We start from the raw sequence: 72,089 nt of genomic DNA on the forward strand, positions 1-72,089 counted from the left end.
ATTTGTTGCATTCCCTTAGGGACATACTTTCATTTTTTTCTCACTTCCATGCTCTTTTAATCACCTTTTTTTTTTTCACATTTCTCAATCCATATTTTTCACTATGTTTTACTCATCTTACTCCACAAGTAGAATTCAAATTTCACATATATATTTATAATCCTATCTTCATTCATTTGCACACACTAATACTTTGATTTTTCATCCAAATTCACACGTGCACTTTCTTTACCCACTCACACACTAATACTTTGATTTGTCATTCAAATTCACACGTGAACTTTCTTTACACATGCGCACACAAACACTTTGTTTTTTACACCCTTTCATACATGAATCTTTTCATACATTTGCACACTTGCACTTGAGTCACCATTTGCATCAATCGACCTCTATGAGGTTTCCCTTTATTGGCCGCCACAATTCATGTGGTCTGGGACCAAAAACCTCACGAGAGACATCGTAGAATTTAGGATTGCATTTTTTCGTTTTTGCATTCATATAGGCATAATCCAACATGCAATACATACCCTGGGTAGAAAGTCAGGAAAGTTGGGGTTAAGTCACGCAACTAGCCTTGGCTAGGTCAAAGGGGTGCCTTGGAGTCTATCCTTGCCTTCCCCTTTGTCAAACGTGACTCCCGAACCTTTTTCTTTGTTTTACGTAGACTATGAGTCGTTTTTAAAAGGGTTTTACTACTTTGTCTTTAAAAATTTATTTTTAGGTGACTTGGTACACCTTAATCATTACCAAGTGGCGACTCCAATTTCTCATTCAAAAACCCTTTTTAAAAAAAATTATTTTTTAGGTCAAATCGTCGCTTTTTCAAGTCCCATATTAGACCCATATCTTTTTTCAACTCACAAAAATCATTTTTGAATCAAAAACATCTTTCTCAAACCATGTTATTTTTCTTATCAAAAAAATGGGGTGCGACAATTTGCATGCAAGTTACGTAGAAACAGTTTCCTCATTTCTGATTTTCATTTCTCTGCAAACCATTTGTGTTTCAACACCAACCGAAACATTTCCAATGAACATCAACCACAAAACACAAACTCTCCAATTATCCACCAAACCAATCATTCCACCTTTCTTGCAAAATCAAAAGCAAAAAAAAATCTGGAATGGTAGCTGCCAGAGATAAAAAAAAAACAGTAGAAACTGAATGCAACAAAAATTTTTCCGCAATTTCCAGTCAAGGTTGCTTCCGCAACTCTTTGCTCTTAAACTTTTGGACCAAATCAAATGCAATTCGCACAAAACGACAAGCCACCACCTGATCTATTCACTTTTCAATGCAACAAAAGAACCAATCAAGCAAAAGAAGCCTGCGAAATAACGAAGCCAATTTTCTGCTGCAACATTTCATACGCAAGCTTCCGCAATCTCAGCAAAACAGATTTAGACAACAGCTTTGAAATTGCTTCAATTAAAACATGGCTAAACAGCACTTAACAAAACAAATAGCTGGAAGAAATCCATGCAAAGTTGACATGCGAATACTACAAAGAAACAAACGGCAACCTGAAGCTATTGTTCTGCAACAAGAACATTTATTAGTGAAGCTTTCTGCAATCCAAACAATACCGCAGCAGCTATCAATCTCAACAAATTTCTGATAAAACTTTTCAACCCAAACACTCAAAATTTAATCTAAGCAACCTGACACAGCATTTCAACATCCAAACAAACCAAAAACATAGAAAGAAAATCACACAAGTGCTTAGAGAAAAGTCCAGCAAGCATTCGGCAATTGGAGTTGCTCATTTTCCAGCAAAGTTGTGATCATAGCTCAAGTGCTTAAGACCCAAATATGCAAACCCAAACACCACTCATTCTATTTTCTTTCAAGGCATCAGGTCAAGAAACAAACCAGGTAATGAACTCAAATGATAGACATGACATTCAAATCAGATTTTCACAATCATCAACTTAACTCAAATGCGTGAACTTGGGGACAGGGAGATCAACCACGGTGCAACCATGACATCAAGATCTAACTGCTAACCATGTCTAATGCTCTTTTAATAAATCTTTTAGCCATTAAAGCACAGATCTTTGAATCAAAAGGGATCAGGAAAGAAAAACTAACGGATAAAATATGCATTAACCAAGAAAACTCATGCGATGGTTCACCGAACCTTCATAAAAAAAATTGAGTTGGCTAGATCAAGATGTACTCGTTACCTGCACATTGTTAGAGATTGAACCGGCTTGAGGAAAACCGAGAGCTTACATCTGAAGCAAATGGACACGGAGTAGGAGATTGTCCGCAACTTCATAAGTTTGATGAAGTGAACAGGTGAGGTCTCGTCCAAAGCTTCTTCCCAGATTTCAGCATTCAGTTTTGCTCTCCCGAAGTTTCCTTCTCCCAATCTCCCTCTTGATCTCGATTTTGCTAGGTTTTCTTGTTTTTTTTTCTTTAGTTTTTCCGTTTTCCAACCCCTTTTTCTCTGCTCGCAACCCAGAAATTTTCCCTTACCGCTCTCTTGTTTCCTTGCTTAACTCCGTCAACCCCTCTCTCTCAGCCCTCTCTGGTTTGCTCTCTCTTTTTCCCTTCTCAGTCTTCCTTAGCCGTTGCATTCTATTCCCGTATCCTCTCCCCTCAGTAATCTCACGCCGCCCCAACTCTCTGTCGGCCCCCCTCTTTCTGGTCTTTCTTTTTCTTTTTGTTTTTTCAGATCTGCAGCCCCTCTACCTCTCTCTCCCTCTCTCTCTTAGCCAAAAACCTAGCCAACTCCTCTAGATTCATCCCCCCTCCAGGTGTCTTAGACACCTGGCCTTTTACAGCTCCAAATTTCACCTCCAGTACCCCCTGCAACTTTTGTTTGCAAGCTGCGGAAAACGCAGCTTGCTGTCGCGTGTTTGCCATTTTTTTTTATAACTTAATTAAACAAAATTAAAAATAATAAAAATAAATGACAAAAACAAATTAATTAACATTGGATAACATAAACAAGAAATAACAAAATGCCAATTCCACTTTTCCTTTTTTATTTTCCATTTTCATCATTTTTCATTTTCATTCATTTTTCCTTTTTTTTCAATATTGAATTTTGAGTCAAAAACAATTAAAGCATGTTCTTTTTGAATTTTCCTCCTTTTTCCCAAGAAATTTGATGCTAAAACTAAAAACTAAAAACTAAAAATTAAAAAGTGAATAAAACTAAAACAACAAATAAAAAACTAAAAATAAACAGTAAATGAAATTACACCAAAAATTTGGTGTCTACAATTGAGATATGTTTCAATTTCCAAACTGCGACAAAACTGGAAAACCCTTCCTTTTGCTGGCCGACTGGTTTAGTTGTTTGTGAAATGTTTTATTTTGAAATTGTGATGCCAACCCACTATTAATTGCTTATGAAATGCTTCTTGGACCTTGGTTTAACAAATGAATCCAAAATGGGACTGATTTCATGGTGCAAAGTGTTTGAAAAAGGGAAAGAAAACAAGAGGACAGATTTGTCTTGGAAATTTCTTCAGATTTGGTAGTTTGGTTAACTACCTTTCCGTACGAATTTTTACATGAAATTTGATAGAGAAATAGCCCTCATATGGGAGTTTAATTGTACCAAAGTTGGTGTCATTCTAAGACCATTTCGATATACAAATGATGAGCCAAAATTGTTTTACAAATCTAGAAAATTGATCGAACAGTCTTCAATTTTGGCCAACTTTGAGCTGTTATATCTTGACGCTCAAAACTTCAAATTTAGTTCCATTTATTGTGTTTAAAACTTTGTTTGAAATTCTTATTGTATTACAAATTTCAGAGGCTAGTTCACTTTTTGTGAATTTTGCCAAAATTCCAAAGTTTGCCGAAAAACATGATTGAAACTGTCTTGTATTCTCAAGTCAGCCACTTTGAGAGGAAATTTAAATGTCTTCCGTATGGAATCTTGGAAAATTGTCTTCTAGGAACTTTTAGTACTTTGAATCAAATTCAAACGGTATAAATGTTTCCAATTTTGGTCCTAGTGAGTGCAAGTTCTGATTTTTCTAAGTTTAGCATGCAAAACTGAAATTTTTTGATTCGAGGGGAAATGAGTTTTTGGAAAACACTTCCCTATCCTTTAAGATTGATTGACCATTTTAAACTTGATTTCATGAAAAAAAATCAGTTTTCTTTGTGTTGTTAAACCCCACTTTTGAGTCTCGATTACGAGTAACTAAGGCTCTCTTTCATGATATTTTCTTAGTATTGTACAATTGTACAATCTTTCTTGTTAACAAGGGATTTATAAGTAATAGTGTGTGATAGTCAATTATTATTTGTTCAAGCGCTCAAGGGACCTTCAAGAGGAACTCGAAGGACGCCTAAAAGTTGTTTGAGCACTTACTCCCTATTTTGATTGGTGAATGTCAAGTGCATGATTTGTTGCAATTATGTGAATTGCTTCTTATGGACTGAATGGTTTATGATTGTTGAGTCGAGTGTGTACTTTATCGCACTCGTTCTCTTTTAAGTGATTGAACCACTGAATTGAACTGCTTGTAACTGAATTGTAACTGAACTGCTTGCATGCTGTTGGAGTGAATCTCCTCGACTTAGAACTGAACTGTGGGGACGCCCAAATCTCAATTGGCCAACCTTGCGACTCGAGGCAGCAAGGGCTTGGTCAAGGAGCTTGGTGAGCCATGAGATAACTGTAAACTTGATCTATTGAGAGATCTTGCTTGGCCTACTCGCGTAGTAGTGCCTTTTATTGATGTTCAGGCTCGATGCAGTGTAAGGTGGACGGAATTGACATTAAGTGGAATTCTACGGACTTAAATGCCAATTCGGTTGATGGAGTGTCATCGCGGGAAGGTATTTGATTGAGGCTTGGCGAAGCAAGTGGAACTTAGCTCCTGAGAGCTCCTGTATCCTCATTGAATGTGTTTAATTGAAAATTATGAATTGCTTGAATGTTACAGCTTTAATTCTTGCTTAAATGCCATTGCTACTTGAACTATATGTTTTGCATGTTTTCTTGGCCTCACAAGCATCCGCTCACCGCGTTAGATTTGTTTTCCTTAACAGGAGCTGAACTGGAAGGGATTATGGAAAAGCCTACTTGATGGCTCTTTCGATTTGAATTTTGGATTGTATTTTGTCTAGACATCCTTTTGGGTAGTTGTATATTTTAGAAAGTGGATGTATCTTGAACTTGTGATGTAAGATTGAATATTTAGGTATGGAAATGACTTCATGCCTTTATTCCATTTTTATTGTTAGTATTGTACTTTAAATTTGAACTGAAATTGTACTGAATCCTGGCGAGAGTTGGGCAGGCATCTCGCCAATACCCTTTGGTTTGCCTTAGAGAGAAGTGGGGGCGTCACACAAGCCCCCCTAAGCCCTAAGATCGTGACAAATTTATGAATGGATTCCATTGATGGCCGGAAAAACGCAAAACGCCCTACCAAGGCATTACTTAAGGGTTCCACCAGCTTCATCTCCTCCTCGCGGGAGGTCAACAATACTTGTTCGCCCTTCAATGAAGAGCAAACACCAATGTCTAGAAGAGAACAGGAACTATCACCTGCAGCTGCCCCACCTACAAGGGCAGCCGCAAATGATTTCACCCCCCTGTCATATGGTTCTCCGGATTGGGGAGGCCTTAAGTCCGCCATGACAGCCTTAGCTGAACCCTAAAGAAAATCCTAAGAAGAACCCTAACAACCTAGACAAAGTGGTATGCAAGATGAGATGTGATTACATGCATTTTCTTAATACATTTATTTTTTTTAGTAGCTTTCTAGTTTCCATTCATTATATCATTATGATTGTGCTACAATGAATGAGAAACCTTTCCTAAATAATTTTTAGGAGTAATTTTAGAAACCTTTCCTGAGGTTTGCGACAATATCACTTAGTACCCCTAAATTTTAAAAAATCACTTATCTCCCTTATTTTTAACTTTTTGTAACATTATCAAATCACTTCAAAATATATTAATGAAAATTCATTAGTGGATATAAAATATGTTTTCATTCCAATATTTCCCCTTTCTTGTTAACAATTTTGGTTTCATGACAAATCTAATTAATTTCTTAATTTTTGAAAACTTCACCGCCATGATTTTTTAATTAGGAATTACAAGGATCAATAACTTTTCTGACATTACTCTACACAAGAAATATAATAAAATTTTAAAATTTTAAATAATTTAGAAAACACATAAAAGTTACTCAAGAATTTTACATAAGAAAATAATATTTTGCATCTTGAAAACACCACCAGTAAGTTTCTAAATATATGTAAGGATCGAAAACAATCCAGTGGAAGAGATAAACAATGTAAAAATCACAAACGTAACAGTAAATAAAAAGGAAAGAATTGCAAACCAATTAACTATCCAACTCCTCTTGAGCTTGTAGATTAATTCACACAAGCTTCTTCAAATTGATGAATTACAATCACTCTTGTGTACAAAGAAAGGTTCACCTCCTCCTTGCCTCGAACTCCACTCGGTCAAGTTAGGACGTTTTACTATTCCTCAGGACAACCCTCGCAGAGTTACACTCATGAAGTATTCGCTCACAAATGAAAAGCTTACAATGAACCTCACACCACTAAGACTACAAATCTTCCTTGAAGAGTATTTTCTCACTAAAATCACTTTAGATCTTTTGTATCTTCAGTGTGCAAAAGTTATTTGAAAATTCTGACCATACTCTATTTATAGAAGACCAACAAAGTGCTTCATTAATACTTCCAACGGATAGAAAGTAGCTAAACAGTCAACTAGCCATTGGAGTATCGGACGTCCGGTACTCCTGTTTTTTGCATCCGACAGCAGGCAGCGAGTTTGAGAAATTTTCTTCAATTCTATCGGACGTCCGGTGCAAACTCTTTGTGCGTCCGACAGCAAACAAAGAGATTCGAGAAATCATCTTTTTTCTATCGGATGTCCGGTGGAGACATATTCAGCGTCCGATGGTTTCGTCGACTTTGAAGGATCCTATCGGACGTCCGATGCTTGCGTCCGATCGAGGTCAGTGATCCAAGGGGAATGTCTTATTTCCTTCGGATGTCCGGTGGTGGAGTTTTTTATGCGTCCGAGGTTACACAATGATTATCGGACGTCCGATCCAAGCGTCCGACAATTTTCAACAGCCTTTGTCCCTTTCAATCGCACTTGATCTTTGAATCTGATTTGCTACACAACTGAAAATATTTCTTGAAGAGGATATTAGAATTATCCATTGTTTTGTGAACATCAAAAGTTAGGGTCCAAAGTCAACATTCTCCCCCTTTTTGATGATGACAAAACAATGGATAGAAGAAAGAAAAAGATTTTGCAAATGAGTATAAACTCCCCCTCACTTATAGCAACAAAAAATTGTATAAGCTCATAACAACTCCCCCTTTCACAAAGCATCCATTTATCCCCCTTTTTGTCATCATAAAACTTCACTAATATTCAAAATATTAAGAAAACTCAGTTCAAAATATCAGAAACATCAAAAGAAGAAAACATTATGAACAAGAATCTCATAAGTCTTATCAATATCTCCTACTTGTTAGAGTTAGCATCATGTCTAACTATCCACATGTATTTCATGCCTCTTCTCATATTCTCTCTTACATAACAATCACTTTTCATGTGACCTTTTTGACAACAAAAATTACACATAACCAAAGAGTTATTTACAAGAACAGGTTTAATAAATCTAACTTGCCTTCTTTTGTAAATGATAAATTCATTTGCACTAGAATTCAACTTTTTTTTCATGTATATCAAAATGAGGTTTTGTATCAATCCTTTAAAAACAATTTTGTTTCTTATGTTGAAGCAACTGATTTAAATTATCCATTCTTCTTTTCAAATCACCTTGTTCCTTTTGAACATTTCACAAAGTCTTGTTTTTCTATCAAGTTCAAAGTGTAAAACAGTCTCACTCTTTTTTAAGAAATCACTTTCAGTTTTCAGTTTTTTGTTTTCTTGAAAAAGACGTGCATTGTCCTGAAGAAGAAAGCTAATTTTATGTTTTAATTCCTTATTTCTAATAGAAGATTCTTTCAAACTATCATGCAATTTTATAATGAAAGATTCAAGATCATCATCAATTTCATCATCGCTGTCAAATTGAGGTTAGAAGTTGCTACCTCATCATCTCCAATGGCTATGAAATCCAATTGAGCTGATTCATCTTCCTCTTCAATTTCACCATCGGAGTTGCATCCATTCCATGTAAACTGGAATTTGTTGAATCTTGATTTTCTTTCACCTTTTCTCTTCTTCATTGGACACTCACTCATGTAGTGTCCAAGTTGGCCACATTCATAGCATTTGTCACCTTGCTTTTTATTGGCCTCATATCTTCCTTTGAATCTGAATTGCTAGGTCCTCCTCTTCTAAATCTCTTTTTGTTAAGAATTCTCTTGAAATTTCTTGTGATGAGAGCAAGATCACTGTCATCAACTTCCGCATCTTCTTCATCTAGGGAGGCAGAATCATCTTCATCTTAAGATGCCTTTAGAGCAATGCTCCTTCTTACTTTCGCATCCTCTTTCTCTTGTATTTTGGACTTAAATTTCAGCTCATAAGAGATTAGAAAATTAATAAGAGATTCAATGGGCAAGAAATTTAGATCTCTAGTTTCTTCAATGGCAGTAACTTTATTCTCCCAATTCTTGGATAAAGCATTCAGAATTTTTCTATTTTTCTCACCTAGAGAGTATTTCTTTTCCAACATCTCTAAATCCTTAATAAGGTCGTTGAATCTACAGTACATCTCATCAATGTTTTCATGAGGTTCCATCTTGAAGGATTCATACTTTGTAACTAGAATGGACTTCTTTTGTTCTCTAACATTCTCACTACCTTCATGAATTTGTCTCAGTTTATCCCAAATTTCCTTGGCTGGCTTGTAGCTTTTGACTCTAATAGATTCATTTGAGTTTAAAGTATAATACAACACATTCATGGATTTTGCATTTAAAGTGAGATGAACTCTATCCACAACAGTCAGTTCACTTTTTATTTTTTGTTTAGATCTATGAGTATTTTCATCTATAAGAAAGGCATCATATGGACCTTCACAAATAATAAACCATAATTCAATGTCAATGATTGCAAAAAGATAATCATTCTTTCTTTCCAACTCACATAATTTGACCCATTAAACATAGGTGGTCTAATGACAGAATGTCCTTCAAAAAACATGGCATTGTTGGTAATCATGTTTACTCCCAACCCGATTGAGTTTAATCTCTAGGAGACCAAACTCTGATACCAATTGTAAGGATCGAAGACAACCCAGTGGAAGAGATAAACAATGTAAAGATCACAAACATAACAGTAAATAAAAAGGAAAGAATTGCAAACCAATTAACTACCCAACTCCTCTTGAGCTTGTAGATTAATTCACACAAGTTTCTTCAAGTTGATGAATTACAATCACTCTTGTGTACAAAGGAAGGTTCACCTCCTCCTTACCTCGAATTCCACTCGGTCAAATTAGGACGTTTTACTATCCCTCAGGACAACCCTCGCAGAGTTACACTCATAAAGTATTCACTCACAAATGAAAAGTTTACAATGAACCTCACACCACTAATACTACAAATCTTCCTTGAAGACTATTTTCTCACTAAAATTACTCTAGATCTTTTGTATATTCAGTGTGCAAAAGTTATTTGAAAATTCTGACCATACTCTATTTATAGAAGACCAACAAAGTGCTTCATTAATGCTTCCAACGGATAGAAAGTAGCTGAACAGTCAACTAGCCGTTGGAGTATCGGACGTCCCACTACAAGAAATTTGGTCATTAGTGACAACATTTCTCAGTGATGAAAAAAAATCGTCACAGAATGGGGTCATTTAACCACAATACGGCAAGTTGTCACAATTGAGTCAAGGAAGCCAACACATCAGTGACGACCTTGCATTGTTGTCACAATTCGATTCCCGCCAGGAGTCACGGAGAGAGCGGGAACTGCAATAGTGACAACTTTCTAAAAGTCGTCAGTATTAATAGCACTTTCTTTGACAACTTTGCTATTGTTGTCACTGATAACATTATATAGCCGTTAGTGACAACCTAGTCTTATCACTGTTTGATTTAAAATATTTATTGCTTTTTGCAACTATTAATCCTAATTTTTTGTAATCATTATGTGTTCTCTAATGATTTTTAACTGTTGTATACTTATGAGCCTCCTTATTAGTTTAATTTTCTTGTATATGTAATAACTTCATTAGAATAAAAAATAATTAAAAAATGAAAAATTCATTAGTGTAAATAAACTTGTGACTACTTAACCTAGAATGATTATTAGTTAATTTGATATGAATAAATAAGAGTTTTCAAATTGAACCGATTATCGAAGTGGATAAATCCTAAACTCCATAGTTAATTAACTAATACACTTTATGTATTAGTTGAATTGTGCATTTTTTTCTTATTTGAAGATAATGGATTAATAGTGAAGTTTTATAAATAGTAGTTATAATTGATATAAAGTTTTAGCACCTATAAGAACTATTTAAATTTTATGCTTTTCCATTTATATGAATTTAAAAAGTTTTGCCACTCATACTAAAATTTTTAAAATTGTGACACAAAAATAATGAATAAAAATGAAATCTATATTTCAAATACAATTATAAAAGACAAAATTGCACCAATTTTTCTTGTGTAAAAAGGGCGGAATTATGATGTCCAAATCTAGTTAAAATTCAAGACAAAAACAAAGTGGCGCAATTTTAAAATTCAAGGCAAAAAAAAGAGGCGCAAATTTGTCCAAGTCTCTTGTACTACGTAGATGCAAAACAATAACTTTCTCTAAGTGTTGAACTCTCTCTCAGACTCTCACAAATCACCTCACTTTTACTTAGCCCGTCAGCCCACACTCACCTCTACCTCCACGGCTCCACCTTCACTTCCACTTCCATTTTCACCTCCACCTCCACCTCTACCACACTCTCGATCTCTTCGACAATTGAAGACCAGTGAAGGACCGTGGCTCTTTGGCATTGAAGACCAAGTAATTCTCCAAGTTTCTGCAGCAAAGGTTAGTTCTTTCCCTCTCTTCTTTGTCTCTAAGATAGTTTGCAAATATTTTGGCCCTACGCTTGTTTTTTTTTTCTTCTGAAAATTTCTACCTGCATTCTTGTTGAACCTGTATTGAGGGTGTAATTTTATGGTTATTTACATGATTAAACTTTTCATCCCTTGAAATTTTATTGCCCTAAATTTTAACTTAGGGAAAAAATTAGGGAAAATTTTTTGCCTAGTTATCGTGAATCCCCTAGATTAATTGTATCCTCTGCTTTTTGGCCCACTTGGGAAGGACTTGCAGCTTCCCAACAATTTTGTACAAAATCAGCTACTGCTAGACTTGGTAGGGGGAGAATTGAATAATAATGACCAAATTAGATGAGGCAATTAGACAAGCTTTAGATGAGGCATAATAGCATACTCATTTACCTCAAAATATTTATTGCTTTATTCTTATTTAGAAAATTGTAGGTTTTAAAATCTTTCTGTTGTATGTCTTGATCCCACAAAAAAGTTGCAGGGGAAGGGGTTAGTTGCTGCCAATCCTATTGCTATGTTGTTATGCCAAGATTGGCTAACGGTTAGTTGACGAGTTAAAGAAATTAGTAGATGTTCTGTCTCTTATCCTTGAAGCAAGCTACTTCCAAAAGGATGGTTCTACTAGCAGTGACGATTGTAGTTCATTGGAGACTTGGCCTTCAAAGAAAGATGCAGGTCACATAATTGAGTTTATTACTTATTATGTTGCCTGTGAAAGAGCAAAGGTCTCTAGATATATTTTAAGTCAAAATTTGGAGTATTTGACATCAGAAATTAGCTTTTCACCTAGTGTCTCTAGGCAGAATATTGAGATCCACAAAAGAAGAGAGAAGCAATTGCTTACACTTTTAGAGGTTGTACCTGACACAGATTGGGATGCTCCTTACCTGTTGCACTTGTGTGAAAGATGTCAGTTTCATCAGGTATTTCACATGCTGACGAAAATAATATCCATTGTTAGGCAAATCCATGGATATCGAATAAGTCGATTGTAATGTTTTTATGACCTTGTTCAGGTCTGCGGCTTAATTCATTCAAACAAATGTCAGTACATTGCTGCATTGGATAGTTATATAAAAGCTGTAGATGAATCCATTCATGCCTTTTCTTTTATCCATGATATGTTGCAGCGATTGAGTGAGACTGATTCAGAAGCCTTCCAAGCAGCAGTCTTTTCAAGGATTGGTGATCTGGTCAAATTAGACAGGTAATTTTGCGCAAACTCTGATGGTAATTTCTCAGTTACACTCTCACCCAGAGAGCCTTTTTCTTTATTTGAAGACACTTGTTGAAGTTCACACAACTGGAAATCTCAAATTTTCTTGCTTAAGAAAAGATGGAATATCAGAAATTTTCTTGTCCATCACAGTCTTTCCAAAGTTTCTGTAGCATATTTTGTATTTACTGGGGAGGGGCAGCTTTATACATTTATGGTCCTCATATCAGAAATGACTACCCCAGAAATCAACATGAGATGGCATCTTGATATTTCTGGATTGAAGAGGTCCAATGTCTACCTAATTAATGGTGTCTTTATTTTTTGTGGCTGGCTGATGGCAAGGATTTTGTTGTTTGTTTGCATGTTTCACCATGTTTACATTCACGATAGTCAGGTCATCCAGATGCATTCAGTTGGTTATTTTCTAGTATTTGTTGTGCCTTGTGCTCTTTCTATCATGAATTTGATGTGGTTTGGTAAAATTATCAAGGGGCTCATAAAAATGTTAGCAAAGAAGCAGTGAGGAACAGTAATGCTCTGATTTCTTCTATTACCACAGTCAAATTTTTCCCTCGCGTTCCTACTTGTACAAATCTATAGGAGAATGCCCACAGAAAATAGAGAAAGATTAGTTCAACTTTTGTATGTGATCCGTGCAATTCAACTTTGGTTACTTAAGTATGGTGAAGTAGTTTAGACATATGTTATGCCATTGTGGATGGGTAATTCCTGTGCTTTTTGGTTCCAATTATTATCTATGTTCTTACCTTAATTATCTTTTATTTCTCCATGCAATTCAGTTTTGGTTACTTAAGTATGGCAAAGTAGTTTATACTTAGGAGTAGTTTGTGATTTGAAGTGTAATTTGAAATGGTTTTCAGAGTATTCTACCTTAGGGCATAAAATAGGATATGGTGAAAAGGACAGGGTGCTTGTTTTTCTTTCTTGAAAAATAAATGTACCTGATAAATCAATAGCCTATCTGATGCCACTGGCTATGAGGTAATTTTTTTCTCAACAAACATAGTATTTTTCATAGTTATGTTCAGCTTATTATTTACTTGAATTGATGACGAGTATTTACTTTGTTAGATTTGAAGCAATACTGAATTCTTGAAGCTAGGAGGGAGTGTTAAAGATAGAGTGGCAACGAAGATTATCAAAGAGGTGATTTAATTGTTTTTCTTTAATTTGCTGCTTTTAAAGTCCTCTTATTTGACTTTGAAAGTTTTGAACTTTGGATCTTTCATTACAGAAATTTGTGCTCTCTAAGCTTAGCATATGTTGTTTTGAAATATTGAAGTGATTTGAGTTTTTGTATGATATGATGGTGTTATTGAGGTAATGTGTTTGAGCACAAGCTAGGATAGTGATGAGTTCTGACCTTGGATGGTAGCTATTAAGTCTTGCAATTTACAATATTTACTGCTTTAACAAGCATTTACACGGCAATGCCAATGCTTTTCAGTAGCTTTTAGTTGTTTTTGTGATTTGAGTAATTTGGGTATATGGGTTTTGATAATGTTAATTTTGTTTATGCAGTACCACTCCATGTATTCATCCTCTAGTGGTTTGGAGAAATGGGTTGTAAAGATTGAGCAACCCATAGACATCTTTCTCACGATACCCATTGCATCAATTTCTCTTATATAAATGAGATACACATTGCCTCAGTTTCTCCTATATGAATGGATAGCTCGACACCTTGTATCGTGATCCACATTACTTTGGTTATCATACTGGACACGTTGTATCCTCTACTATGCATTACTTTGGATTGTTTTGGTTTAGTTCAGTTTAGTTTATTTGAATGTTTAGCTAAGCAAGCGAATCAAAGTTGCTTTTCCTTTAGTGTTGTGCTTGTAGTCTTATCAATTGGTTATATTGTTCATAGCAGTACTTATAGCAGTGCTTGTTGTATTATCAACTTGTTATATTATTCCTTTGAAGCTGAAGTTTAATAGCAGTACTTATTTCTTGAGCTGATTTTGTGCAATAGTTCGGGCTGATTTTGATTTTCTGGGGCTGATTTTGGTTTTATTTGGGGTTGATTTTGAATGTACAGCTTTAATTATTGAGGTTCTTATTGGATTGCATATTTTAGCTAAGCAACCTAAGTATTGTTACTTCTCCTTCAGTGTTTTAATCCTCCCCTTATCTACTTGTTTTACTACTTTATTACAGATAAATGCTATTTAAACAAAATTTTGGGAGCTGTCTATAGCAATGACTAAAGGACGTTGAAGACAAAGTTGCAATTTCTCATGCAAGGGTTCGCTTGGATGTTCTTTGGTTTCTTGAACTTAATTCCTTTTGTAAACGTACCTTATGAATATGTGATATCTGGGCACAATGTTACTTTTATAGACCTTTGTTGGGTAATGTGCACCTCAATATGACATTTGAGTACTGAATATGCTATATTGGCATGTTGCCTAATGCAACAACTACTTTTGATTATCGATTGTTTAGATTACTTCTTTCTATTTATTTTAGATAAATAATTTACCATGTTAAATTGTGAGTTTATTGAAATGGAGCTGACAATGTTAAAGATCACTAATGACAAAAAAGAGCTGTCGCATAACAAGAATAAAAAACTCTTTGTGACAACAAAGCTTGTCACTAACTCCAAACTTCAATTGTGACAAGAAATGTTGTCAATAAGTATATCATATAAGTGACAACTTCTGGATCTTTTCAGTGACAACTTTGATCAATACATCTCTGACAACATGCCAAGTCGTCAATAAAACTCTTTCATACTGTTGTCACTAATGACAACCATTCACTGATGACTTTTTGTGTTGTCACTATATATTTTTACCGACAGAGATATAGTGACGACTCTGTGACGACTCAAAAGTCGTCAATAAAAGTCGTTAGTGACAACATTTCTATGTCTTGTGATGACATATTGTTGTCACTGATGACCAAATTTCTTGTAGTGTCCGGTACTCCTTTTTTTGTGTCCGACAGCAGGCAGTGAGTTTGAGAAATTTTCTTCAATTCTATCGGATGTCCGGTGCAAACTCTTTGTGCGTCCGACAGCAAACAAAGAGATTCGAGAAATTATCTTGTTTCTATCGAATGTCCGGTGGAGACATATTCAGCGTCCGATGGTTTCGTCGATTTTGAAGGATCCTATCGGACGTCCGATGATTGCGTCTGATCGATGTCAGTGATCCAAGGGGAATGTTTTATTTCCTTCGGACGTCCAGTGGTGGAGTTCTTCATGCGTCCGAGGTTACGCAATGATTATCGGACGTCCGATCCAAGTGTTCGACAGTTTTCAACAGTCTTTGTCTCTTTCAATCGCACTTGATCTTTAAATCTGATTTGTTACACAACTAAAAATATTTCTTGAAGAGGATATTAGAATTACCATTGTTTTGTAAACATCAAAAGTTAGGGTCCAAGGTCAACAATATATGGCTAAGAATTTATCTTTTTCAAGTTTTCACGGCATTGATCTAGAAAAAAAATAGAAATTTCAAAAAAACTTGGACGCAATCCATAAATCCTTAAATTCATCCACAAGCACTATTAAATTAAAAAAATAAGGAAAAATCGTTCAAAACGTCCCTCACATTTTGCAAGATGACTTTTTTCGTCCCTCACTGTTAAAAGTGTAATTTTACATCCCTTACAAATTCACATTGACCAAATTTGGTTCCCACTAGGTTTCCCACTAGTTTTTTGTCAGAATCCACCATGTGACTTGTATGTGATCATTTTTTAAGGGTAAAATTGTCAAATCAAATTTTTACATAATCTGATTCATAGTCTCTCACATTTCACAAAATGAATTTTTTTTGTCCCTAACATTTTACAAAATGAATTGTTTCGTTTCTCACATTTCAAAAAATGAATTTCTCCATCTCTCACATTTTTCAAAATGAATTTTTTGATCTCTCATTGATCATGTGTATGAATAGCTTTTTTTCTATACACCCATGTATATATTTATTTGATTTTACCTGAACAATACGAATATCATGTAATTTATCTCTATTGGATTTCATCTAAACATGGTAATCGTAATTATACACGTGCTATTCAATAAATATATATAGGGGTTTAAAACAAATAATTTTGTTTGAAATCCATGTATATATTTATATGATTTCACCATTTGAACCTATTCGATATTTGTGACCTTTTTCTTTTGGTAATAATTTATTTATTGAGTTGTATAATATGATCATCTAATTAATAGGTCCTAAATCAAATTCTATAATTGTGTTAATAAATTTCAGTTTAAATCTGAAATTTCTACTCGACACTTTTAAGACTAACAGTTGAATTACTTGCCTTGTAATTGTCTTAAAACTTGAAAGTACGAATCATTTATTTCATTTTGTCATACTTTTCTTTTGTTTATTTTTCGATCCAAATTTAATCCGATATAAACACTTGATAATATTTAGGATTAAATGTCTTCTTTATTTTCAAATTTCAAGCAAAAGAAAATGAGTATAAATGAAAAACTAATAATTTTTTTAAACTCATGTATATATCTATTTGATTTCACTTGAGCAGTACGAATAGTATGTAATATATCTCTATTTGATTTCACATGCTATTCATACTGTTCAGGTGAAATCAAATAGACATATACATGGATTTAAAAAAAATTATTCACACACATGATCAATAAAAGATGAAAAAATTCATTTTGTCAAATGTAAGGGATGAAAAAATTTATTTTATGAAATGTGAGGGATTATGAATTGAATTATATAAAATTTGATTTGTTAATTTTGCCCTTAAAATACGATCACGTGCAAGGCACGTGATGAATTCCGAACAAAAACTAGTCGGAAATCTAAATAGGGATCAAATTTGGCTATTGTGAATTTGTAAGGGATGTAAAATTACATTTTTAAAAGTGAGGGACGAAAAAAGTTATTTTGCAAAATGTGAGGGACATTTTGAATGATTTTCCCAAAATATAATTTTTGTCCTCAAAAATTCTCAAATGAGTTTGTAAGCATAAACATTTTATCTTTTTTCCTAGATTTCAAGTCATCAATATGAACAAGAAATTTTCTAAATTTCTAAAATTTCTAAAAATTTGAAAAACTTCTCAAATTGATCAAAAATACTTCACAATAAAGGGATAATCTTTTTTGGCTTGAAAACAACTTTGAATACAATCATAAAACCAACTTTTTATACATTAAAATATTTATCATTATATTCTGTCCATCAAAATTATATATTAATACAATTCGTCTTTATTTTCATCCTTTTATTACGTGCTTTTAATTTTGTAAAAAAATTAGGACAACAAAGGTGATACAAACTCTATACGAGCGAGACCGGGACCTAGAAGATTGATTGGTAACACGTTGAAAAAACGGAGTTGAGAACGACACAAGGAACCGCTCGAGTATCAAAAACGGTAAAAAGATGCCACGATTGAGTGCGTTTCTCAATTGATAACTCTCCGATCACCTTTGGAATAGCACTAAGATATCAAATTTAGCTTTTGCAAGCCATGAAAGAGGGTAACGCCCAACAGCAAGTTTGCTGGAAATTTCTCAAATCTCTCACTTCCTTTGAATGAAAGCAAATGTAATAAATAAACCTACTAATATCCAAGATGGGCTAGACTAAGACTTGAGCCAAATAACAACTCTCCCATGAACTTAATAAACCCTACCAAACTAAACAATTCGACTCGCTAATTATGGCCCTAACTATCTAATTCAGATCCAACTCAACGTGAGATCTTGGACCGACTTTTTTTCTATTAATTTAGGAAAATAATACTAAAAACTTGACATTAAAATTACGGCCCACTTGAGTTTCAATGGACAGCCTATACAAACTCCATCTCGCATCAAAAAGGCATGTTTATAATAAAAAATCTTTTCTATCCTAAAATAAATGTTTAAATAATATATTTTGAAATAGATTCACAATGTTACAAAAAAATTAAAAGTATGAGAGATAAATGATATTTTCTAGAGTCAAAGGGTGCTAAATGAAACCATCAGAAACTCCCAGGGAGGTTTGTTAAATTCCCCGAATTTTAATCTCAGGATACTCATCATCAAAACTCCAATTTTTCACGCCACACTCTTGAAAGTGAAGTGGGAAAATCGTTCAAAACGTCCCTCACATTTTATAAGATGACTTTTTTCATCCCTCATTGTTAAAAGTGTAATTTTACATCCTTTACAAATTCACATTGACCAAATTTGGTCCCTACCTAGGTTTCCCACTAGTTTTTTGCCAGAATCCACCACGTGACTTGCATGTGATCATTTTTAAGGGCAAAATTGTCAAATCAAATTTTTACATAATCTGATTCATAGTCTCTCACATTTCACAAAATGAATTTTTTCGTCCCTAACATTTTACAAAATGAATTGTTTCGTTCCTCACATTTCAAAAAATGAATTTTTCCATCTCTTACATTTTTCAAAATGAATTTTTTCATCCCTCATTGATCATGTGTATGAATAGTTTTTTTCTATACACCCATGTATATATTTATTTGATTTTACATGAATAATACGAATATCATGTAATTTATCTCTATTGATTTTATCTAAATATGCTAATCGTAGTTATATACATGCTATTCAATAGATATATATATAGGGGTTTAAAACTAATAATTTTGTTTGAAATCCATGTATATATTTATATGATTTCACCATTTGAACCTATTCAATATTTGTGACCTTTCTCTTTTGGTAATAATTTATTTATTGAGTTATATAATAAGATTATCTAATTAATAGGTCCTAACTCAAATTCTATAATTGTGTTAACAAATTTCAGTTTAAATCTGAAATTTCTACTCGACACTTTTAAGACTAACAGTTGAATTACTTGCCTTGTAATTGTCTTAAAACTTGAAAGTACAAATCATTTATTTCATTTTGTCATACTTTTCTTTTGTTTATTTTTCGATCCAAATTTAATCCGATATAAACACTTGATAATATTTAGGATTAAATGTCTTCTTTATTTTCAAATTTCAAGCAAAAGAAAATGAGTATAAATGAAAAACTAACAATTTTTTTAAACTCATGTATATATCTATTTGATTTCACTTGAGCAGTACGAATAGTATGTAATATATCTCTATTTGATTTCACATGCTATTCATACTGTTCAAGTAAAATCAAATAGATATATACATGAATTTTAAAAAAATTATTCACACACATGATCAGTAAAAGATGAAAAAATTCATTTTAAAAAATATTAAGAATGAAAAAATCATTTTGTCAAATGTAAAGGACGAAAAAATTTATTTTATGAAATGTGAGGGATTATGAATTGAATTATATAAAATTTAATTTGATAATTTTGTCCTTAAAATACGATCACGTGCTTGCACGTGATGAATTCCGATCAAAAACTAGTCGGAAACTTAAGTAAGGATCAAATTTGATCAATGTGAATTTGTAAGGGACATAAAATTATATTTTTAAAAATAAAAGATGAAAAAATTAATTTATAAAATATGAGAACCGTTTTGAGCGATTTTCTCTAATGAAGTAAAGAACATGAACCCTTCTTGCGCTTACGTAGTTGTATTTGCTTGCAAAAGCTATGACCACCTACCAGGCCCGATCCCTTTCATAACTCACAGTTTTTTGTATGAGTGTTTCGATAAATGGACTCTGCGAAGACACTTCAAAAGCCGGCAACTTAATGGAAAAGAGTAACTCGTGTGGCCTGGGCCCGATCAATATGGAAAAGAGTAGATCAATATGGAAAAGAGTAACTCGTGTGGCCTGGGCCGGTAAACGGTACCATCACGCTAATTGATGTGCCAAGTGGGGCAAATTCAATGTTCCGTCAATATTGTACGCTACTCTCTGATTACCTCTGATGGGACCGGTTGCAATTTTCTTGCTGCACTTAATTGAACAACAGCCACATGAGTGACCCTTGTCTGGAAACCATTTCTGCAACCGCAAATTTATGGGAATCAGAAGATGTAGACCAAAACCGCAAATTCATGGGAGTCAGAGCCGGAGACAACAGTGTATGCACGACCATTGATGAATGTAAGATAGGAGAAATTAATTTGAATTTGAATTTAAAAATTAAAATATATATATTTTATGTATTTAATAATGATAATATATTTATTTTCAGTGTTAATTTTAATATAAATATTAAAATAACATTATGTATAAATTTATTCACAATTCAATTTAAATTATCTAATTTCATTACTATTTTTTTTTCAAAATCCAGTACATAGGAATGGGATACTAGTCTAGCTTTTATTAAATTATAAAAATATCAACAATTATTTTGTTTATAAAGAATCTGAATCTAAATCTATGAGAAGGTAAAAATTTTAAAATTATCACTCACTTAAAAACTTACATCTTTTTTTTCTAACAAATAAAATTTCATTCATTCATGATACAACGCGATATGGCTCATAGAGTACCAAATTTTTAATTGTTCATGGTGGATCCTTGAACTTGAAGATGATTAATATGATTAATCATTATTATGACTAATATGCACCACTGAACATGATATAAGAGTAGTGCACTATTAGTGCAATATTGTTCGCTACAGTAATTTTTTTACACTAAATTTTTTATTGTACAGTTTAAAAAATATCAATTCAAACAAGTTCTAAAGTTTGCAGTGCGACCTATATGTAAAGTTAACATTACGCAATTTAGAGGATACAATATAATTTTAAAATGTTATAATGAGTTCACTCTTTCTTTATATATATGTGTGTGGTGTGTGCGCGCGCGTGCGAGCGCAGGCTTGTTCTATGTTCTTAGGGTCCGTTTGGTTCATGGGATGACATATCCTATCTAATCGAATTAATTTCCTATTCATAGGATAAAATTATCCCATGGAGAAAGTGGTATTAGTTATACCAGGATAACTAACAGATAGGATAATAAAATTTTAAACTAATTTATCCTTACAAAGAATACAAATTTATACTCTTATAGTTATATAACCCTGCTCTCCCATGATAATATAATATGAATGGACTAATTTGCCCCTACTAATTAATTTTAAAGTTTTTTGACTAATTTGCCCCTACTACCAATATAACAATATTTGGACTATTTTGCCCTTATGAATGATTCAAATTCATACTGACTATCACATAACCATATTCTCACATAATAATATGATAATAAATGGACTAATTAGTCTCTACTAATTATATTAAAAATTTTTTATTAATTTGCCCCCATTCATTATTTTAAAAATTTTGACTTACCCCTATTAATTAATTTAAATTTTTTGACTAATATTCCATAATAACATCATAATAGAAGGACTATATTGCCCTTGGACTAAATTACCCTTACTAAACTTATTTTCTAAACCAAATTCTACATAAATACATAACCTTATCAATTGGATTTTGTGAATGAGGACATCAATAAGTTCAAACTCGGTCCGAAGAAAATCTACTATATTAACTTGAGTTTGGTTCATTTAAAGCTTTTAAATGTGTTAGGTTTTAATCGATTTAACCCTAATTTAGCCAAAACTCAGCTCATTATTTAATTGGATCTCAAATTTATGTTCAAAAACTTGGTCAAAATGTATTTTTAAGGGCTTGAATGGGCTAAGTTTGAGTGAATACATATTTTTATAAATCAAAACCCTTGATTCACTTTATAATTCTAAAGTTTCAAACTATTCTATTTTAATAAAAGTTATAAATATTAAATTTTTTATTAAAAACTATTAATTTATTGTATTAAATATTTTATAAAATATTAAATTATTTTATTAAAAAAGAATTTACAAATTAAAGGGTGTTTTGGTCATTAAAATAATAATTCTATCTCATCCAATTTCCAATCAAACAAAAGATAGGATTATTGACCACCATATTCTATCCAAACCAAAACCAACCAAACACTAGATAATTTAAATTATTTGTCCAGAGATGACTCAACCCAAAATTAATAATCTGAGTGGTGTTCCAAGTCTTTCTCAAGTCAATTTCTGCAATTTTTAGCGATTTTTGTAGTTTTTAAATTATTTTCTATATCGTTGCGTCCGATTGGTTCTTGTAAACCTAAGAAGGCATATTTAGCATATTTAGACACAATTATTAGTCTTATTAGAGTTTAGAAGGTTGTGTAAATATTAGTTGTCAAATCAAAATAGGAAACTTGCTTTATTTCCAACTAGAATTAGGTTTTTGGGTCTTGTAAGGTTATGGATAGCCAATCTTATTGCAACTTTTCAAAGTTAGATGATTATGAAATAAAGTTTGAGAGGTTTTCTCTTTCTTGTTCCTTTGGGAACATCCCTTAATTCAAAGTGAGTATATCTCCTTTGTTTAAGTTTTAGCTTATCAATTCAAGATTGCGTTACATTGTGACACCCTTCTACCATTCTAAACAATCTCGAACTGTTCTTAATTGGTTTAGAATCCATCTTTTGTATTTGTAATCTGATCAAAATAGATTTTTCCGCTACCTATGCAATTCGTTTCTTTAAAAACAGGAGATTGGAGATTCAGGTTCACATCAGTCTTCAATGTTCCATGTCGAATATTTGTGATGTAATTCAATAATATATTTAGAAAAGTCTTTTTGTTTGCTACTATGTATAAGGAACATATTTTGCTTGACAAATACCCTCAACTTGTTTTTTTTTTTTTTTTTTGTATGCCCTGTCTTTTTCTTCTACGTCCACCGCTAATATCAACATCTGATGCCAACTAATTGATTGTGTGAATTTTTATCTTTATGTGCTTTGCCTTTTCAAAGTTCAACTGTCATCAACAAGGAAGCTGAAGTGCTTATCATGTTTTCATTTTCTAATGACCAAACCTGAATGGTCTTTTTCTTCCATGTCCACCGCTAATATCAACATCTGATGCCAACTAATTGATTGTGTGAATTTTTATCTTTATGTGCTTTGCCTTTTCAAAGTTCAACTGTCATCAACAAGGAAGCTGAAGTGCTTATCATGTTTTCAATTTTTAATGACCAAACCTAAATGGTACTTTTTTTTTCTCGTATCTAAAAGCGTAGCATTAGTCAAATACAATTTGGAGTTCTCATTGTCTATGCCGACTGTTTCCTTCCCGTTCATTGGTTTGTCCGTTTAGTTTATTTCAGCTTTTAGCCCTATGGTAAGTTTTCTTTTCCCTTTCTCTTTCTACAGCCAACACAACGGGTAGAGGTGAATAATCGGCCAATATTTGGTATCCTCGGAGCAATGAAACTAACAGTCTTAACACTAAGGGAGGTTGGGTTCTAAAATCATATGCGAAATCTGATTTTGTTTTTAACCATTGGGATTTGATCTAGTGGTTAGGTCAAAGGTTCAAATTTCACCTAATGCATTAAGAAGAAGTGTAGTGCATCCTTTCATCAACAAATTCAAAGGGTGTAACAGTGTACTTGTCTTGTCTGACAGCTCACCTCCAATCCCATACGAGCCTAGTTCGACTTCCCCCTCCTCCAATAGCATAGGAGTAAAGGCTCCATCTCTAACCCCATACAAGGCTAGTTTAGCTTTCCCTCCCCCCACAGCATAAGGGTAAATTAGAGTAGATTGTTGACATTAGACCCCAAAAAAAAAAAATCTGATTTTCTATTCAGTAACATGTACCGAATTTGAAATAAAAATGTGTATGAAATCGGCAAAAGTGATTTCAAGTAACATATTATACACTTAATATTCATATACAACTAGTTGTACACTAGAGTTCGATATGCTATGGCTATTATTGTTTACTTGTTTAGTTTATTTATATATGATTATAAATTGGTAGATATGTACTTTTTTCGCATGCTTATTCAATGAGTAATAATTTAATGTAGCTCATACGTATACAACTAAAATTATAACACGCATTTTTTAGGGGTAATAGTTAAAGAAAATTTATATAAGTTAAAATACTTGAACTTTAGTAGTATTCTATTTAAAGCTACTAATTTTGCCAAAAATTTTTGCAGGTGTTACTTTACCGAAGTTTTCAAAGGCGTAAATGTCTTTCTACTGCCAACACAAAGAGACTCACTAGACGGTTTTTGTGAGTCACGTTACGTTAATCTTTTCGAACACTCCCAAATTTGGAATTTTCTGGTTTTGGCAAGTTCATTTTCTGGAAGCTAAAATACCTGAAAAATCAATGGTTTGTGTAAGTCTCAACAAAACCTACTAGAATCATGTTAGGATAGTAGACGATATTTTTCAAAATTCTTGAACAATATTCAGGCCACTTAAAGATGATACTGTTTTAAAGCTTCAAATCTGAAATTTAATGAATGACTATGGGTGCTTGCATTTTTCATAAATTTTTTGATGTTGAAACAAACTCATTTTCATGAACAGTGGATGTCAAACAATACAATGTTAATCACACTCTACTTTTTGTTAGTCACTATTTTTTTTTTTTTGTTATATAGTCTACTAAGTAAAAACCATATAATAAAATTGATAGTGGAAGTGTAATTAATAAAAAGTGAAAGTGCCATTAATATTCTCCTATATTATATATCAATCAATTGTTTTTCTCTTTCCTGGATAGCACGTGTAATTGAAGTGAATCAATGGATCAACAGATAGTTTTTACCCATTTCATATCTAACTCTCATCAAATCAATGTTGACTATGATTTCTCTCTCTTTTAACAACTTCTGTCTATTTGAATTAGTTCGAATTTTTGTTATCATACCTAGTAATATTCGTCTATGTGAATTTAATCGTAACATTAGAAATTTGCTAACTTTGCTAAAAACTGAAATTTTTTTATGAGAAAGAGATTGCTGCATTTTTAATGTTTAACTCAATTGTAAAGTTTCATTACTATCTCAAAAACTACATGTTATTTTTTTCAATGCATTATAATATTTGATGAATATTATCACATTCTAATAAATTTAAGCATAAAAATTTTTAAAAAATTGACATGGTAGTTGAACATTTGAAATACAATAAAATTTCTCTAAAATAAATATAAAAAATATTTAACAAAATTGTTGATGACTTATTTATGTCTTGCATAGGTTCATAATACTCGCAACAAAAGAATATTTGTGCTAATATACGGGCTAAATACTAGTTGTAAGATTAGGGTTATGTGAACAAAACTATTTTTTTAAAGCATTTTGAAAGAAAAAATATTGCATTTTTTGCCGATCCTCACTGCCTGCTGGGCTGTGCATTTCTATCCATCACAGCAAGGTGGCAAGTTTCAAGCATATGTCCTTAATAGGCATGAGATGATTATCTTAGAGTGATCCTTTCGTTGACAGATGGATGCTCTTATTACATTCATAGTCTCTGAAAGATAAGAACCAACTATATAGCATGTATATCGAGAATTCAAGCATTATCTACATCATTAGTCTAATTCTTTATAGTTTGTTAGTTATAATAACAAGCTTACAAAATGGATCTGTTTATAATAAAGAGATTTTTTTTTCAGCAAAACCCCCGTCCCTGGAGTGGGGATGCCAGTCCCCAATTTATTAATAAGACAAAAGATACAAAAAAGCTGGAGAAACCCGGAAATAAAATCTCTACTCCCTTACAACTTGCAGACGAACTGAAGAAAGTTCCCTACTATCCAAAACTATAGCCGCTTTCACGACCCTAGGAAGTTGATAAATTGTAGTACCAACAAAATCATCCTGATCCATCATACTTGCTAACTTGTCCACTGCACTATTCACCTCCCTAAAGGTGTGACTAACTGTAGAACGTAAGTGCTGGAGCAAATCTCGAATCCTGTGCGAGGAATTACACAACATCCCCGCGTTTATCATGCGAACCAAACTCCCCAAATCCACTTCAACAAGAAGTCCCAGGGTCCGAGCATTTTTACACAATTGAAGACCATGTAACAATGCCAAACTCTCAGCAGTCAATACATCAACCTCCCCAAATTCCTTATAAAAAGCGAAGATCAACCGCTCCTCATGATCCCTAAGCAATCCTGCTCTTGAAGCTTTCCCATTGGAAACACTGGCATTGGTATTTAGCTTGACAAAACCACACGGGGGTTTCTGCCAAAAGACCGCAATCCTTTTAGTCACTCGCGGCAACCTAACAGCAAAGATTGCCCAAGGGTCGTCCGAATCACCTTTAAAGTGCAGAGGAGAAAAAACCCTTGCCCGCCCTAATTGCTCAACCAAACTACCCACCTTTGATATTACCTTCTGCGCCTCAAAAGGATCCCCTTCAAACTGTGATTCATTACGGGCTTTCTAGAGAAACCATAGGATCAAACATAGTACAACAGCCCTTATATGATCCGCCGAGACAAATGAAGTAGATAAAAACCAAGATAGACACATCACAGAGTGACTGAGGACTAGTGGGGAGAATACCAAACCTTCTCCGGAAAAAATTCCAGACTTGCCTCGCCACTGCTCCATTAAGGAACAAATGGGACAAAGATTCTTCCTACCGAGAGCTAGGGGTGAGCAAATTCGGTTCATACCGAATTCATAACCGCGAATTTGAAATTGGGTATTTGGTAATTTGGTACAAATTCGGTACATACCAAATTCACCGAATTCTAATATAGTATGAAATAGGTAATGAGATTATGAATTTGGTAATAACCGATTTCGCATTCAAATTCGGTAATTGAAATAGGGTATCGCATTATCGCATTTGAATACCAAATTGGTATATAAAATTATATAATATATAGATAAATGCTATTTAGTATTAGTATATACTACTAATATATTATTATATTATATAGGTAAATGCTATTAATAATAATTAGTACATGGTATTATCATCATATCATGTACTTATAATAATAATAATATATAATAATGTACAATATATTATTTTAGTATTTGTTAATTGTTATATGACTATAATAATACAAATATATCGTAATACATAACAATATAAGATAACTACTTATTATTTTATACATGAGTAACATGACTAAAATTATATAATAATTAATACATATATGTATAATACTAAATATTAAACAATAAACATAATTAGTAATTAGAATTTAGATATTGGTAATTTGATACATCATTGATCATTCTTATTTGAATTATTGAATGTTTGAATGCGTAATCTGTAACTTGCAAGTATTAGTGCGCTCTAAATTTATATTACATATTTAACATAAAAATTCATATTATCTATTTATTAATCTTAAGGTTTTAAGTATAGACAAGACAACTAAACAGTGTAAGTGAATGCATGTGAATTACAAATCAATGTATTAGTGTGTTGATTTTCACAATAACACATGTAAGTAAATAAGTTTTATTTTGATTTGAAATAAATTATAAGTTTGTAACTAATATAACCTATTACTAATCATTGTAATTTGTAAGTTTGTAACTAGTATTATTTATTATTAATCATTGTAAATTATAAATTCATAAATTATCACTAATCATTATGCAGTCTAAGGTTTATTCTAGTTTAAATTAATCACTTTTTTGTGTTCCTTAAATCATAGACTAAGGATTCTAGGTATAAGTGATCAAATAAATGCCAATTAAATTAAACAAAAAATGATTAGAACATAAGTAATGTGTTAAGTTATGAATAAATTTGGGGATCAAATAAGTAATAATTTTTAAAAAATCAGTTTTTTTAATAGATGAATTCAGTTAGACCGAATTCATTACCGTTTTCAAATTTGAAATCGGTTGCGGAATGAATTTGGTTATGGCCAATTCGAAATTGAAAACGGTTTAGATTTCTATAGGTCGAATAACCGAATTCACCGAATTCATTGCACCGAATTACCGCTTTTGCACCGCATGCACACCCCTACCAAGAGCAGCAAGAACACCAAGAAGCCAAGACAAAACCCCTCTTTTTTAGATTTAAATCCAATGGAACCAGATTCTGCAACACCTTCAAGGCAAAGATGAAATTTTTAACGGAAGTATACTACTCCACAGAAACTTTTCTACCAATGATAAATTCCTTCTTTGATGCAAAGATTCCCAGGCTGATTTAACAGAGAACCTGCCTGTTGGAGAGTCCAGCCAAACCATGACATTATCTTGATCCAGGAACAAGCAAATCTCCTGAATTTGGTGAACCAAACCATTGGCAGCCATGCCTTTAACAACTCAACATTCTAGCCATCATGTCCGTAAAACTCTGCCACTAGCATATGAGGATCACCGATTGATACCATATCTGCCAAGGGCACTTCTAATAACCACCTATCATACCAAAAATCCATGAACCCCTTGCCCAAGCACCACCTAATCTTGGACTCAACCTCTTGAATATGTTCAAGCCATCTCCATACCAAAAGGGGCATACTCACCTGCATTCTAGATGGATGAAGCCCCTTAATGTATTTTAAGTGCATAAATCCTGACCATAAAAAATTGTTTCTGCGTAAACACCACCACAACTTAAAAGCAAAATCTTTAGACATGTCTCCAAATGACCTCACTCCCAATCCACCCTCCAATGTCGGAAACAAATTTTATCCCAAGACATCCAATGGATGCTTTTGGCAACATCCGATTTGTCCAACATAAAAGAAAGGAAAAATCGTTCAAAAAGTCCCTCACATTTTACAAAATGACTTTTTTCGTCCTTTACTTTTAAAAGTGTACTTTTACGTCCCTTATAAATTCATATTGATTAAATTTGGTTTCTATCTAGGTTTCCGACTTGTTTTTTGTCGGAATTCACCACGTGCCTTGCACGTGATCATTTTTAAGGGCAAAATTGTCAAATCAAAATTTACATAATTCAATCCATAGTCTCTCACATTTTCACAAAATGAATTTTTTTGTCCCTCACATTTCAAAAAACGAATTGTTTCATCTCTCACATTTCATAAAATGAATTTTTTCGTCCCTCATATTTTACAAAATAAATTTTTTCATTTGTCATTGTTCATGTGTATGAATAACTTTTTTTAAAACTAATTTATATATCTATTTGATCTCACATGGACAATACAAATAGCATGTAAGGATCGAAGACAACCAAGTGGAAGAGATAAACAATGTAAAAAACACAAACGTAACAAAAAGTAAATAAAAAGGAAAGAATTGCAAACCAATTAACTACACAACTCCTCTTGAGCTTGTAGATTAATTCAACCAAGCTTCTTCAGATTGATGAATTACAATCACTCTTGTGTACAAAGGAAGGTTCACCTCCTCCTTGTCCCGAACTCCACTCGGTCAAATTAGGACGTTTTATTATCCCTCAGGACAACCCTCACAGAGCTACACTCATGAAGTATTCACTCACAAATGAAAACTTTACAATAAATCTCACACCACTAAGATTACAAATCTTCTTTGAAGAGTATTTTTTCACTAAAATCTCTCTAGATCTTTTGTATATTCAATGTGCAAAAGTTGTTTGAACTATCTGACCAACTATCATTTATATAGGATCAAGAAAGTGCCTCATTAATACTTCCAATGGATAGAAAGTATCTGAAAAATCAACTAACCGTTGGAGTGTTGGACATCCGGTACTCCTGTTTTATGCATCCGACAGCAGGCAGTGAGTTTGAGAAATTTTCTTCAATTCTATCGGACGTCCGGTGCAAGCTCTTTGTGCGTCCGACAGCAAACAAAGAGATTTGAGAAATTATCTTGTTTCTATCGGACGTCCGGTGGAGACATATTCAGCGTCCGATGGTTTCGTCGACTTCGAAAGATCCTATCGGACGTCCAAAGCATGCGTCCGAAGTTGTACAATGATTATCGGACATCCGGTACTGTCATCACAAGCGTCCGACAGCTTTCAGCAACCTTTGTCTTCTTTCAATTGCACTTGTTCACGGAATCAAATAACTTCATAACTGAAAGTATATCTAGAAGAGATATTAGTAACATCCATTTGTTTTGTAAACATCAAAAGATAGGGATCAAAATCAACATTCTCCCCTTTTTTGATGATGACAAAATAATGGATGAAAAGAAACAAAAATACGTATAAGCTCCCCCTCATTCATCGCATCCAAAACTTTTAAGTGCCAAACTCATAATCTCAGAATAACTCTCCCTTACACATAACATCCATTTCTCCCCCTTTTTGTCATCATAAGATGAGAGTAAAAATCAGCTACCATAAACCAACAATAATAATAGAGAATCCAATATTCTAAGTAAAAACAGAGAAATGACAGCAATAACCAACATATCACAGAGAATTGATATCAAAAGAAGTATCAAACAAAGAAATAACAATCAAAGTAATTATCAAACCAAATCATCATTAGATCAGCGTTATTCTTTTCTCCTTTTAATTTTTGGGTTCTTGAGAATTAGTATCATGTCTAACTATCCACATGCATTTCATGCCTCTTCTCATGTTTTTTCTCACATAGCAATCACTTTTCATGTGACCTTTTTGACAACAAAAATTACACATAATCAAAGAGTTATTTACATGAACAGGTTTAATAAATCTTACTTGTTTTCTTTTGTAGATAGCAAATTCATTTGCACCAGAATTTAACTTCTTATGAGTGCCAAGATGAGCCTTTGATTTATTACCTTAAAAATAGTCTTATTTTTTATGTTGGAGCAATTCATTTAAATTATCCATTCTTTTTTTCAAATCACTTTGTTCCTTTTTTAACATTTCACAAAGTCTTATTTTTCTATCAAGTTCAAAGTGTAAAACAATATCACTCTTTTTTAAGAAATCACTTTCAGTTTTCAGTTTTTTGTTTTCTTGAAAAAGACGTGCATTGTCCTGAAGAAAAAAACTAATTTCATGTTTTAATTCCTTGTTTCTAGTATAAGATTCTTTCAAACTATCATGCAATTTTATAATGAAAGATTCGAGATCATCATAAGTTTCATCATCACTTTCAAATTGAGAGTTAGAAAATGTTACCTCATCATCTCCAATGGCCATGAAATTCAATTGAGCAAATTTTTCTTCATCTTTAATTTCACTATCGGAGTTGCATTCATTCCATGTGAACTGGAAGTTGTTGAACCTTGATTTTCTTTCACCTTTTCTCTTCTTCATTGGACACTCACTCATATAGTGTCCAAACTGGCCGCATTCATAGCATTTGTCACCTTACTTTTTGTTGGCCTCATATCTTCTTTTATTTCTTGCATTGTTAAATTGATTAGAATCTGAATTGCTAGATCCTCCTCTTCTAAATCTTTTTTTGTTGAGAATCCTCTTGAAACTTCTTGTGATGAAAGCAAGATCACTGTCATCAACTTCCGCATCTTCTTCATCTAGGGAGGCAGAATCACCTTCATCTTGAGATGCGTTTAGAGCAATGCTCCTTTTTACTTTCGCATCCTCTTCCTCTTGCATTTTGGACTTAAACTTCAGCTCATAAGAGATTAGAGAATTAATAAGAGATTCAATGGGTAAGGAATTTAGATCTCTAGCTTCTTCAATGGCAGTAACTTTACTCTCCCAATCCTTGGATAAAGCATTCAGAATTTTTTTATTTTTCTCACCTAGAGAGTATTCCTTTTCCAACACTTCTAAATTCTTAATAAGGTCGTTGAATTTACAGTACATCTCATCAATGTTTTCATGAGGTTCCATCTTGAAGGATTCATACTTTGTAACTAGAATAGACTTCCTTTGTTCTCTAACATTCTTACTATCTTCATGAATTTGTCTCAGTTTATCCCAAATTTCCTTGGCTGACTTGCAACCTTTGACTCTAATAGATTCATTTGAGTCTAAAGCACAATATAACACATTCATGATTTTTGCCTTTAAGGTGAGATGAATTCTATATATAGCAGTTAGTTCACTTCTTATTTTTGGTTTAGATCTATGAGTATTTTCATTTATAAGAGAGACATCATATGGACCTTCACTAATAATAAATCACAATTCAATATCAATAGATTACAAAAAGATAATCATTCTTTCTTTCCAACTCACATAATTTGACCAATTAAACATAGGTGATCTAATGACAGAATGTCCTTCAAAAAACATAACATTATTGGTTGTCATTTTTACTCCCAAACTGGTTGAGTTTAATTTCTAGGAGACCAAACTCTGATACCAATTGTAAGGATCGAAGACAACCAAGTGGAAGAGATAAACAACATAAAAAACACAAACGTAACAAAAAATAAATAAAAAGGAAAGAATTGTAAACCAATTAACTACACAGCTCCTCTTGAGCTTGTAGATTAATTCAACCAAGTTTCTTCAAGTTGATGAATTACAATCACTCGTGTACAAAGAAAGGTTCACCTCCTCCTTGCCCCCGAACTCCACTCGGTCAAGTTTGCACGTTTTACTATCCCTCAGGACAACCCTCACAGAGCTACACTCATGAAGTATTCACTCACAAATGAAAAGCTTACAATGAACCTCACACCACTAAGACTACAAATCTTCTTTGAAGAGTATTTTCTCACTAAAATCTCGCTAGATCTTTTGTATCTTCAATGTGCAAAAGTTGTTTGAACTATCTGACCAACCATTATTTATATAGGATCAAGAAAGTGCCTCGTTAATGCTTCCAACGGATAGAAATTAGCTGAAGAGTCAACTAGCCATTGGAGTGTCGGACGTCCGGTACTCCTGTTTTATGCGTCCGACAGTAGGCAGTGAGTTTGAGAAATTTTCTTCAATTCTATCGGACGTCCGGTGCAAGCTCTTTGTGCGTCCGACAACAAACAAAGAGATTTGAGAAATTATCTTGTTTCTATCGGACGACCGGTGGAAACATATTCAGCGTCCGATGGTTTCGTCGACTTCGAAGGATCCTATCGGACGTTCGAAGCATGCGTCCAAAGTTGTGCAATGATTATCGGACGTCCGATACTGTCATCACAAGCGTCCGACAGCTTTCAGCAACCATTGTCTTCTTTCAATTGCACTTGTTCATGGAATCAAATAACTTCATAACTGAAAGTATATCTAGAAGAGATATTAGTAACATCCATTTGTTTTGTAAACATCAAAAGATAGGGATCAAGATCAACATAGCATGTAATATATCTCTATTTAATTTTTGTTTAAACATACTGTTTATGTGAAATTAAAATAGATATATATATAGAGGGGTTTAAAAAAATTGTTAGTTTTTCAGTCAGGTTCATTCCTTTTACTCGAAAATTGAAAACAAAGAAGACATTTAATTCTAAACATTATCAAGTGTTTATATTGAATTAAATTTAGACAGAAAAATAAACAAAGGAAAAGTATTACAAAAAGAAGTAAGTAATTGACACTTTCAAATTTTAAAATAATCATAAGGTAAGAAATTCAATTGATGATCTTAAAGGTAGCGAGCAAAAATTTCAGATTTAAATTGTAATTTATTAGCATGACTATAGAATTCGAATTAACACCGATTAATTGATACTCTTATTAAACAACTCAATAAATGAATTATTACTAAAATAGAAAAGATTACAAATATTGAATAGATTCACATGGTGAAATCACATATATATAGGTTTAAAACAAAATTATTAGATTTAAACCCATGTATATATCGATCTGTTTAGGTGAAATCAAATAGAGATATATTATATATTATTTGTACTGTTTAGATAAATCAAATAGATATATTCATAAATTTAAAAAAATAAAAAATATTCGTACACGTGGTCAATGAGAGATAAAAAAAATTATTTTGTGAAATGTAAGGGACGAAACAATTCATTTTGTGAAATGTAAGGGACTATAGATGGATTATGTAAATTTTGATTTGATAATTTTGCTCCTAAAAAATGATCACATGCAAGTCATGTGATGAATTTCGGCTAAAAACTAGTCGGAAACCTAGACTGTGACCAAATTTGATCAACGTGAATTTGTAAGAGACGTAAAAGTACACTTTTAAAAATAAGGGATGAAAAAAATTATTTTACAAAATGTGAGAGACGTTTTGAATGATTTTCCCTAAAAGAAATACAAATCCTTTCCAATCTTTGGAAAACCGCTTTAGGAGGTTGAATAACTTGCAGCAAGTACGTTGGTATAGAGGAAAGAACATGCCTTAACAGAATCAATTTGCCCCCAATAGACAGCATCCACGAACTCCAATGAAAGAGACAATTTTGCATCTTCGACACAATTGGATCGAATAACATGCACATTACCCTCCCCTTGGAATTGGAGCACCCAAGTATATGAAAGGAAGGAATTGCTGCTGGAACTGTAACCTGGACCTCACCAAGTTTACCTAATCCTCCAAAGCTTTATTGGAAATAACAAAAGAACTTTTTCGGACATTAATCCTCTGCCCTAAATAAGCCTGATAAAGGCCAAAGAAGGAAACCAATGCATCTGAACAATCCTCCAAACAGCGAGCGAAAATGAATATATCATCTGCAAATGATAGATAAGGCACCCAGGATCCCGCTGACACAAAAAAAATGGCTCTCATTCTATCAAAATAAATGTTGTAGTCCTCTACCTAAAAATTCTGCTACCAGAATAAAAAGCACAGGGGACAGGGGATCACACTGACGAACACCTCTAAAAGCCTTAAAAAATCCCCTCGGTGACCCATTGATTACCACAGTAAACCAATTATTGGATAAGCTTCTAATAGAAGATTCACTGCCCCTTCTTAATGGCCAAATTGACCAAGCATAAAGATTAGAAAACTTCATTCAACCCTATCATACGCTTTCTCCATGTCAAGCTTCAATATTAAGTTAGGATGCCCCAACCTTCTATCCAAGTCCAGAGCCAGCTCTTGTGCTAATAGGATATTGTCCGTGATTCCCCTTCCTAGGATGAATCCTATCTGCCATGGTGAAATTAATTTTGGAAGCAAAGATTTCATATGGACAGACAAAGTTTTGGAGATCACCTTCGAGCTAAAATTGTAGAGACTAATTGGCCTAAAATCTTTCCATTGTGACATTCCCGGAGCTTTTGGGATAAGAACAATAGTTGCACTCGAGAATCCTCTAGGTTGCTGTAGCTCTTGGAAAAACTCCTAAACTACGTCCAACAAATCCATTCCAATAATTTTCCTGATAAAAACTGCACAAACCCATCTGGTCTCGGTGCACTCTCAGGAGACATCGAAAAAACCACATCCTTGAGCTCTTCCAATGTAGGTAGACTCTATATCTGGACATTGTCTGCCTGAATCAATTTGGGAATCGGGAAATCCAAATGAGGGGTCAGTCTGTCCTGTCACTTCAACATGAACAAATTTTGAAAGTACAGAGTGGCTGAAGCTTTTATGCCTTCTTTCTCCTCTACCCAACGACCCAAATCATCCTTAATGTGAAAGATGAAGTATTGACTCCTCCACTATTTAATCACTGAATGAAAAAATTTGGTGCTCGCATCACCTGCTTGAATCCATCGAACAGTTGATTTCTACCTCCAAAATTCACATTCTACCACTAACGCCTTGGCATAGACTGCTCGTGCTTCCCCCAATCGCTTAGCCAACTCATTACGCCTCAAGTCCAACTTCTCCTCCCTTTTCCGTAGCATTTCTTCAGCTTCCTTAACTGCACGAAAGATATTGCCAAAGACTTGCTTGTTCTAGACCTGCAGAGCATGTTTAACATTCATTAGTTTCCTATGAAATCTTGCCATCCCACCAACATTAATCGAACCCTGCCATGCTTGCTGAATAATTATCAAAAAATTAAGGTGTTTCCTCCATACATTTAGAAATCAAAATGATGAAGCTCCATATCCAGAATTTCCACACTTAATCAAAAGTGAGGCATGATTAGAGCAACCAAGCATCAAATGGAAGACCTTAGTAGTGCTAAATAAATTTGACCAAATGGCATTTATTAACACTCTACCCAGTCGCTGGCAAACCACACCATTTGTCCAAGTAAACTCTAGACCATCAAAATCCACATCAACCAGACCACACTTAAAAATCATTTCATTTAATTCCTCCATATTCCGAGAGTTAGGAGAAGCCCCCCAGATCACTCGTGGTTAGTGGATATGACGTTAAAGTCCCCCGCCACCATCCATGGACCTGAACTTTGCCTATGAACTGTCTCCATTGCCTGCCATAACTCCTGTCTCCCTACCCTTATGCATTTAGCATATATTGCACACAAATTGAGGACAAACCCCACCCACCTAATTTCCATGTTAACCAATTGATCTCCTACCTCTTGATAACTAACTAACAGCTCCTCCATCCAAAAAATCCAAATTTTTCCTTCCAATACTTAGATAGCCTTAGAAAAGTTCAACATGCAACAAATCGAAGGTAATCGAGTATCATCCATCATTGGTTCAAGTAAAACTAGCAAACGTATTCGGTTATGAAAGCACAATTTATGAAGATATCTTTGAGAATCATGATGAGACGCACCCCTTATATTCCAAACTAGGAAATTAATCAGACTTATTATTTAAAACAAGAGAAGATTTAACTTGTGAAAGAAACCCCTGGAGTTTCTTGTTGTAATTCACTGGTCATCTCGATTTCCTAGCCAAGTTATTCAACAACACAGTGTCCTTTGCGTCAACAATAGCACCCCATGGCAATCGAGCATCTATAAAATCCAAATTACTCAATCTATGCTCCAACAAGAATTTAAACTGCTGAACTCCTAGATCGAGCACCCCTCCTCAATATGCTCATGCAACAATTGCATACGATGCAGCGGTGGAGCCCGCGAGGAGGACAAAAGAGACGAGACTCCAACTAAGTTACTTCTTACCTTCGGTGACCAATTGCATAGTAGCTCCAATTCCCTATCCATACTCTCTAAGACTGCAAAGGAATTCAAGGTCTCCACTAGCTCCTAAGCCAGAACCAGTTCACTATCCTCCCGACCTACACTTCCCCCTGTAGTAAACCCCTAAGCACGCGAAATCTCCCCATAGTTCAAAGCTAGACCACCCACTTACATCTCCCCATTCTGCCTGGAGCCTTCACCACACTCCTAAGCCATGATTTGCCCAAGTTCCTGGCTTCGTTCAACAGCTGAAACCGTTAGAACCATGTCAACTGATTCAGTAGCCAATTATTGCCTTTTTGTATTAGGCTTATAAACTATGTTTCCCTCCTTCTCTGCATGGTTTGACCTCTGCACAGTAATAATTTGAGATGCATCTACTAATGTACCGCTCCCTATTGGGGTCTTGGTGTCGTTCACTTGTCTTCTTGCATTATCATCATCAAACCTTCGGTCCCCGTTGCCATTATCAACTAGGATTTTCGCTTTTTCTCTTACATGAAGTCCTGAGAACTCACAGTTGCAATAGTCAAATTATTAGGCAAAGCTAATACAGGGGAAGTCATCTCCCTTGCCTGGTCAGCTATCGTGCCATCTCCCTGAGTGGCCTCTCTCATCCTTGGCACTCATAATTTGGATCAATTAATCATTCGATGATCCTGCTTACCAACATTGGATTGTCCCCATCAACACGACACTGTAGCATGACCCAATTTGTTACAAGAAGAACAATACTGAGCCAGGTTTTCATGCTTTACAATTTGCCCAAAACCTATCCCTAGAACCATTCCCAACCCAGATTTATTGGGTAAATCCTGTAGCAGGTTCACCTCCACATAGAACCTAGCTACACTCGGCCTACTTAAAGTAACCGTCGCAGTGTCCACCTTGAGAGGTTCCCCAATAAGCCGTGCAATGGAGAATAACAGCCCCTTGTCAAAAAAAGTGCTGAGGTAAGTTAGGCAATGAGACCCAAACTGGAACAATAGGAGATTCAGCATCTACAATGAACGATGACAACCACTTGAAACTCTCATATCGAATCCCTGAAAATTCCATGTTCCTCGCATTCAACAGCATAAGTAGTCCTCTTTTAGGTCAAAACGAATCAACACATGTCGAGGATCCATCAAACCAATAGTAAACGCACCTTTGAAACCCAAACTGCGGAATTGTTTGTGCAATACTTCCATATTTAGCTGACCCCTAGAAAATTTACCAACCAATGCAAACTTGAAGGGAGTCTGAATTTTGACCTTGGATTTGGCCAAAACTTTTTAGATAGTGAAAAAAATGGCCATGCATTGGGAAAGATAGGATTGGGAGGTGGAAGAATGGCAATCGGTAGGATGGAGAAAGTATGCCAAAAGAGGGAATAGATAGAATTACAAGAGTAAGGAGGAGATGAAATTATTGAGTGGAAAAGGTAGGGTGGTGAGGCTTGTAGGAAGAGAGAATGGGAAAGGATTTCAAGGATTGGAAAGATAGAGTTGCTGGATAAGAGAAGGATAGCAGAGAAAGGAGGACACTATCATGGAGGGAGAAACATAGCAATTAGTTTAGATTTTATGTGGTATCAAATATGGAGAAATGGATTCAAAAGCTCAAAACAATTTTTAACATTATTTTTCATTCAATTTTTTATGTGAAAATTAAAAGAATGATTAGTCAAATCATTATTAGTGTTATACATATAAAAAATATAAGATAAAATATAGAAATTATAATGATAATAGGGAAATGTGAGTGCACACATAGGGTTATGGGGATAGATCAAGACAGGGGCAAGGACAAAGATGAAGGAAATGGGATGTCCGAGGGCAGAGGTAAGGTTAGAGAATTAGGCCTTAGGGGAGGCAAAGGGGAGGGAAAGAATAGCAAGAAAGGTGCGGTTACGATATAAAATAGATAGCGAAAACGGAATTGAGGAGAAAGGTAATGATGTATGTATTTGGCATATCTTTAAACATTTTGTAATATGTTTTGTTATATTATTTGGGTGTTTTTTATTTATTTTTGGTATTTTATTTTATTTTTTTAATTTTAGTTATTTTAACAAAATGTTACCTAATACCATAGCTACAATTTAATTGTTTTTTGGTATTCATAGAATCATAAGTAGTTTAACACTACACTAAATTCTTGGAGTATAATATAATGAAAGGAAAAAATTTTTAGGATGGGACAAATTTTTATAGCCAAGTGCAAGAGTATATGATAATTAAACATAATTTTTTTTAGAAATTTTAGAGTTTTTCCAAGTTGATAAGTGTGTAATTGCATACTTTCCATGAGTGAGAATTTTTGTCCTTTACTTTCATTTAAAATAATACATTTTCATAAAGATTTTTTATTTAAACTAATACCAATAAAACTGATACTATTTTTAAATTTTTAAATTTTCTTTTTAAATAACTTAACTATTTTTCAACAAAAATAATTTTGCTATTTTGATTTGATATGTTAACCATTGCATAGCACGGATCAGAATTCTAGTTACATTTATTATGCCTGTCAGATAATTGCAAAGATCCAAAACAACTATTCCCAACTAGATTTTGACACGTGTTGAACCAAATAGGTACAAAAAAGTTGTACTAAGTAGCGAAAATTTAAATATTTACCTCCAAGCATTGTTGTTGAACAGAGTTTAACCCTTACAACTCCTTGTATTCTTGCCTTTGTTCTTGTCTAAATTGACAAAGAAACTATGAAGATGTGAGACAGTAGAAAGTGAATTTAGAGTAAGGATCTTCTAGCCTATATCTAACCAAAAAGTATACAATTGATAGAATATCACAGACTATTTAAAGGTTAGGCTAGGGACCCTTACTGGTGAATACAAAAATCCCCAGGGTTTCCTTCCATCAAGAAAATCTTGACAAAATTCATAACTGAAATAACATTTTCTGTGTGAGGACCCGAAAATTTTCTTATTTTCTAGTCATTATTTTATTCCCTTACATACATTTTCTATATTTTTCTTTATTAGACTAAATTCCTAAATATTTTTATGAGTAAGTATAATTTTTAAATCATTTTCCTAGTACAAGTTAGAGCTTGTTTGGAAGTGAAGTTTTTGGCCAAGTTTTTTAGCTACTAGTTTTTTAACAACTTTTGCTACAGGAACCCCAAAAAACTTATCAAAATTTTTTACTTACACACTTCAAAATAATACACAAAAGACTTTCCCTTCAACTTTTCTTCTTTTTCCTCCCCCACCCAACCGGCCACCACCTCCACCACCGCTTCCGGCGCCGGTAACTATTCCGGCCAACTTTTGCCGGCCTTCCTTTTTTTTTCTCCCTCCCCTCCCTCTTTGACAGATATGTTGGTTTTCAAAATCTCTTTTTTCTTTTTTTATTCTTTCTCCCTCCCCCCTCCCCTCTTTCCCTCTGCCTTTCCCCGCCACCTTCCCCCTCTCGCAGCTTGGAGAGAAGAAAAATTACAAAAAAAAAAAATTTACACTCGGCTGTTGCTGCTTATTCTGTCAGCAAGATAAGGAGAGGAGAGGGAGATAGAATATTGGAAAAAAATCATTTCTGTTGCTGCAAAACTTATGTGCAAAACTCAGGTGGCGGCAAAGGGAGAGGGAGAGGGAGAGGGAGGGGTGGCGGGGAAGCTTTTGCAGGGGTGGCGGGCAAAGAGGGTGGTGGGAGAGGGAGAGAAGGGGTGGCGGGGGAGCTTTTGCAGGGGTGGGGGAGGGGTGGCTGGGTAGAGGGGAGGAGAAGGGGAAAGGGATGAGAGGGGTGGCGGGAGGCGGCATTGGTGGAGTTGCTACTGGGGGTGGCGGAGGCAACGAGGAAGGGGGAGGGGGAAGGAAGAAGAAGAAGAAGAAGAGAGGAAAGAAAAGAAAAAGAAAAAGAAAGAGAAAGAAAAAAAAAAGAAAAGAAAAAAAAGTTTTTCACCCTACAAAAGATTCTACAAAATTTTTCACCTTACAAAAACTTCTACAAAATTTTTTCAAAAACTTCGACAGTGTACTACAGTAAAGTTTTAAACAAACTCCCAAAAAACTCAGGTTCCAAACAGGTGCTTAGTTTATGTGACGTTAATAGTACTTATAGGACGTGGGACCCGCTAGTGCGTAAAGTGCGATAAATTTTAATGATTAGGTAGAGTTTTGCATAAAGGAGTATTATTGTACAAAGTGCTAGGGGATAATTGGAAGTTAGCTAGATTAATTAGTATTGGGAGACAAGAGAATGAGATTAAACATTAAAGGCGCCAAGTGTCGCGACGTGATTTGAAGTTGGACCTTTGACCAAAGCTTTCTTACTTTCCTAAAACCAATTTGGACCAAAATTCTTCCGACTTTTCTCTTGTCTTGGCCGAACATTGAGGAGAAAAAAAAAAGAGAGAAAACTTCATCTTGTCTTTCAATTGCAAGCTCAAATCTTGAGTTCCAACCTCTAAAATCTCAAATTACTTCATAAAAGCTCTTTGCTAGGAAGGATTAAAGAGGTTGGTGTAGTGGTTTTGGAAGGGAAAGCACTAAGCTACCAATTTTCTTAGGGTTTTAAAGTATCTTGCCGAGAACTTCCTCTCTACTTCAATTAATTGTTAATTAGTGGGTTAGAATTGTGAGTTTTGTAGTTTTATGGGAAAATTTCATGGAGAAAGTGGTGACATAGGAAATTTCAGATTTTTGGTGAATTTTCAACCCTTATTTGATGCTTAAGCATTTGCCATGGATTGATAGCTTTGTTATGTGTAATATTGAGCTTATATGTGCTAGTTTCATTCGCCTACGAAAAATTTCAGTTTGTGTAGTTAAATTTCAGCTTAGGGTTTTGAATTTAGGGCTTTATTATGGTTAGTTTTATAGCTCTTAATTGGCTAAGATTGAAGGGTATTGTGACCCTAATTAGGTGTGGTTTATAACTTATGTGTTGTGTGTACAATTGTGGTTGATTTGAGTTGAGGTTGGTGTTTGATTGTAAGGCGAACAAAGTAAGGAAATCTAAGTGAAATGCTGTCCAATTTTTAAGACCATGTGATTCCTTTAAGTTGGGATGATTGTGAGTAGAAATGAAAGGTTTTGAGGTCGTTTATACTGTTGGCACCAATTGTTCCTTATTTTCACTTCCAAGTTCTATTTGGCCTTGCATTAGTAGTTTATTGAATAGGTAAACGATTCATAATCGAGTCTCAATCGTTTTCTTGGTTGTTCGTAGGACGTGCCGGCGACTCAAGGTGTACCTCGGGAGGAAACATTTAAAGTTAACTTTATTTGAACTGGTGAGTGTACCACTCACATAATTGTTGATTCCTTGCTTCATGCGTACTTGAAATCTATGATTTGAATGACTGTAATCTCTATTTGTTCTGGATGAGATGAGGGTGTACTTTATCATGCTCGTTCTCTATTGCTTATTTGACTGTTTACTGTATCATTTGGAATCTCTTGGTTGTGCCTAAACTGGTATCGTTTGGACGTGTATCCAACGACCTTTACTGTTAAATCTGAGCTCAACCTCATTGGTAGTCAATTGAATCGAGCCAGCAAGGGCTTGGCCGAAGAAAATTGACAAGCCATGGGGACTGTTTCTAGGAATCTTTGGGTGTTGAGAGTCTGGATTTCGGTATACTCGAGTATTACCACTTCTGTTCTATTTGGTGTTCGGGCCCGATAAGGGGTATGTGTGATGGACGGACTTGAGATAAAGTGGGGTCTATGGTCATGTTTGTTCTTCAAGCGTTGATGGAGAGTCAACGAGTTGGGGATCAAGTACTGCAATAGAGGAAAAGGGCTCTTGAGAACCGTTTGTATCCTTTACTCCCTGTTTACATGTGGTGTTTATTACTCTTTGTTTGATGGCTATAGTCGGATTGAGTACAATTGTACCTTTGTGATTGTTGAATACGTTTTGCGATGGTACCTCATTGGGTGAAAGTTCATCCCGTTGCCTTTGTTTTCCTTACAGGGAACTATATTTTGGACTATGATGTTTTGAAGAATGAGTTGAATTAGTATAAATATTCTTTTGTATAGCTCCTCTGTAGTTGGAAAACCCTAAATGTATCTGATCCAATGTTCCCTTTTGATTTGTAAATTTACCAATGTGTGTATATAAAAGTGTTTAATCATGTCTATGTGGTATATTTGATTAGGAATGTACATTCTCTAGGGTTATATAAAGTTACTTGTACTTGATTGGGATCCGGCCGGATTGTTACGTGGCAGCTACTGTTCATTTTCATTTTCGTTTTCGTTCTTCGTTATTTGTGGTCGTTGAAGCGTTTGATCACAGTAATATTATTCGAAACGGTTTGGCTTTTGTGTGTTTGGCTTCGTAGTTCTGGCGAGAGTTAGACAGGCAATTCGCTAATTCTTAGGGTACGCCCTAGGGGAAGGTGGGGCTGTCACAGTTGGTATCAGAGTCGAGGTTAGAAATGACTTGGGCGAGTTAGAAATTTGTTTCTTAGGACCTGTGGGGATTGTATTATGGTGCCGTTAAGTGTGATTACCTTGTCTAAGATGTAAACCTTTGCTATTCTTGTAGGTTATGGCTGGAGCTAGTGAAGGGGACGGAGGTGAGCCGACTCGGAGGCGCTTTCGCATCATTGATTATGAGGAGAGGCCTGCAGGACCGGTCCGGCGATGGAGTACTACTAGTCGGACTTGACGCTGTAGCCGATGCCAGAATTACTCCTATATCGACCATGTGGTTGTGGCCGTCCTTGATGAGAGGAAAAGGTTTAGGCGAGCCACCGCTAGGGGGCCAAACCGAGATGGTGAGACTGAGGGGTGTCATGCGGATGCAAGCGAATCGAATTCGCGAGCTCCAAGGGGATGTAGCTATGGAACAAGAGAGAATCGATGCTCTTAGAGAGTAGTTGCACGTAGCTACTGACCGCCTTACAAGGGTGGTCAGGGAAGTTAGACACCAGTCTGGAGGCATTATTAACGAGTGCGAGGCGCTAATCCAGGGAGTGATTGGCACCAACGTACAGGTGGAGGTTCCAGGCACCGAAGCACCTGGAGAGGGGAACACACCTAGTTCTAGCCATAGGAGAGAGTCCGTGGGCTCAGTCGGGAATTAGGTTAGAGCTCCTTGAGCTAAGTTTTGATTCCATGGGAGGAGTAGTTAGGGGGAAAACTCTTAGCTAGCTGCTTTTGTATTTTTGGTCTGACTTTGTAAATAGTACTTTGATGACCCTAATATTTCATGGGATTTTTTTTGTTTGTATCTGACTGACTGTTACTGTGTGACTTGTTTGATACGGTTGTGTTATATGTATATATGCTTTTGATCTGTGAGTACCTCTTGTTCCTTGCTCATGCATATATTTATCTTTAATATTATATTCACACTTCGACCTTAGATTGGTTAAACCAAATGGTAGGTACTCGTAGTGGACGAGGTCGTAGGTAAGGACGTAGGCAACTCTCAAATGAAAAGGGTAATCGAGAACCAATGCCTGAACCAAATCCGGAACCAGGGGTCGATCCTAATGCTCAGGTAGTAGCTACTATCCAGCGTATGACCGATCTCTTGGCCCATTTCCTATTTCTCAACCTGGAAACCCTAGAACCCTGGTAACCATATGGAGAGCAAGGACAGAGCTCTCGAAAAATTCCAAAAGTTCTCCCCATCGAAATTTCTTGGAGGACCAGTCCCAGATGTGGCCGAAAGGTGGTTGGAAAAGATGGTTGACATATTTACTGCTTTGCATTATATGGAGGAGAGACAGGTCATCTTTATTGTCTTTCAGTTGGAAGGGGCAGCCCGTTCTTGGTGGAACATAATAAGACAAAAATGGGAAAGAGAACAGACATCTAGAACGTGGGTGAACTTTATGAGGGAATTCAACATCAAGTTTTTCCCTCCTCTAATTCAAGAAAAGAAGGAAGATGAGTTTATTTGACTTTGTCAGGGAACTCAGAACATAGCCGAGTACGAGAGCCAATTTACTCGGTTGTCCAAATTTGCTCCCGAACTAATTTTGACCGAGCAAAGAAGGATAAGGCGTTTTGTTCAGGGTTTGAACGTTGAGATCCAAAAGGATCTAACCGTAGGCCAAATCAACGCTTTCAGTGATGCAGTAGAGAAGGCCCAATGAGTCGAAAAAGCCAGGCTACAAGTGAGAACCTTCCAAGCCAAGAAACGGGGATTTCCTGGCAGTAGTTCAGGACAAGAGGATAAGAGTACCCATCCTAAGTTTGGAAGGGGCACTGGAGGAGCAAGACTTCCAGAGGTATCACGGGGAGCCCCGTCGAGAGGGGGTCAAGTGGGGCGAGGACAACAAAGAGGAGGTTCCCAGGGAGGCTTGGCTTCTGCATCCCGCGGTCCTTGCGGGTATTATGGAAAGTCGAACCACACGGAGGATAATTGTTGGAGGAAGGAAATGAAATGTTTACGTTGCGGAAGTGTAGACCACCAAATTGCTAATTGTCCGGTTCTATCACGAGAAGGAAGTGGGAGCCAGCAACCGACTAGGACCAACTCTGGACAAGCGAAGGTGGAAGGGACTAAACCAAAAGTATTGACTCGGGTGTACTCTTTAGAGTCACAGCAGGTTCCCGATTCCTCCGAGGTCATAGAAGGTACAATCCCTGTATTCCACCAATTTTCGAAAGTTTTAGTAGATCCCGGTGCTACTCATTCATTTATCAACCCTAATTTCATGTGTAGAATTGATGTAAAACCTGCTAGTTTATCTTATGATCTAGAAGTTAGTACTCCTACGGGGAACCACCGTTTGATCACTAGTATGGTTTATAAGAATTGTGAAGTTTGGGTAGGAGAGAGGATACTGTTGGGGGATCTAATAAGCCTGTCCATTAAGGGGTATGATGTAATTCTAAGCATGGATCGGTTAGCTCGATATAATGATCAACTTGATTGTAAGAGAAAAGTGGTAGAGTTTCGTATTCCTGGGGAGACGACTTTAAGGCTAGATATAATTAGGCTCATCTGTACTTATTTCAGGCATTTGAGCTAGAAAACTACTGAGTAAAGGGGTGCAAGGTTTCTTAGCTTTTCTAATCAATACCCCCATCGATAAGTTGAAGGTAAAAGATGTACCAGTGGTAAAGGAATATCCGGACATATTTCCTGATGAATTGGTAGCCTTACCTCCGGAAAAGGAGATGGAATTCAAAATTGACTTGTTACCAGGGACATCACCTATCTCTAAGACCCCATATTGGATGGCCCCTGCTGAGTTTAAGGAATTGAAGTTGTAGTTACAAGACCTTTTGGAGTGAGGGTTCATTCAAGAGAGTGGATCTCCTTTAGGAGCCCCTGTGCTATTTGTGAAGAAAAAAGACGGGAGTTTACGGTTGTGTATAGACTACCGGGGGTTAAATAATGTGACGGTTAAGAATAAATACCCACTACTCCATATTGATGAATTGTTTGACCAGTTGCAAGGAGCAGTAGTCTTTTCGAAGTTAGACCTCTGACGAGGGTATTATCAATTGTTAATTAAAAAGGAGGACGTACCAAAGACTGCGTTTAATTCTAGATATCGGCATTTTGAATTTGCAGTCATGCCCTTTGGACTGACCAATGCCCCTGCTGCTTTCATGGATTTGATGCATAGGAATTTTAAACCCTATTTGGATCGATTTGTAGTTGTATTTATCGATGACATTTTGGTTTACTAAAAAATCCAAGAGGAGCATGAGCAGCACTTAAAAATCGTCTTACAAACCCTAACAAAGCACCAGTTGTATACCAAGTTTAGTAAGTGTGAATTTTGGCTAGAGAAAATTTCTTTCTTAGGGCATGTAATTTCACAACAGGGCACCACTGTTGATCCGGCGAAAGTAGAGGCAGTGACTGAATGAAAGAGACCAAAAAACTCCACTGAAATTCATAGCTTTCTAGGGTTGGTTGGGTACTATCATCGATTTATTAAGGACTTTTCAAAGCTTGCCGGTTCTTTAACCGATTTGATAAAGAAAAATGGTCGTTTTACATGGGATGCTAGGTGTGAAGTTAGTTTTCAAGAATTGAAGAGAAGATTAACCATAGCACCAATTCTAGCTTTGCCTAACGGAAAAGATAGTTTCACTGTTTATACCGCGCCTCGAGGGAAGGATTAGGGTGCGTGTTGATGCAAAATAAGAACGTGATATCCTTTGCCGCTAGGGAATTGAAACCTCACGAACAGAACTACCCAACCCACAACTTGGAGCTAGCCGCAGTTGTCTTTGCTCTGAAAAAGTGGAGACATTATCTATATGGGATAACTTTTGAGATTTACTCTGACCATAAGAGCCTTAAGTACCTATTTCGTAAAAAGAGTTGAATATGAGGCAATGTCGGTGGATGAAATTTTTAGAAGATTACGACTGTACAATCAACTACCATTCGGGAAAGGCTAACGTTGTGGCCGATACCTTAAGTCGAAAAGGTCAAGTGGCTGGATTAATGATTAAGGGGTGGGATCTGTTAGAATCGGTTAGTGAGTGGAACTCTTATCTTGGAAGTCGAAAGGTGATTTTTAGTAACATTAGAGTGACGTCCACTTTATTGGAACGAATTAAAGAGGCCTAAAAGGAAGACTCGATGGTACAGAAGTGGGGGGAGAAGGCAAAAAAGGAAGAATTGCCTAATTTCAATCTAAGTCCCGAGGGGATTTTGAAGTATCGAAACCGAGTGGTGGTGCCCAAAGATGAAATATTGAAAAAGAAAATCTTGGAGGAAGCTCATCAGTCGAAATATACGATCCATTCGGGTAGTAGCAAGATGTATCAGGACTTGAAAGGGGTATATTGGTGGGACAACATAAAAAAGAAAATTGCCCAATATGTGCAAATTTGTCTCATCTATCAACAAGTTAAGGCTGAACATAAAAAAAAATGGATTGTTACAACCCCTTGAGATACTCGAATGGAAGTGGAAAAACATTACGATGGATTTCGTCTCAGTCGTGCCACGGACACAACGAGGACATGATTCCGTTTGGGTGATCGTCGATCAATTAACCAAATCGGCCCATTTCTTGCCTGTAAACATGAAGTATTCCATGGATAAATTAGCTCAGTTGTATATGGATGAAATTGTGAGACTACACAGAGTCTCGGTGAGTATAGTTTCAGACAGAGATCCTTATTTTGTGTCTAGGTTTTGGCAAAAATTTTGAGAAACCTTAAGGACCAAACTCAACCTTACTACCCACCTATCACCTCATGTGAGGACTTGTAAAATCCCTTATATTTTTTTTAAAATTCCCTTTAATTTGGAAATTATTACCTTACAATAGCTTTACTATACATTCACTTCCCCAATAGTTACAAATAATCATAGAACCAAGGGTTTTCTTTTTACTTTCATCGTTAAGATAAACTAGAATTTTTACGCCTTTTCGTAGTATGAGTAATCGGTACGGAATGTGTACTAAATTTAGTGATTAAGAGTGAGTTTTAGATGATATTAAATGTGTAATTAGAAGTAATAATAATAAGTTATTGAATTATAAGTGAAACCCCGAGTACGTGCGAGTTAGGAAAAAACGGTGTGAACTGACGTGTACCGTTTACTACCCATTGACCACACCACTTGACCACCACTTTATTAACTTAATCTCATTGTCATTAGTACCACAATATCAGCCCTAATTATCCTAGTGAGAGAACCGAAATTCTTGACTAAAATAAGAAAGGAAAAGAAAAAAATTCAAGATGCAATCTTGGGCGACAAGTGGTGAACATCCCAAGGTTGTTGACCAACCAATTTCTTTCATATTTATCACCAAATTCACTTCTTTTGCTCTTCATTTCTGCCATTCCAGCCGAGACTTAAGGAAAGAAAACAAGAGAGAAAGCTCACTTCATTCCATCTTGATTCCTAGCTTAGTGGAAAGAAAATCAAAAATTTAAACCGATTAACTTCTAAATTGAGAGTTTAGGAATCTTGGGGTGCTAAAGTTTGGAAAGGAAAGGTGAAAGATTTCTCTTGCAAGCATCTTAGAGAGGTACATGGTTGCCTTTCCTTTATCTCTTCCTTAAACTTGATTAAGTTTGGATAACAACTCATACTTGTGGTAAATGATAATTCTTTTGGTAGTTTTGATGGATATGGTGGATTTTGAGTTAGGGTTTGAGTTGTTCAGTTGTATTCCTTATTTTTTAGAAAGCATATGATGTCTATAATCTTGTATAGGAAGTTGAAGTAGTAGTTCAAGCTAGAAATGTGAAGTTTATACCTTGAATGCATTAAATTCCAGATTTAAGGATTGAAACTGCTCTGTTCTAACCAACTTTATTCATGTATGTTAGAGGCCGAATTAGGCTTAGATTAAAACATGAAAGTTGTAGAAAATGATGTTCTATAGCTTCCTATAAAAGTTTAGCTCGATTGAAGCACTGTATCATGTGAAATCACTGAAATACCCTTGACTGCCAAAAGCCTCATTTCGTGGAAAGTTTTGAGATTTCACAAGTTTGGCTTCATTTTTCACCTTGACCAATATCAAATCAGCATTTGGCAAAAACATGAAAGTTTTAACCCTATATTGCAGCTTTCCAACGCATCTAAAAATGCCTCAATCGGAATTGTGTAGCTTGAGTTATTATCGTTTGAATACAGTACTGACAACTAGACTGACCATGAACTTCTGGTTCTATAATTTGCAAATTCGACCTAGATCAACTGTGAACTTTGTTATGTTGTATTCATAAAAGTTGTACCCCTTTGTCTTAGCTTCAAAATGGTATAAGGTCCACCCCAATCCGATAAACGTATCTCCAGTTGTAACCAAAATGCTATAAGATGTCAAATCTACTGTTTAGCTTTTTGTCTTCAAAACTGATTTCCGATTGTATTCTTACACTTGTGTTGTAATTGGATGATTTTGGAGTCTAATTGAAGAGCTATGTTAGTAACATTACTTGTGTGTGATTGTGGGGCTGAATTAAGAAAAATAATGAAGCCATAAATGGATGGAAAATAGGTAAACCCAAAGGGCGTGCTGCCCAAATTTTCACTTGAGGGCTAAGTAGAGATACTCGCGACTTGAGTAAGGATTTGAGGACGAATCTAACTCGAATTGTCTAGGTTATTTGAGTCCCCTTTTGTGGAGGTATATAAGTTAAAATTCGGCCGAAACTTGTACCCTTGAGAAAATGAAATTTACGACTAATAGAAATACGTTTTCCCCATTTCTTCAACTCAAATGGTATTTCAAAGTATAATTGCTTCAAAGTTTCACAGTTGGAAGAGCGAGCAAGAGTTTTACGAATATTCTCTAAATGAGTTTCAATTACTTGATTCTCGTTAAACGAAACATTTAAGTTTCAAACCTTAGTTAATTTTCAAAACTCTTAAACAATGTTTTCTCGCAGATTTGGACTCCAAACATGGAGTAATACCCGAACGTGACCCATAAAGGCACTACATCTTTTGGTGAGTGCTTCCAAATACCTGATTAAACTTGACCCTTGTGTTTAATACTTGTCTAATGTGATTACATGATATATGAGTGGATTGATAGGGCAAGAGTGTACTTTATCGCACATGCCCTAATGTGATTTATTCTTGTTCATCGATTTCAATTGAATTGATATACATGCATATGAATTGTATCTTGTCTGAAATTCCAGAAACCCTATGACTAGTTAATCTAGTCGAGCCGGAAAGGGCCTGTTCGATTAGATAACGAACCCTGAGTAGTTAGTGTTGTCGAGTGGAGTGTTATCTCCTCAACTAATCGGTATACTTGAGTATTACCACCAGTGTTTACCTTGGAGTTCGGACCCGGTAAGGGGTTTGGTTGGTGGACGGAGATTGGAGTTAAGTGGAGTACTACTGGACTAGTTACCTAATTTGAAAGTTGACGGAGTGTCAACTACTATATGATCAAGCTCTGGTGGAGCCAGTTACAAGAGCAACTGTATCCTTTTCCATGAAATGCTGAATATTTAATGCTTAGTCATCCGAAATGTTATTACTCATTTCTTGAATGATTAATGCATGCTACTTTATTATGATGAAATTTTCATTTGTACTTACTGGTCAACTTGTTATTTGGAACCTCACTGAGTTTTAGCTCACTCTATTAGTTTGTTTTCCTTATAGGGATACGAGCGACGCGTAAGACTTGTAAAGACTAGCGTAGTCTAGTAGTTTTTAATTTTGTAATTGTACGCACTCTAGCACCCGACTAGGGTTGATTGTACTTAAATTGTATACACTTTAAAGTATTTTGGGGTGTCGAAACCTTGTATCTGGGTTTGAACATCAATGTATATATTAAGTTTGAATTATTATGTTATTTATTATTCTATGGATGTAAGTTATTGTCTCGAGTTTTGAGTGAGTGAGTGAGTCCTGCCGAGAGTTAAGCAGGCAACTCGCTAAATCCTAGGGTACGCCTTAGGGGGAGGTGGGGTCGTCACACCCCCAGACAGATGGACAATCGGAATGAACCATTCAAACCTTTGAAGATATGTTACGGACTTGCATCTTAGATTTTGGGGGTAGTTGGGGCAACATATGACGTTAGTAGAGTTTGCATATAACAACAGTTACCATTCGTCAATTCAAATGGCATCATACGAAACTCTTTACAGGAGGAAGTACCGATCACCAATCTATTGGGATGAAGAGGATCCTAGATCCAACGACCATTCCATGGATGGAGGATGCGCAAGAAAAGGTTAAGTTGATATGTCAAAGATTTCAAACAGCTCAGAGCCGGCAAAAGAACTACGCGGACAACCGAAGGAAAGATTTGGAGTTCGAAATTAGAGATCGTGTCTTTCTTAAGATTACGCCATTATGAAGTGTCATGGAGGGAAAAGGAAAGAAACTTCAACCAAGATTCGTAGGACCCTTCAAAATTCTCCAAAGAATTGGAAAAGTGGCGTACCAACTCGAACTACCCTCAAGCTTGTCTAGGATTCACAGTGTATTCCACATCTCGATGCTCAAGAAATATCATCCTGATCCGACTCACATCTTACAACCAGAAGAAATTGAAATCGATGAGTCACTCACCTATGAAGAGAAACCAGTGCAGTTACTTCATCGGAAGGTTAAAGAACTGAGAAACAAGTAAATTCTATTAGTGAAGATTTTGTGGAGAAACCACAGAGTAGAAGATGCGACTTGGGAAGTGGAGGAAGAGATGCAAAAGAAATACGCTGAGCTGTTTGTTAATCAAGGTGAGAAATTTCGAGGACAAAATTTTTTTAAGGGGGAAAGAGTGTGAGGACCCGAAAATTTTCTTATTTTCTAGTCATTATTTTATTCCCTTACATACATTTTCCATATTTTTCTTTATTAGACTAAATTCCTAAATATTTTTATAAGTATAGTTTTTAAATCATTTTCCTAGTACAAGTTAATTTATGTGACATTAGTAGTACTTATGGGACGTGGGACCCACTAATTCGTAAAGTACAATAAATTTTGATGATTAGGTGGAGTTTTGCATAAAGGAATATTATTGTACAAAGTGCTAGGTGATAATTGGAGATTAACTAGATTAATTAGTATTGGGAGACAAGAGAATGAGATTAAACATTAAAGGCACCAAGTGTCGCGACATGATTTGAAGTTGGACCTTTGACCAAAGCTTTCTTACTTTCCTAAAACCAATTTGGACCAAAATTCTTCCCACTTTTCTCTTGTCTTGGCCGAACATTGAGGAGAAAAAAAAAAGAGAAAACTTCATCTTGTCTTTCAATTCCAAGCTCAAATCTTGAGTTCCAACCATTAAAATCTCAAATTACTTCATAAAAGCTCCTTGCTAGGAAGGATTAAAGAGGTTGGTAGAGTGGTTTTGGAAGGGAAAGCACTAAGCTACCAATTTTCTTGGGGTTTTAAGGTATCTTGCCAAGAACTTCCTCTCTACTTCAATTAATTGTTAATTAGTGGGTTAGAGTTGTGAGTTTTGTAGTTTTATGGAAAAATTTCATGGAGAAAGTGGTGACATGGTGAATTTTCTGCCCTTATTTGATGCTTAAGCATTTGCCATGGATTGATAGCTTTGTTATGTGTAATATTGAACTTATATGTGCAAGTTTCATTCACCTACGAAAAATTTCAGTTTGTGTAGTTAAATTTCAGCTTAGGGTTTTGAATTTAGGGCTTTATTATGGTTGGTTTTATAGTTCTTAATTGGCTAAAATTGAAGGGTATTGTGACCCTAATTAGGTGTGGTTTATAACTTATGTGTTGTGTGTGCAATTGTGGTTGATTTGAGTTGAGGTTGGTGTTTGATTGTAAGGCGAAAAAAGTAAGGAAATCTAAGTGAAATGCTGTCCAATTTTTAAGACCATGTGATTCCTTTGAGTTGGGATGATTGTGAGTAGAAATGAAAGGTTTTGGGGTTGTTTATACTGTTGGCACCAATTGTTCCTTATTTTCACTTCCAAGTTCTATTTGGCCTTGCATTAGTAGTTTATTGAATAGGTAAACGACTTGTAATCGAGTCTTAATTGTTTTCTTGGTTGTTCGTAGGACATGCCGGTGACTCAAGGCGTACCTCGGAAGGAAACGTTTAAAGTTAACTTTATTTGAACTGGTGAGTGCCACTCACATAATTGTTGCTTCCTGGCTTCATGTGTACTTGAAATCTGTGATTTGAATGACTGTAATCTCTGTTTGTTCTGGATGAGATGAGGGTGTATTTTATCATGCTCGTTCTTTATTGCTTATTTGACTATTTACTGTATCACTTGGAATCTCTTGGTTGTGCCTGAACTGGTGTCGTTTGGACGTGTATCCAACGACCTTACTGTTAAATCTGAGCTCAACCTGATTGGTAGTCAATTGAATCGAGCCAGCAAGGGCTTGGTCGAGGAAAATTGACAAGCCATGGGGACTATTTCTAGGAATCTTTGGGTATTGAAACTCTGGATTCCGGTATACTCGAGTATTACCACCTCTATTCTGTTTGGTGTTCAAGCCCGGTAAGAGGTATGTGTGGTGGACGGACTTGAGGTAAAGTGGGGTCTACAGTCATGTTTGTTCTTCAAGCGTTGATGGAGAGTCAACAAGTTGGGAATCAAGTATTGCAACAGAGGAAAAGGGCCCTTGAGATTCGTCTGTATCCTTTTACTCCCTGTTTACATGTGATGTTTATTACTCTTTGTTTGATGGCTATAGTCGGATTGAGTACAATTGTACCTTTGTGATTGTTGAATACGTGTTGCGATGGTACCTCATTGGGTGCAAGCTCACCCCGTTGCCTTTGTTTTCCTTACAGGGAACCATATTTTGGACTATGATGTTTTGAAGAATGAGTTGAGCTAATATAGATATTCTTTTGTATAGCTCCTCTGTAGTTGGAAAAACCCTAAATGTATCTTGATCCAATGTTCCCTTTTGATTTGTAAATTTACCAACGTGTGTGTATAAAAGTGTTTAATCATGTCTATGTGGTATATTTGATTGGAAATGTACATTCTCTATGGTTATATAAATTTAGTTGCACTTGATTGGGATCTGGCCGGATATCCGGCCAAGTCTTGGTCGGATTGTGACGTGGCAGCTACTATTCATTTTCATTTTTGTTTTCGTTCTTTGTTATTCGTGGTCATTGAAGCGTTTGATCGCAGTAGTATCATTCAGAACGGTTTGGCCTTTGTGTGTTTGGCTTAGTAGTCTTGGTGAGAGTTGAGCAGGCAGTTCGCTAACCCTTAGGGTACGCCCTAGGGGAAGGTGGGGCTATCACATTCTGACTAATTGATTGTAATTGAATAAGATATCTATTATTGATATCAATCAATCCTTAACAAATGGAGAATACTAATTAATTATTAACAAAATGTCAATCAATTAATTAGGATATCAATCACCAATCATTAGTTAATGAGAGATACTAATTAATTATTGACAAAATGTCAATCAATGAATTAGAATTTCAATCATTTTAGAATCAATCATGTGTGTCATAATTGCTTATAAAGGAGACAAGTCTTACATTCTCCCACTTGACCCATATGCCATAATTAGATAACCTTTAAGTGACTAGATGCTTAAATGGCCATAAATCTTTAGTGTCACTCAATAGACTGGATAGTTTTGAACAGTTGCTTAATTAGAATATGATAATACTTGAATCATGGCGGTTATGTTCTTATTGTGAACACTTCCTTCCATATATTATAATATATTATACATTTATACTTCCTAATCAAATGTTTTAAAATGACTTTATGAATAACTTCATACAAGTTACTCAGGATCCAACTTCATGGATCAAAAGATCACTTCTTTATATATATATATATATATATACATATATCAATTTTAATGCGCGCAAACATTAATAACAAATGTCTAGACACAAATGGTCAAGAAAACAAAAATAATCTAGCATGAGCTACTGAGTCCCATATGAGTTACATGATCCTAAAAGACTTTTGCCGACAATTATAGGATTTGCAATCATTAATTCAGTATTAATGTGCTCAATGATTACTTCTTGCTTTTTAACATGATCTGTGACCATTAAGAATTTGATGTCAATATGCTTGTTTCAACTTCCACTCTTGTTGTTCTTAGCAAAGAACACAATAGCAGAGTTGTTACAGAAGATCTTCAATGGCCTACTTATTGAATCTACCACTTTTAGGCTAGATATGAAGTTCTTCAACCATAAAGTCAGTGATGTAGTTTCATAGCATGCAACGAGTTCTGCTTCCATTGTGGATGATGCAAAAATTGTTTGTTTTGTACTTCTCCAAGATACTGCTCCCCCAGCAAGAAGGAAAATGTATCTTGAAGTAGATTTGCTTGACTCCATACATCCTGCAAAATCTGAATCAGAATATTCAATTACCTCTAAATAGTCAGACTGTCTGTATGTAAGTCTGTAGTCCTTGGTGTCTTGCAAATATCTCAAAACTCTTTTGGTAGCTTTCTAGTGATTCTTTTCAGGATTACTTTGATACCTGCCTAGCATTCCAACTGCAAAAGCAATATCATGTCTAGTGCAGACCTAAGCATACATAAGGCTTCCAACAAGCAAAGCATACGAAATGCTATCCATCTCTTTTCGTTCCAATTCATTTTTAGGACATTGATCCAAACTGAAATTTTCTCCTTTGACAATGGGAGCTACAATGGAAGAGCAATGCTTCAGTCCAAATCTTTCCAAAACCTTTTCAATGTAGACTTTTTGAGACAAACCAAGAACTTTTCTTGTTCTATCTCTAAGAATCTCTATGCCAATGGCATAAGAAGCTTCACCTGTATTCTTCATTTCAAAGTTTTATGCACGAAACTATTTAATTTCATGCAGCAAACCCATATCATTACTTGCAAGAAGAATATCATCTACATATAAGACTAAAACGATATATTTGCTCTCGCTTGTCTTAAGATATATGCACTGATCAATGATATTTTCTACAAAGCCAAATGAAGAGACAATGTTGTGAAACTTAATATACCATTGACGGGAGGCCTGTTTTAGTCCATATATAAATTTCTTTAACTTACAAACAAGCCTCAAGTTGACACATGTATACCTCTCCTTCAAGATCCCCATTAAGAAACGCCGTTTTCACATCCATTTGATATAGCTCCAGATCAAAGTGGGCTACTATTGCCATGATAATATGCAATGAATCCTTCTTTGAAATAGGAGAGAAGGTTTCATGGTAGTCAATGCCTTTCTTTTGAGTGAAACCTTTGGCTACAAGTCTAGCTTTATGTTGTTCAATATTACCCAATGAATCCTTTTTTATTTTGAAAACCTATTTGCAACCTACAATAGAGACTTTTTTGGGTAATTCAATGAGATCCCAGACTTTATTTTTAGCCATTGATTCCATTTCTTCTTTCATAGCATTATACCAAGATGTGGGGTTCTCTCCATTCATGGCTTGTGAAAATGAACTAGGGTCATCCTTAAAGTCGAACATCATAGTCAGACTCTTGGAGATATTTTTCATAATCACTAGAAATTGCTGGCCTTCTAATTCTTGTGGATCTTCTAACTCCCACTGTTCCATGGGGAGTTTGATTAGTAGGATCAACTATAGTTGATTGCTCTTGTTGTGGTTGCTCAGGTGGAGGTTGCTCAACTGGTTGTTCTTCAATATTTTGAATAACAACTAGATCATGTGAAAGTGACATAGGTGCATCCTTTATTTCTTCAAATTCCACCTTTTGAGAACCACTCCCACTGATTTCGTGCTCCTCAAGAAACTTAGCATTTCTAACTTCAATAATATTTGGAGCGTGCGAAGAATAGTAAAATCTAAACCCTTTGGAGGTAATAGCATAGCCTATGAAAGAGTCGCTAACTATATGTTCATCCAATTTCTTAATGCGCGGGTTATATATCCTCACTTCAACTAGGCAACCCCATACATGTAAATGTTTTAAACTAGGTTTCCATCCATTCTAAATTTCAAAAGGCATCTTAGGGACTACCTTGGATGTTACCCTATTTGAAATACACACAGCTATTTTTAAAGCTTCACTCCTTTAGGATAAAGATAAACTAGTGCTGCTAATCATGCTTCGAACCATATCCATGAGAGTTTGATTTCTCCTTTCAACTAGACCATTTTGTTGTGGTATGTCAAGCATTGTATATTGAGTAACAATATTTTCTTCTTAGAGAAACTTGGCAAATGGACCATATGCTTGTCCTTTATCTGTGTGCCTTCCATAATATTCGCCATCCCTATCTGATCTCACAATTTTGATTTTCTTTTCCTTCTGTTTCTCTACCTTTAGTTTGAAAATTTTAAAAGCATCAAGTGCTTCTGATTTATCAAACAAGAGATAAAGATACATAAATCTTGAATAATCATCTATAAATGAGATAAAATATCTCTGACCATTCAAGCAAGGGATAGGAGAAGTTCCACAGATATCCGTGTATATAATCTCAAGTAATTGAGAACTTCTTTTGGCACCTTTTGATGTGTTGTTAGTCTACTTACCCTCTATGGGGTCTACTCAAGTACCAAAGTTAGTGAAATATAAAGTCTCTAGGGCTCCATCATTCACTAACCTTTTGATTCTATCAATGGAAATATGTCCCAATCTCCTATGCCAAAGTTTTAGAGAGTTCTCATTGATAATATTGCATTTAGTACCAGTACCATGCATAGTTAAAAGGCTATATTCATATGTGGGGTCTAACCCACATTTAAATAACATTCCTATATATATGTGTATATAACAAAACAACAAAAAAAATACATACAAAATATTTTTATGGTGGTTTTAAAAAAAAATTTGATCAGTTTATAACGAGCTCTACAACACCTATCTGACAAACTATATAAAATGAGATTGTATTTAAAATTAAAATAAGTTCATGAGAGCATTTTTAGTTGTCCAAATTATCCAAAGGTAAAAACTAAATACTATAAAAGGTTTAAATATTAAACACAAGTCAAGAAAAATTAAGAAAAACTTTAAAAAGTAGAAAAGGAAAATAATTGTGTTAGAAAATAGAAAAAATTGAAAAACCCATTTTTCTATTTTTTATAATAATGTATGAAAAAGTGAGAAAAAGGGAACATACCAAAGATATCACCTAATAAAAAAGTATAGAATATACAAGTGAATAATTAGGGTTGCATAGTTTCTTTAGAGCTTAGTAATAAAGGCCATGGTATTAACTTCTCTATCCCAACCAAAAATAAAAGACTTAAAAGAAAACTAATTAATTAACATGAATAGAAAAAATAAAGCAAATGTAACAATATGTACTTTATTTTTATAATTAAAAAAGCGACATAATTGGTTTTGGACTCTTCTTTTATACCTATTTGGTCTATATCCAGGCTTGAATGTATGAAAATTAAATAGATATAATCCATGTTATGGTTCCTGTTTAAGTTCTACACACTGTCATGTATAAAGAATGGAAGATAACCAAGTCAAATTGAGATTGTACTTTTGAGAACTTTGGTAACCAATATCAGCTCAAAAGAACCAAAATTAAAAGATTAATAAAAAAATATCTTAATTTTAGGGGTAGTGTTTGCTTAGAGGCAAATATAACAGCAAAATCTTATGATAAATAATCATGATTAAAGGAAAATATAAGATTGTATTTGTAGTTTGTTCATATATATTTTTGATAATAATATCATATTAGATCTGAATTTCATGATTCCCTTATAGTTATTATTGTGACGGTCCCACCTCCTCCTAGAGCATATCTTAGAAGTTAGTGGACCGCCTGCGTACCTCCCACCAGAACTCATTCACTTACATTAACTTCAGAGATAATATTGTGGTATACTAAAACCACATGCACGTTCAAATTTTTTACAATGCCAAGTTCAATATAATAGCCTCGACCATAATATGATATTAAAGGATTTACAATTACAAAAGTCTTCACATTAACTCCCTAAGATCCCTCGTTCATTCCTGACCACCAACTCCTGTAATGAAAATAAAACTAAAGGGTTGAGTTAAAGGTCAGTGAGGTTTGCCGAACAAGTAACATTCAATAAACACTTAACCAGTAAAATTAAGCAAGTAATGCACATTTCACTGTATAGTCACTTTCAAAAGGATACAACAACCAATTAGCAGTATAAAACATTCACCAAACTTAACAATACAGGATATCAAATTTAATAAAAGTAATCAATCACCTTAAAGGATACAGTACTGATACGGACTTTAGAGGTGGCTCCCGTCCGCTCCAAATGTAGCACTTAGTTCCGATCAGTAATTCAATGTCATTTCAATATCATTATACACTCATTTCAATGTCATTGTACATTCATTTCAATATCATTGCACACTTCGCTAATTCACCTTCTTATGTCCTCCAAAACAATAAACAATCCCCTACATTCAGTAATCAGTTCAATAAATTACTCTCGAGCCTTGGGTTTGTTTCTTGGCTCATAGCTATTTATAACTCTAAAGTAAATATACAATTTGTAAATGTTCATTTACCATTTATTATCCTATTATTTGAACTATTAAAATCAAGTTTGACTTCAAAATACAAAATATAATATATTCAATATTTATTCTACATTTCATTTCGAGACTTTTTGACTTTATCATTTTAACCAAGAAATATACGTATTTTCCAAGTGTATAATTTATAAAATATTTAAATTATAATTAAACCATTTTCCACTCAAGATTCTAAGATTAAAGCTTAGGAACACTCCATTGGTTCCCTTTTAACTAATTAACTTTAAGCCATTTGTAATTTAGATTTTATTTCTCTACACTAGTCCTTCAAGTTCTAAAATCTTTCAAGTTCTAAAATCTTTAAAATGCTTGTGAGGACAAGATTAGGTGATTTGAAACCATGTTATGTATATAGCTATAACGAGTTACCTTAGAGTTTCCAAAAATATCATAAAAAGCTTAACTAACCCCCATTTCAACCAACAAACCGAAATTCCAGCTGTATACTTCAAGTTTTCAATAAAACTTTACTCTTTTACTTGCTTACAGTTTTAAGTATTTCAATGTACTCTCGGTCTAGCATAGATCAAGGCAAGCAGCATCTATTTCCAGCAATCCATTCCATCAAACGTTAGTTTCTCCAACAATACAATAGTTTGGATCTCAGCTTTTCTTTACTAGTTTTGGCTAGAATTTCCTAAGGTTTTACCAACCTTTCAGATGTTAAAAGTCAATAGAGTGCACATAAGAACAGTGACAGGATATTGTCCAACGTCTCATTCAAGATGGTAGCCAATTATCATGAAATTTTCCAAATATCACATGGGAGTTTCAGCCCCTCTCTCGGCCGTTAAACAAATTTCCAGCAACCTTACTTCAAAGTTTTTGGTAAAGTTTCTAACTTTTACTTGCCTAGATCACCAAACACACAATACACATTCTGTCCAACATGAATTAAGGTACATGACTCATAATTTCAACAGGTTGTTCGACCAAATTCCCCTACAAAAACTGCCATCAGCTATCGTGGCCTTCAAGTAGCTTCCTAGCAATATATCAGTCCAACGTTTGCCGTTTCTCTCAAGTTCCTCCTTCCAATTTTATATCCCAACTAGGCAGGTTAATTACATTTATTAAGCTACAAAGTAGCCCTGTACAGAACGTGGAAAATTTTGGAGCTAACTTAGAGGAAAAGACTGATCAACTCTTCCCTTCTTCTCTTGGCCATGAGGTAATTCAGCAGCACATTTCATAGTTTTCCTCCCTATTTGCCTTAGTTCAACTCTACTCATGGAACTAGTCATAGTTACTAAACCACAGAGTAACCTTAGTTCTACCTGTGGAAGTTCACAGAATCAGACATTAGAAGACAAGCTGCTCCAAAAGCTGATTTCCTTCCCTTTAGTATCATAGCAGATTGCATCAGCTTTCTTTTACCAAATTCAGCTAGACTTTTCTTAAGGTTGCTAATTTCAAAGGCACCTATCTGTTAAATCAAGGGATTAACATATTTTCTATGTGTTCATTAATAAAAGTTCCAGAATCAGCAACAAGAAGTTGCATAGCCTGCTTCATTCCCTCGGCCAACCTACCTGCAGTCAATTAAATTCATTCTTCCCTTCAATGTTCACTTTAGTTTCCACTCATTTCTGTCTTGCTTGACGAAGTTAAGATGTTTTATAACATATCACAGCTTGATACAAAAGTTTAAAAGCCAAATTTGCAGAAGACAGCTAATGTTTCTTAGCTCCATTTCTCTCGTGTGAAGCTAACAGATTTTCATCAGGTTTCTTTCAATAAATTCAGCTTAAAGTTCCAACTTTTACAAGTTTCTACAGCTAAATTTCACTTTATGCCAGAAACAGGCATTTTCATACATTTTCCACGACACTCTTCCATTTTCCTTTGATAACAACCTGCAATTTCAGTCGATCATCACTCAATTCTCACAGGTTCAGTCAGTGAACCTTCAGATTTCAAACCAGAATTTTTCCTCAGTCGAAGCTCAATTTCCTCTGCTAATACTCGGCTTACAATTCGAATATACACTTATTTATACTCAATAAGTAGAGATTAGTCACAAAAATTTTCCTTTTGCCTTTTAGTGTTAGGAATTGCAAACAGGATTAGATTTTCTTTCCAGCTTGTTCCCTCACGTCTGCACCAGCTATCTCTCCTGTCTCTCTGCCTTTGTTTGCTTTATTTTGGTTAGCTGATGGTGAAGCTTGCAAAATTCTTTTTCCTCACACTCAGTCTCACACACTCGATTCTATTTTAGAAAGAAAACAAGAAAGGAAGAAAGGAATGAACTGTCTAGTTCGTTGCTCTCTACTGCAGTCAGTGAATTGGTACACCCAACGAATTTTTCTTCTTATACTCACTTAGCTCTCTGCTTAGAAGACTTAAGGATCAGAAGGAAGTTATGCTGCTCGGTGGTCAATGTTACCAGTCGGTGGTATACTCTTCTACGCTGCTCCTACTCAAGCCAAACTCCACATGTTTCTTTCTCTCGGTTTCTGCTCAAAAATTTTGATGGCTTATTTTTGTTGGCTGCATGTAGTTCGACCGAGCTCAAGGTTGGTTTGGTAAGGAGGAAACTGAAGTTTTGTTATCAGCCACCGCCCAAATTTTTAGCAAAATAGTTTTCTCCTTTTCCTCTAGGTCACTACCTAACTTAGCAAATGTTAACCACGGGCCAAATGTACCGGTAGAAACTCTCATTTTTCTTTCGGTTTCATTCCTGAAGGCGATCCTCTTAGTTGCATGGTTAATTGCTCAAGCTTTAGCGTGAAAATGGTCTTTTAACTTTGGTTTATTTACTAGTTATTTTATCATCTTCAAATATTGCCCCAAACTTTTGTATATTCCAATTTGCATACCCCTATAAAAAAAAATTTTTACACCATTCTAGGATATTTCCTTATTTTCAATTTTATAGAAATTCAATTAGACATTTAATTTAACCAACTATTTGTTATATATAATATTTCTAAGAACAAAGTAAATAAAATGAAATAAATTCAAGGCTTACACATATTTTTCTCGAGTTCTCACAATTATTGCATGATTTTAACAAAAAAAAAAAAGACTATTTGAGTTGAAAGTTTAACATATAATCGATAAACCACTTTCCTTTGTGTAGTCTTCAACAAAAGAGATAAAATGTCATAACAAAAGAATTCTGAAAAAAGTTACATGTCATCTTGTAATATCATACGTGTCATCTTATAATATAACAAACACACAAAATGCTTAATTTGATTATGCAAGCTATATGATATCAAAATGCATGTAGTTGTTTAAATTAAGTAGCAAAATCCTCAATGCATAGAGCAAGACTGGGAATTGAGAAGCAATGGAGCCATGTTCTTAGGAGAATGATAGATTTTGCTAGGAAACATCAAGAAATAGAAAAATTTTCTATTTGTTATGATTTTTTATCTAAGATCAAATGTGGTGTTCAAATAATGATAAGTGAAGAAGTTCCCTTAATTTAGTTTCAAATCATTTAATTATTAACAATTTCCTTAATATGGTGTTCAAATCATTAAATTGTTCACGGGTATTTTCAGTAAAATCAACCAATTCCAAATATATTTCCTTAGTTTCGTATTATAGTTATCAGATTGTCATGCTTACTTTTGGTAAGATTAATAAAAAGAATAAAGGAATTGAGAGAGGTTTCGTCAATATGAGTTCATAAAATTTAATTGTTGATTCTAATTTTGGTAACGTTAGTAAGAAATAAAATTTTAGATTGTTAATTATAGGCAAATAACATTTCTTTCCTATTTTTTATAAGCCACATTTGGAAGTGTATAGTTTTAGAGACTAAACTTAACGAATAAAAGCACATAATTAGATTCAATCCAAATAAAAAAGGCATTAATGATATTTTGATCATTTAAAATAAATTAAAAAATTAAGAAAAAAAGAATGGAGAGTTGAAAGCTCATTGGGATGCTCAGGCTAAAAAGTTGTTTTCAAATATATAATATATAAATAGATGACTCCTTTTTTGTTTTAAATGTACACACAACTAATACATTGACCTCAAATTTTTGTCCTTCCAATTTCTTCTCCCCACACGTGTCAAAATTTTAATTATTATCTATTTTAATTTCATTACTTTTTTTAGACTGAATTACTTTTAAAGGGGGTTGGCACATTTTTCATTCCTCATCAGGGGCATTGCAAATGCCAATAACCATTTGGTCTATTGATCACTATCAAAATTTTAAGATTTGGTTGTGGGTGGGAGGTTAAGAGTTCAAATGTTGCCTTTCACTGATGTTTGTCGATTAAGTTTCCATTTTCCTAAAATAGGATAGATTAGATAATAAAAATATTATTTTTATGATAAAAAAAAGGGACATTGCAAATACCATTTACCTATGGGTACAATCCTGCAATTATCCCTTCTTTTACTTTCCTAAGCAGTCACCAGCATACGGGATTCGTTGGTATTTCCTTGTATCCGGACACGTTCCATTTTGTTTCAGGTCCACGCGCGTTGGGCATCCCTCTCTGATTTAACGGCCACGTGACCAGCACATAGGACTACAACACGTGTTATTTCTGGCAGGTGTACCTACGGCATGAACGTTCAACGTCTTCCTAGCGTAATGGAATCTTCAATGTTCCATCGCTATTGCGCGCTATTCGTGTTAGCTTGGTAGGACCGCAAATTTATGGGATCCAGGACGTAGACCAACTTGCAGTAAATAAGTATTAGTTAAGGCACTAAAATAACTACAAACAACAAATATTTTCACTTATTAAAACGAGAATAATTTCCTAAACCTTCTCTAGAAGTTTGTTATAATATCGCTTAGTATCCTTAAATTTTGAAAAGAATCACCTATCTATCTTATTTTCCAACTTTTTGTAGCTTTATCAACTTATTTTGATAAATATGATTTAAAAACTCATTTTGGGAGAGATATGATAGTTTCATTCTAAAATTGATCTTTTCTTGTAAACCTTTAGTTTTCATAACAAACCAAGTTAATTTGTTAACTTTCCTGAAGAATTACTAATAATGAGTTTACCTTTTACAGTTTTCAATCTCATCACCTCGGACAGAAAATGTAAAAAAAATACAAATTATAAATAATTTCGGAAACTCATAAAAGTAACCCTAAATTTTTTGATAATGAAGGATTTTGTACATTGAAAAGACCTTATAGGTGATTTTAAATATATTTTAATAATTTTGTCTTTCTCTTGTTTTTAAGCCATCAATTTGGACACAAAGGTTAGAACATTGAAAACCTTTATAAACAATTTATAAAATCCTTAAATTCATGCAAAAATACATTGCAATAAAGAAATTAAGTTGTTCATTTTTTAAAATACCTCAAATGAGTTTGTCAACATAATTTTGAATATTTTGCCTTTTTCTAACACTCAAGGCATCAATATATACAAAAAATTATGAAACTTCAAAAAATTTAAAAATTTTATAAAAGTCCTCAAATTAATTGAAAACAACTTATAATAAATGAAATAATTTTTTCACCTTGAAACACCTTAAACATACTTTTAAAGTCTAATTTTTTGTACTTTAGAGAAATGTACCGGTATATTTTATCCTATAAGAATTACCCATTTACATTATTTTTTTATTTTCAGAGTTTTAGTAACATACTTTTAATTTTGGAAAAGTAGTAGGAAACAAAAGGGCGAATTTGGCATGAAAACATATTCTCTCACCAAAAATGATTTTGTTAATAATATAGTTTGAAATGGATTGACAAAATTACAAAAAGTCAAAAATAAGGGAAGGAGGTGATATTTTTTAAAGTTCAAAAGTATTAAGTGATATTATCACAAACCTCAAAGAAGGTTTTTGAAATTATCCCTATTAAAATTTATGTCCACGATTTGATCCAAACGATCAAATTTCAAATTAATTCATCTTCTACCGTGAATTGTTGTCTGCAATCACCACTGTTATTACAAAGAATCTGAATCTATATTTACGAGAGTATAAATCCATAAATTTGTCACTATTTCAATAGCGGTTCTTTTATTTTGTGTCATAAGCAAAATGAATACCAAGCAGAAGTAACTATTACCTATTTGTAAACTCTACAAAATTTTATAGTGAGTTTACTTTCCCTTTTTACTGTGCACTTACTCAGTGTTCTTATTAGGGTAATATATAGAGAAGGCTTTTCAATAGTTAAAAAATTCTAAAAGTCTAATTTTTGAAAGTTCTTATATTATGTATTTAGGAGACATGATAACAGCCATACGGAGTCAATAAAAGATTTACGTTTATACTTAATTTTTTTTTGAAGGAAAAAGTTTATACTTAATTCACCAACGAATAATAATGGCCTCATCCCTCCCGTTGTATGCTTATCCAAAATAGAAAAAACATTTTTCATATGCTGATAAGCTAAGTAGCTTTTGTTTTCTCTCCGGACGTGATGTGGCCGCATTGATGCGACGTAGCAACCCTTATCCTCATTGACAAGGTTACTTATTTAGCCTTTATTGCTTTACTAGATAAGCACGTCCAATCGGCAATTGGTTTGTCCAACTTGTAACAAATATTTTTTTGAACCAAGTGCTTTATAAATATGGTCTCTCTATCTCTCAAAATTATAATAATCGAATGATTATGTTACCCACAACCACAAGTCATATGTCCGAACCATACGGTGTTCCTAAAACAATTTCCATGGACATTGGATAATTATCATTTCGTCCCTATATCAGAGAAAAATACAATGATAGTAGTTATTGCAGCAATGAGAAGGGAAATACATTTTAAAAAAATGGTTTTTGTCATATATCTCTAACGGAAAGGATTAGAGAGTTAAAGGACAAGTTCATGATTCTTTTAACAATTTTGAAAAACAGAAAGTTTCACTTAAGGCATTGAAGAAAGATTCTTTTTAGCTTTGTATGGATTTTGAGTATTCTAATGAATAATTTTTGGTTATTCGGTCAAATATATTGACCGTTTTACAATAACTCAATCTTATATAAATAGTCAATTTCCTGAGGATACAATATAGGATTCACGTTTTGATAGTTTATTCTATACCTTGCTGTCTTTTCCAATAAAAGGTAATTATTTATGTGCATTTACTTTTGCATGGGCTAAATAGTAATTTACAAAAACATGGGAACTCATAAAGGTAGGTTACAGTACATCGAATACAAAGATGTGGTCATACCACTTGTAGTTCAAGTAGGCCTGTCAACGGGTCGGGTCGGATCCGCGGCCGAAATGCATATATTCTGACCCGAACCCGTTATACTGGATTAGTTTCGGATTCGGCCCGAATACGCGATGGATCTTCTAATCTTTCACCGGACCCGCACTCGACAGGTCCCGAATCCGGGCCAGGTCTACCCGGCAAAAAACCCGTTAAAAACCTGTTCAAGTAACGCCCGGAAAATGCAGTCTAATTTTTATCCCATTCTTCTCTTATATTCATAGTTCACCATAAATGAATTATAACATAACTATAACATAATGAACTAACACCAGTCTTCAAGAAGCATTCATGATGAAGGTTCCAATATGCAATCCAATTAATAGTCTCACCACTATCGAGGGGACCATCACCAAACACAACGAGATCTCTTCAAACATCTCCATAGAAGACCCACCCATTCTACTACGTTGCAATGGGGCCAAGACTTCATCCCTGCAGGAGATCTCTTCAAATCACCAAAAAAAAAAAAAAATAGGAGCTCAAACAAAACAACATCATTGATTTGTATTGTATTATACCTTTGGATCCAAATTTTTCTTGACGATAACCCATACTTCTCCAGTTCTGCTCCGGGACTCCCGCAACCCATACTTTGTATATATATATTCCTCAAACAATAATCTTGTCTCTGATCATTCCACTATCGAGCTAGGCTTGCTTCTTTGGAGCTGGCCAGGCCCAGCGATTTTCTTTGGAGCTGGGAATGAAGAGCAAACTAGAAGCTTTGCCGGTCCAGGTCAGGTGTCTGGTGAGTGGTGACTGGCGGAGGCGCGACTTAGCCACTCAGGAGTCGGGAGGCAGAGGAGAAAAAGGGTAGCTGGGGCTGGATAAGGAGCAAAAGAGAAGAGAGTGCAGCGGCGGTGGGTATTAGACTATTAGGATTGAACAAAATTGGGAATGAAAGTAAGTAGTGGTATGAATAATTATGACAGATAAAGATAGGTATATATTTTTTAATTATTAATTAATTAAAAAACGGGTTTGGGTCCTATACGGGTCGAAACGGCATATTCCGTATCCGACCCGCAAATTCATTAGACAAAATGGGTCCGGGTCGAGGAACTATATGCCTATCCGTGCCTGGCAAATATTAGAGGGTCCGGGTCCAGACCCGGACCGTTGACAGCCCTAATTTCAAGCATAGACCCATTAGGTACACGCACACGTTACGGAAACTAGCAAAGATTCGCATTTCAAAATGAACTGCCACTAAATGGATTAACCTTATTCGCATCACATTAGTAATCAAACACACCGATCATAAATGTCTTTTCTCTCACCTTCGTCTCGCATTTCGATACGATTCCACATTTCATTTGCCAGTTCATCCCTCATTTCATGCCATTCATTGACCTCTTCTTGTGAGTCAGATAGGGGTTAAATTTCTGGTATTGATGGGACCCCACCTTCTCCCTGGATATCCATTTCTTGATTATAATCATTGAATATGTCATCATCTGGCAATTGGTCTCGTATGAAATTGGGTAGAGTACAGTAAGATATAACCACATTTATTTGAGTACTCATATAAAAATTAGGTACAGGATCGTGTAGAATGGTGAATCTCCTTTTAAGCACCCCAATGCATCTCTAAATTACGTTTCTAAGTGATGAATGATGAGCATTGAAAAGTTGCTGTGTGGAGGAAAACCTACGTCGACCCTGTGCAGGTTTTCGAGGTGTTCCTCGATAAGGTGCAAGAAATCCAGGGATATTTCTGTATGCTGAGTCCACCAGTTAGTATTTCCCTACAAACACATTAATTGCAGCAAAAAATTTAGGGATAATTTCACAAACCTCCCCTGAGGTTCCTCACAATTATAAAGAACTCCCATCAGGTTTTAAAAATTACATATACCTCTCGTACTTTTACTGTTTAATAACAATGTAGGTCCAAGAGCTTAGATTTTCTTTCAAAATTCCTAAATTGCCCATTTGTACAAAACTAAGAAAGAAAAATATAGTATACTCAATCATTTTCTTCCACACTTTGCATAAATCAACAAGTCAAATCCCTAAAAACCATTCAAACATAAGTTCCAAAATCAAGTAGCCATCCAAAAGATTCCAAATTGCATACATAGTATCAATACTTGTCACAATAAAAAAACAAACACGCAAAACCCCATTGACAACCAATTTTATACCCCCCAAATTAAATATCAATACTCAATTATAAGCTAATTTAACATAAAACCACCATGACAACTCTTCTATGGCCTTAAAAATTTTAATATCTCAAAAGTGGAGAATAAATTCTAACTCCACAACAAAATCATAATAAAAAATTTCTAATCCAATGAAAGAAAGCATTATGTGATTATTGACACTTTATAAAAGTTTTTCTTAACAACAAATAAAATATGACAAATTCCACATCTTTAGTTCTTTTTCCTATTTTAATCATCAATTTTATTATTTATTTCTCCATCACTGTGAGTCTCTTCATTTCTTTCTAGTTTGACACATAATCTGGTTCCTTTGTAGATTTTGTAATTTTAATTTGCTAATAACCACAAAACTAAAGATAATGAAAATATGTTATATTAACTGTCACGCCCCATTTTTTGATAAATAAATAAATGGTTTAAAAAATGTATTTTTTGTGATTGGAAAATGAATTGTGATTTAAAAGAAAAAATGGGTCTAAATGGGGGGTTGAGAATGCGACGGTTTGACCCAAAATTATAGTTTAAAAAGGGTTTTTGAAATAAAAATTGGAGTCGCCACTTGGTAATGAGTTAAGGTGTACCAAGTCACCAAAAAATGAATTTTTAAAGAAAAAATAGGAAAAATTAGTAAGAAACCCCTTTTAAATGACTCATAGTCCACGTAAACCAAAGAAAAAGGTTCGGGAGTCACATTTGACGAAGGGGAAGGCAAGGATAAAAATCCAAGGCACCCCTTCGACCTAGCCAAGGCTAGTTGCATGATTTAATCAAAGATTTTCTTGTTTTAACCAAAGAATTTATTACATTTGGATGCACTACATGAATGCAAACCCTAGACCTAAGGGTATTGGGAGAAATTTCTATTCAAAGGTTGAGTGGTGCCAATCACATTAATTGTGAAGCCCAATAACGATCCTTTGAAGAAGTCACGAATAATGCGAGTGGGATGCAAATGAATGGAATTTATGTATGCAATGTGAGGACATGAGTTTGAAAAAGTAATAAAAAACAATAAATATGTAAATGAAAATGTGCATGTGAGTGGGCAAGGTACGGTATGTGAAATGATAATATGAAGTGCATGTGTGCAAGTGATGATAAAAATGTTCGTGTGCAAGTGAAGAAACATAAAGGTGCACGTGTGCAAAATGGGAGGAAAAATGAAAGTGTGATGAGGGTATAAAATGGTAGAGTGGATTTAAAAATGCATGAGCCTAAGGAATTCATGCATATTGGGTACGGGGAGACCTAAATCGTGACTCAATTTGCCCTTTTATAGAGGGAATACAAGCGTGCTAAGGCTTAGAAAAAGCCACACTCGTCTATATCCCATATTTAAGGGGACTCTCAAGCAAATGAACCCTATAACTAGCATGAAATGCAAAAATCCTAAAATGGAGGGAAAAAGGGTTCGAGGGGCATGCAAAATGATAAAACTAAAAAGAATGCATGACATGTAATGAACATGCAAACATGTACTAACGAGGGGAAATCCCTAAGGGTCTAGCGTTGGACTAGCCCATTCTATGAATTCCGACTAGCGTTGGACTAGTGGAAACGTACATTCATCCATCACATTCATTCATGGTTATGGAAAGCGAGTAGACATGCCAAACACTCATAAACACATAGCACATAACATTTAGCACGCTCGACTAGATGCAAGGCCCTAACAAAGCAAATTAACACGTAGCAACTAAGCATGCAAGACACATAAGACAATTAAAGCCCTAACTATTACATTTGCTAGCTAGGCACATGACTTCGATAGGTCTTCATTGAATGCTCCTCCAAGCCCTATCTATTACATTAGGGAGACCCTACTACAATCTAAAAGGGGGAAAAGGAATAAAATAATTAAATCCCTAACTATTACAAGCCAAGAGGTGCACACATACCCCATAAAGAATAACTTAAATAAAAAAGCAAAAGTAAATGACATAAATAAAGAAATTAAGGAAAGGCAAGGGAAGCAAGTAGACATGCAATTTTCACTTAGCACGTTGGATCACATAGTGGAGAGACAAAAGAATAAAAGAAAAGTTATACCTCCTTCGCGATGGTAATCAAATGAAGTAAAAATGGCTTCAAAACAATAAAAAAGTCAAGGTACCACTTTATTTAAGAAAAATTAAAAGAAATATGCAAAACAAAGCTTACTTGATCATAAAGTCCCTAAAGTCATGACTTAAGCGCAATTGAAACAAAGCACGGTAGTTAATTGAAGCAAACAAGCAATGAAGTTGCACAAATTAAAATTACCAAGGACCAAATTGATGAAATTATTTAATTGATTGGGCCCTAGCAGCATTAGTTGGAAGCCAAGGGGTCGATTTGCAATTTTTAGAAATTATTTCTTCACGCAAAGCATGCATACGAAGAAGATTTCTGCAATTTAAAAGCTGCTGCAACTAGAATGTCGGCTGTGCTTTCATATTCAACCACAAATTCCAGAAAACTAACTCAAGCTTTGAACAAACTCTCTCAAACCAATGACCAAACTTTGAATTAAACAACACAACACACAACTTGGATATTCAAACTAGTAAAACACAGCAAGAAATGATGCAAAATCAAGCTGCAACAAGGTTTCAACAAGCAAATGAAGCTTTCGGCAAACCGAAGCTTTCTTTGCTTCTGTAATTTTCGAATGAAGACTTTCTGCAATTCGACACCTTGTCAAACCAGCTTTCAAACATAAACAAGTCCAAACACAAGGCTTTAAACTAGGCAGCAAACCATCATCCAATCCAACAGAAAAACTTAACAAGATCCAGTGCAAAAAAAAAAAAGAAATGAAATACGTTCAGCAAGTCGACAAATCTGGAAGCATATGAAATTGATTTTTGCAAGTTGAAATGCGTTTTCCAGCAAGTGCTTGGGCATGATTCAAACTTTTCCTTAAACAAACATACAAACATCAACACCAAACCTTCCCTCTCATCCCTTTAGCACCCAAATGAAACAAGCAAAGGATATCT

At 34.8% G+C, this 72,089-nt stretch overlaps 1 protein-coding gene and 1 long non-coding RNA gene across 2 annotated transcripts; both read right to left on the reverse strand.

The window, feature by feature from the left end:
* Positions 1-25,779: 25,779 nt before the first annotated feature.
* LOC140037900 (uncharacterized) lies at positions 25,780-28,317 on the reverse strand. The gene is made up of 2 exons (XM_072083060.1): positions 28,168-28,317; positions 25,780-26,466 (listed from the first exon to the last, which is right to left on the reverse strand). The coding sequence occupies exons 1-2, from the start codon at positions 28,315-28,317 to the stop codon at positions 25,780-25,782; spliced, it is 837 nt and encodes a 278-aa protein (XP_071939161.1).
* Positions 28,318-66,768: 38,451 nt separating this feature from the next.
* On the reverse strand, positions 66,769-67,842 carry LOC140037677 (uncharacterized). The gene is made up of 2 exons (XR_011841653.1): positions 67,456-67,842; positions 66,769-67,369 (listed from the first exon to the last, which is right to left on the reverse strand). It is a non-coding gene; the product is annotated as an uncharacterized lncRNA (long non-coding RNA).
* Positions 67,843-72,089: the final 4,247 nt, after the last annotated feature.

This window comes from Coffea arabica, chromosome 3c, assembly GCF_036785885.1.
Source record: "Coffea arabica cultivar ET-39 chromosome 3c, Coffea Arabica ET-39 HiFi, whole genome shotgun sequence".
In the NCBI taxonomy this organism is placed as follows: Eukaryota; Viridiplantae; Streptophyta; class Magnoliopsida; order Gentianales; family Rubiaceae; genus Coffea; species Coffea arabica.

What these genes read in the sequence shown, in the direction of transcription:
- LOC140037900 (XM_072083060.1), bottom strand. Translation starts at nt 28,317, where the DNA reads ATGGCTGCCAATGGTTTGGTTCACCAAATTCAGGAGATTTGCTTGTTC. An exon ending in AAAGAAGGAATTTATCATTG is followed by an intron (nt 26,467 to 28,167) that starts GTAGAAAAGTTT and finishes TGGTTTCTCTAG; the next exon opens with AAAGCCCGTAATGAATCACA.